General features: G+C 36.6%; 5 protein-coding genes and 4 long non-coding RNA genes across 17 annotated transcripts in view; 5 read left to right on the top strand and 4 right to left on the bottom strand.

Annotated features, from left to right (window-relative positions):
- The window catches only part of LOC103939832 (receptor-like protein 7), a 3,198-nt gene extending 2,969 nt beyond the window's left edge, over positions 1 to 229 (bottom strand). Inside the window, exon 1 of the mRNA XM_048577301.1 lies at positions 1 to 229. This exon is cut by the window's left edge and continues 2,969 nt beyond it. Coding sequence (XP_048433258.1) covers positions 1 to 229 — 229 coding nt within the window.
- Positions 230 to 12,570: 12,341 nt separating this feature from the next.
- On the bottom strand, positions 12,571 to 15,654 carry LOC103939833 (receptor-like protein 7). Its single transcript, XM_048577300.1, has 2 exons — positions 15,284 to 15,654; positions 12,571 to 15,175 (listed from the first exon to the last, which is right to left on the bottom strand). The coding sequence occupies exons 1-2, from the start codon at positions 15,652 to 15,654 to the stop codon at positions 12,571 to 12,573; spliced, it is 2,976 nt and encodes a 991-aa protein (XP_048433257.1).
- An 8,450-nt stretch (positions 15,655 to 24,104) lies between these two features.
- Positions 24,105 to 27,087, top strand: LOC103965115. Of its 2 annotated transcripts, XR_007253885.1 has the most exons (4): positions 24,105 to 24,240; positions 24,400 to 24,512; positions 25,664 to 26,354; positions 26,445 to 27,087. It is a non-coding gene; the product is annotated as an uncharacterized LOC103965115 (long non-coding RNA). The 2 variants fall into 2 exon arrangements; XR_007253884.1 differs by having other exon boundaries at positions 25,664 to 27,087.
- A 406-nt stretch (positions 27,088 to 27,493) lies between these two features.
- On the bottom strand, positions 27,494 to 30,700 carry LOC103939834 (receptor-like protein 7). The gene has a single exon (XM_018645649.2). The coding sequence runs from the start codon at positions 30,698 to 30,700 to the stop codon at positions 27,494 to 27,496; it is 3,207 nt and encodes a 1,068-aa protein (XP_018501165.2).
- A 3,153-nt stretch (positions 30,701 to 33,853) lies between these two features.
- Positions 33,854 to 42,404, top strand: LOC125473009. Of its 6 annotated transcripts, XR_007254948.1 has the most exons (8): positions 39,594 to 39,718; positions 39,901 to 39,980; positions 40,067 to 40,163; positions 40,555 to 40,648; positions 40,740 to 40,830; positions 40,915 to 41,018; positions 41,756 to 41,868; positions 41,961 to 42,404. It is a non-coding gene; the product is annotated as an uncharacterized LOC125473009 (long non-coding RNA). The 6 variants fall into 6 exon arrangements; XR_007254950.1 differs by lacking the exon at positions 39,594 to 39,718 and adding an exon at positions 33,854 to 33,919 and having other exon boundaries at positions 40,740 to 41,018; XR_007254951.1 differs by having other exon boundaries at positions 40,740 to 41,018; positions 41,767 to 41,868.
- A 2,193-nt stretch (positions 42,405 to 44,597) lies between these two features.
- On the top strand, positions 44,598 to 67,014 carry LOC103939825. 3 transcript variants are annotated; one of them, XR_007254944.1, is made up of 4 exons: positions 44,598 to 45,106; positions 45,207 to 45,273; positions 66,111 to 66,694; positions 66,786 to 67,014. It is a non-coding gene; the product is annotated as an uncharacterized LOC103939825 (long non-coding RNA). The 3 variants fall into 3 exon arrangements; XR_007254943.1 differs by lacking the exons at positions 66,111 to 66,694; positions 66,786 to 67,014 and adding an exon at positions 46,743 to 47,491; XR_007254945.1 differs by lacking the exons at positions 66,111 to 66,694; positions 66,786 to 67,014 and adding an exon at positions 46,485 to 47,491.
- On the bottom strand, positions 48,285 to 52,036 carry LOC103965152 (receptor-like protein 7). The gene is made up of 2 exons (XM_048575210.1): positions 51,260 to 52,036; positions 48,285 to 51,169 (listed from the first exon to the last, which is right to left on the bottom strand). The coding sequence occupies exons 1-2, from the start codon at positions 51,628 to 51,630 to the stop codon at positions 48,514 to 48,516; spliced, it is 3,027 nt and encodes a 1,008-aa protein (XP_048431167.1). The 5' UTR covers positions 51,631 to 52,036; the 3' UTR covers positions 48,285 to 48,513.
- LOC103939836 (F-box/LRR-repeat protein At5g63520-like) lies at positions 54,839 to 55,691 on the top strand. The gene is made up of 3 exons (XM_018645651.2): positions 54,839 to 54,931; positions 55,047 to 55,140; positions 55,239 to 55,691. Exons 1-3 carry the CDS (start codon positions 54,915 to 54,917, stop codon positions 55,509 to 55,511), a joined length of 384 nt encoding a protein of 127 aa, XP_018501167.1. The 5' UTR covers positions 54,839 to 54,914; the 3' UTR covers positions 55,512 to 55,691.
- LOC125473007 lies at positions 63,504 to 65,938 on the top strand. The gene is made up of 3 exons (XR_007254946.1): positions 63,504 to 63,710; positions 63,802 to 64,599; positions 64,763 to 65,938. It is a non-coding gene; the product is annotated as an uncharacterized LOC125473007 (long non-coding RNA).
- Positions 67,015 to 71,762: the final 4,748 nt, after the last annotated feature.

Genomic DNA, 71,762 nt, shown 5'->3' with positions numbered 1-71,762 from the left:
CACAACCCTTTTTGCAGGACACTCCTTCCCAAGAGCAGTGATCCGAGCCTTTGTTCCACTTGACAAGTTTCTTAGATGTTGCAGTGTCAAATGTGAGGTTGTTCTTCAATTGTAGCAGCAAAGATTGCTGATCGCCGGGACATTGGCCGTAGACGAGAAATACGTTGATGCTGATGGAAAAGTAGTAAAAGGGTATTAAAAAAAGCCATGAAAACAGAGCAATTTTCATCGGAAGCTCTTGCTGATATATGACAGAAAATGTAGGAAAGAGCTTAGGCTCAGGGTATTAGGAATATATTCAGCAGTCGTCACGGAGGAAACATCAACGTTCGTACACATTTGTGCATAGATTTCCTTTTTGTTTTTCGTAATTTTACTTTTTTCATTGGCTACTAATTCGCATGCATTAATGTGTATGGTTAGATTGAGACAGATATCGTGGAAGAATGAGATTGCTACTGTATTAACTTTGTGGGGAAGGTTTCTACGAGACTTGTGGCTTGCTTGACTTGTCGACGTCAAAGTCCTTCCCCAATGTCCTAGTGGGGTTTACAATATGCAATAAGTAGGGTCCTTATTCGATGTCGACGTACTATTGATTAAGGTGCTGAAACAAGTAGGCAAGCGGAGAAGAGAGGGTGACATTTCCGCCCTACATCCGGTCTAAAACTTACATGTACACTGATCCTAATTGTCGCGTGAAGAGAGAGACTGATTCAGATAATTGGGGCGTACAATTCCTAGTGCAAGAATTTTGTTTCTTAAATAGTTTAGATAGCATTATGTAAAGCTCTTCAACGCACTTCATAGATGCCAAAGGCTCACTGCTAATCTAGAAAGAAGTGGAGATTCAACATGCTCTAAGTCACCGAAATACGAAGAAATTTCCCCGCTTAGCTAGTATTGATGCGGTGGCAGCTTTACGTTGTATCAACGACTACGAAGTCTTAATCCGAAAAAATCAAAGCTAAAACAGAGTAAACGTTCATGATAACAAACAAACAGAAGAATACAGACAAAAGGAGGAACCACGAAAGAAAGAAAGCTAAGAACCAAAGCCAAACAAGAGAAAACAGAGTCGAATGAAAGCTATATTGATTCAATGTCGCTTGCATCACCAATTTTGTTTAATTTCCATTTGGATCTTTGTTGACTAATGTCACCATTGACTGACATGAGAGCCAAGTAGAAAAAATAGGATGATCACAAGAATCTCACACCCGACGTCCATAGGATTGGATAACTCATGAATTTCGAGGCATGTTGAAGATTTAGGCACTAAAAGAAAAAAATCATTCGTCCTTGCTCTCAACATATCTTGAATATAGAGAGTTATAAAATCTAATCTACCAAACGAGCTTGTTATACAATCTAATCCATGAAACGAACTCGTTATAAGATTAAGTTTAACCAAAAGTCAAGAAATTATATCAACTCAGATAATTGATTTAGTAGCTTTTTAATATCGTGGAAAAATATCTCCACCAGACTTGTGGGTTGCTTGTTCAATTGATTTTGCAATTATTTCCCAATCTGTCTAGTGGGGCAGCATTGTTGCTTTCCCAATTTTCAGTTTGTGGTGACTGTTGACTATGGACTAAACTATAAAGAATATTTAAAAATAAAAATAAAAAAAATCTCGACAGTTTAAGGAGAAGTTTATTAATATTAAAAAAAGAGCACACACATAAATCTAACTCCTCATAATACATGAAAAAAATGATAAAAAAAAGAAAAACTAATGAAAAAGGTTTGAAAACTTTGAGTTTTAATGATAATGACAAAATAAAGTGTAAAGTGAATAATACTAAGATTTACTTTTTAATATAAAAATGTGATTTTTCGTTAAAATGAACAATACCGAAAGCTTTTCGTTAAAGTTCTCTAAAAAAAACACATGAATAGAAAGGGGACATAAACCTTACCCCTTTAAAAACAAAATCAACAAAGATATAGGGAAAATAGGGGGACATGAAATCTAACCCCTCCCCCCTCTAAAGCCGAACCTAAAAGTCTAAACTTGCAAAACAGGACAAGCAACATCACAAGGTTAAAGAAAAAAATCAAGAAAGTAAGACGAATATGTATGCCGAGATGCACATTAATTTGAGAAGCGGTAGCCAAGAAAGCTAACATAAATATAGTCTGAAAACAAGGAAAATCCATATAATTTATATAAAATATATAGTATTGTATAATATCATATATATATATGTATATTCACTTAACCCGTTACCTTGATTACAAAAATTGCATTTTGTGGAAAAGTCCAAAAGTTTTGAATCAAAATTAATGGCAATTCAATGGGGCTTATGGGAGAGATCAAAGATCAGCTAATATCATCAATGTATACATTATATTATAATGACGAATTAGTATTTATTATATTATAATACGTCAATTGAACGAATATATTTTTTTTTGGAAAAAAAAAACGAATATATTTTTGATTTTGACGAAGATGGATATAACTGTTAACCGATAGGGAATCTGTAACCCGGTAGGTATGGTTATGGATAATTCCCGATGGTTAATTTTTGTAATTATGGAGATGGATGTAGCATTTATGTCGGTCAAACCGAACTGTTGCCATCCCTACACGAAATCTATTGCTATTTAGATGAGTTATGATGATTTCATTTAACTAGTAAGTCCGTTAGAACAAAGCATTAGCCTTTTTATAAAAAAAAAAAGAAAAAAAAGAAGAAGAAGGAAGCAGTGGAATAATTATCTAGTCAGTCCAGACAATACTTGGGTATTGACTATTCAGTATCCAAAATACTGACCCAATGACATGGCCCAGTAATATTAAAACACTTGTCATTTAAAACTCTTCGCGAATACTTGTTATCTTGTTAACTAAACACCCAACTTTATCTTCAACCCACATCCAAACACCCATCTTCTTCCTTGCTTCTGTCCCAAACCAAGCACCCCAACCACTTTCCGTCAATCTCATCCCCACACCTCATCCCTCAACCTCTCCTCCGTTCATCTGATATGCACCAAATCTCAGATCTCTAACTCAACCTGCAAGCAGCACAACAATGGCGAAAGCTATGGAAAGAGATAGAGAAGAGAAGAGATATCTATCAATATTTTTCTTGAATATATTTTTCCCCACGATTGGTTACATATATTATTTTTCCAACACTACAAGCCAGCTAGCATAACTAATCAAAAATACTTATTTAATAACTAAACTTGTGATTAAGATAATCACAGCTATAACATTGCCCCTTCCTTCAATTAAGCCTTGTCCTTAAGGTTGCAGCTAGAACTTGAATTTTGGAAATCTTGCAGTGAACTCATCATAATCCTCCCAGGTTGATTCTTCAACGTCCTTGTCCTTCTAGTGAATAAGCAATTGCACCCCAACATCATTGTTCTTCTTATACACCTTCCTCTGTAGCACACTCAAAGGCTCATAAACTTGTAACCCATCATCAGTGACCAATGGTAACAATGGACATCAGGACCAATATGTTTCTTCAAGCAACTGACATGGAAAACTGGGTGTATCTTGAAGGTCTCAGGGAGTTTTAACTTGTAGGCTACCTCTCCAACTTTTTCCAACACTTCAAAAGGACCATAGAACTTAGGGTGCAGCTTGTGATAGACATGAGTTGCGAGTGACTGCAGCTGGTAGGGAATGAGCTTCAAATAAACCAAATCTCCCACTTCAAAAGTTCTCTCACTTCTATGTTTATCTGCTTGCACTTTCATCCTATTTTGCACGATGACCAAATTAGTTTTAAGCACTTTCAACATTCTGTCTCTAGCAATCAAGCCTTGTTCTACACGTTCCAGTTTAGCCAAACCAAGTTCATAAGATGCAATGTGTGGAGGAGGGAAACCATACACAATTTCAAAGGGAGTGAACTTGGAGGCAGTGTGAAAGGAGGTGTTATAGCTCCATTTAGCCCACGAAAGCCATTGGAGCCACTTCTTGGGTTGAAAACTAGTAAAGCACCTCAAATAGGTTTCAAGGCACCTATTGACAACTTCTGTTTGGCCATCACTTTGGGGGTGGCACCCGGAGTTCATGCACAATTTCGACCCTTGCAGTTTAAAAAACTCCTTCCAAAAGGCATTGAGGAAGATAATATCCCGGTCACTTACAATGGTCCGAGGCATGACATGTAGCTTAAAGATATTTTCTACAAACTCTTGGGCTACCATGCTAGCAGTGCAAGGATGTCCCAAAGCTATAAAGTATGCATACTTTGATAGCCTATCCACTACCACCAAAATCACAGATTTCCCTTTGCAAGAGGGTAGGCCACAGATGAAATCCATGCTCATATCTGTCCATGTTTGCTGAGGTATTGGAAGGGGCTGCAATAATCCAGGTGGTGAGATAGTTTCATACTTGTTTTGTTGACAAGTTCTGCACTCGGCTACCCAAATTTTGAGATCCTTCTTCATTCCTACCCAATAAAAACCCGTTTTGATCCTTTGATAAGTCTTCAGCACTTCCTCATGGCCTGCCATAGGAGTGGAGTGATATTCCTCAAATAATTTCCTTCTCCATACTGAATCCACACGAAGGACAATTCATCCCTTGTACTTTAAGAATCCATTGTCAATGTGATACTTAGAGGCAGCTACACTATGTCCAGTGCCTTGAGCTTGTGCTTCAACCTCTTGCTTCTTCACTTTAACCTAAGGATCCAGTTCTAATTCCCTCCTAAGTTCATCTAGCCTCCCAAAATAGGGGTATGTGATAGTTAACACTTCCCCCTTATCCTCCAAAGGTAGCTCAAGAAGGAAGTTTGACCCAGGTGCTCTAGAGAGAGCATCCGCCACAATGTTCTCTTTGCCATGTTGATATTGCACCTCATAATCAAACCCTAACAGTTTGGATACCCATTTTGCTCTTTGACTCAAGAAATATTTCAAGCTGTTGTGGTAAGTTTTGATGATGAAATGGCACCCTTGGAGATAATATTGCCATTTTTTTTTACTGCATATACAATTGCAATAAGTTCCCTCTTATAAGTGGACAAAGCCTGATTTTTGGGACCAAGTGTTTGACTTGCAAAAGCTATAGGTCTGCCCCTTTATTGCAAAACTGCTTCAATGCCTAAACCAGAATCATCACACTCAATAACAAATGGTTCTGCAAAGTTAGGTAGGGCTAGGATTTGGGGTGAAGTCATGGCTTGTTTCAGTTGTTGGAAAGCTTCCTTGGTGGCTTGTGTCCAAAGGAACCTTTCATTACCTGTGAGTTTGAACAAAGGTTGGCAGATTTTGGCATAACCAGGAGCAAACTTCCTGTAATAACCGGTTAAACCCAGAAATCCCCTCAATTCCTTCACATTCTTAGGGGTTGGCCACTCTACAATAGCTTTAATTTTGGTAGGGTCTGCAGAAACCCCCTCACTGGACACTATGTGACCCAAATACTCCACTTACTGTTGCCCAAATGAACATTTCTGTTTCTTGAGGAATAATTGATGCTTGTGTAATAACTCCATTGTTTTTTGCAGGTGAACTAGATGTTGCTCCCAAGAAGAACTATAGATTAATTTATCATCAAAGAATACCAAGATAAACTTTCTCAAATAAGGCTTGAATATGTCATTCATGAGGCCTTGAAATGTTGCAGGGGCATTAGTTAGCCCAAAAGGCATTACGAGAAACTCATAGTGTCCCTCATGAGTTCTAAACGCTGTTTTCTCAATATCATCCTTATGCATCCTAATTTGATGGTAGCCGGACCTGAGATCAAGCTTAAAGAAGTACTTTGCCCCATATAATTCATCCAGTAGATCATCAATCAATGGAATATGATACTTATCCTTGACTGTGATGCTGTTCAATTCTTTATATTTCATGCATAATCTCCATGTTCCTTCCTTTTTCTTCACCAACAACACTGGAAAGGAGAACGGGTTGTGACTAGGCCTTATAAACCCTGACTTAAGAAGCTCTTGCATTGCCTTTTCAATCTCATCTTTTTGTGCAGGTCCATAATGGTAGGGTTGAATACTAAGGGGTTTTGAACCAGGGATAAGTGGAATTTTGTGATCGTGTGTCCTGTGCGGAGGTAACAGAGTAGGTACTTGAAATAATGTCTCAAATTGCTGCAACACTGCCTGTAACTCATCCACTTGTTGAGAACCAAGAATATCAGTATCCTTTGCATTAGACTCCAAAGAATACAATAATACCCCCAAATTGGACTGAGAAAGCTCTTTGTCAATTTGTTGAAGTGACATTTCTTACACTGCAAGCTGTGGTGGTGTACTGTGAGACAATTTGAACTTGTGCTTGCCCACTTGGAACTCCATTTTAAGCAACTGAAAATCCCAAAGCACATGACTCACAGTGGACAGCCATTGCACTCCTAATACCAAGTCACACCCTCCCAATAGAAGTGCAAATAAGTTTGTGTGACAATGATAGCCTCCTACTTCCAAGGGTATGCGCCTACAACACCTTTGGCTTTTGATTTTTCCCCTATTGGCAATCTTGACCTCAAATGGCTTAGTTGCTTGCAAAGACCACCCCACTTTCTTAAGAAACCTAGAATCAATAAAGTTGTGCGTACTACCCGAGTCGAGGCGTATTTGCACATAATGGTTATTGATAGTGCCCAAAACCTTCATAGTTTGGAAAGGCTGCGTGTGATGCACCCCATAAAATGCACATTCACTTAATGCTATTCCTTGTAATTCAGCCTTCACTTCCTCATCCAACTCTTCACAGAGATCACCTTCCTCACTCACATCTAATAGAAGTAGTTGTTTGTGGCCATATTTGTGCCCCGTCACCCACTTTTCAGGGCAAAACCAACATTCCCCTTTATGTTTCTTGCACTGAACCTCTTCGGGAGTAAGCTTACGGTATGGTAACATAGTGGTTTTAGGTTTATGAAACAGTATGGGTAGTTGAGTGATTTTAGCCGAAGGAAGAGTTCTAGGATTGAGAGCTCTTAGGGCATAAAACTTAGAGTCAACCTGAATAGCTATCGATATGGCATCATGGACTGTAGCAGGCTGCAATAACTTAACATCATAGATCAATTCCCTTTTTAAACCACCAAGCAAACAACTCTTGAGGAGCACAAGTCCAACATCTTGAGCACGATTAGCAAGCCTACGAAATTCAGATATATAGTCTTTGAGAGTACCTGTTTGGCGCAATTTGAATAGTGCCTCGGTACAATCCTCGAATTTAGAGGGCCCAAACTCCTTACAGAGCTCAGTGGTAAATTCTTCCTAAGTAGGAGTGGTAAGAATGCAATTGCGCCATTTAAACCACTGCATCGCTTTATTCTCCAAGTAGAATGAAGCGGTAAAGACCTTCTGTTGATCGGGAGTATTGTAAGAAGCAAAATATTGCTCGGCCTTATAGATCCAAGTGACCGAATCATCTCCATCTAAGAATCATGGAAAATCCACTCGTTGAGACCATGGAAATTGCGGTGCGCCACCGTCTGTGTCAAACTGATCATGATGAGGCGGCCGAGGAGTCTCCAGATCCGAATCGGCAACTATTGGTGATGGAATGGAAGAGCCAGTGCCCCCCGCAAAGGACTGCTCACGGCGAAATTGCTCAAGGGAGAATGCTATTTTGGCCTCGAACTGAGCGGAGAGAGCAGCCGTGAGGTCCTGATGTGGCTGCAATGGAGGAGCGAATGAAGTTGGGAAGATCCTCCAACGTTTCCTCAACAGTAGAGAGACGAGCATCCATGGTGGCTAATCGAGTCGTCGGAGCGTGACGGGGTATACAAGAAGGAATCGAGGACCGAGAAGGATGATACCAATTGATATGCACCAAATCTCAGATCTCCAACTCAACCTGCAATTAGCACAACAATGGCGAAAACTATGGAAAGAGATAGAGAAGAGAAGAGATATCTATCAATATTTTTCTTGAATATATTTTTCCCCACGATTGGTTACATATATTGTTTTTCCAACACTACAAGCCAACTGGCATAACTAATCAAAAATACTTATTTAATAACTAAACTTGTGATTAAGATAATCACAACTATAACACCATCGCAACCGCATTTCCTTTCCCGTCGATCCCACTCCCACCCCCTTCTTCGTCGTCCCCACCGTAATCCCTTCTTTAACTCTCCTCCGGACCTCTGTTATTCCCATTCCCAAACCACAAACATGAAGAAAAGAAGACCCATCCCCATGGATCTAGAATTATACGTTATTGATTGTGAATGAAAAATCTATCAATAGTATAGAGATCTAAGGTCATTGGGGTTGGTAAGAGGAGGATGGTGCATAAGGGCAACAAAGAGGAAAGTTTGAAACTTGCCTTCTGGGAGGAAGGCCATTAAAGTGGTCTGTAAAAATGGGTATGTGCTTCTCTATGGTTGAAGACAGAGAGATGATAGTTGTTTGGTTGCAAGAATAGTAGGTATTTTACAAACATATATGTGTATGCTTGTTAGTGGGCCACGTCAGAGTCAGTATACTTGTGGTACTAGGGAGCATTTTTGCTCATCACCATTTAGTGTGATGTATGCTTATTATCCTATTTATCACCGTTAGATGATTTTAAATTTCGAGATTCATGTAGTGGATAAGTACAAATCTCAAAATTCAAATTCATCTAATGGTGATAAATAGAGTGGTGAGCATACACTACACTAAATGGTGGTGAGCAAAAATGCACTTGAATAATCAATGCCCAAGTATTGTCCTTTTAGTCCCTAGACTCTATTTAATGCCGGTATATTTATTTAATGTCTCTTTTTTCTATTCTTTTTTTTTTAATTTTATTTTAATTTTGAAGTTATGGTGATCATAATAAAAAATTTAAAATTATATTATAAAATTTAATTCTCATTATAGTAAGTATCTTATATAAGAAAATACTTTCGTAGAGATTTTTCGATACACTTACATTTTTGTATATTGTTTTATGTGCCATTAATTCATTGTAATATATTTAGATACAAACATTTCGGTACAATAGTTTAATATAATATATTTAGGTACAAACATTTCAATACACTAGTTTAGTATAATATATTTAGGTACTGACATTCAGTACACTAGTTTAGTATAATATATTTAAGCACAGACATTTCGGTACATCAATTTAGTATCATATATTTAGATACGAAATTTTGGGTACACTTATGTTTTCGCATATTTTCTTATGTGTCACTAATTCACTACAATGTATTTAGGTACTACAATATATTTAGGTACGGACATATTGGTACACTAATTTAATACAGTATATTATGATACAGACGTTTAGGTACACTAATTAGAAGAAGTAAAATAAAATTAATGAATTAAAATGTGTATAATAATAAATTTAAAATTTAATGTAATGACATTAAATATGAATTTGAATTAAGTACGTATTAAAGAACGAAAATCAATATCCAATCTAACACCAGGTTTTTATTAAATTTTAATATTCTTGAAGAATTAAAGTTCAAAAACTCCTATTTTTATTTTCGTTCATTTTATTTCCTTGCTTTTATTATTTATCACAAAATTAATTAAAAACAAAAATCAGAAAATTGAAAAAAAAATAAACAACTTTTAATTCTTGTTATTTTTCTTTACTTATCTAATTGGACTTTTTTCTTTATTTTATTTTAAATTTGTGATTGCAGGTTGCATTCAGATTTGATTCGGCCCTGACATCTACAATGAGTGCGCACATTCAACTGAATCATGCATTCAGCAGCATTCATTCATTCTATTACATACAATTTTGGGGGTGGACCAAGCAACACAAAGGAAGGCCATCTGTCAACTCCAGTGCTCATATCCAGTTTTATGCACGGTTTTGCGCTCGCACATACATCAGGGGGTCCATGCAAGCAAACAAGACAGATCCATGAGCATTGATGAAAATTCACAGGTCTATAGGTTCATGCATGACAAATTCATTCAGAGTTTACAGATTCAGACTTTTCAGAAAACAAAATCACGACTGAGCATGCAGTGAATACAAATCTATCCCATTGGCTCACTGATCTGGAGACTTTAAGCGGTTTCGTTTGTCTTCCTTGGAGGCGCAGATCGGCGTTGGGGTTTTAGATCCATGTTCACCTAGCAAAGAAAGACCACCTGCATCTGTTAGCATTTTATTTTTCTTTCCGAAATCAAGAAATGGAGACAGCAAAGAAAATGTTTGGGGGTTTTACCTCGGGATATTTGTGTGGTTTTGGTTCTGAGATGCAAGAACGGATGAGAGGTTAGAGAGAAGAGAAGAGGTGAGGCAGCTATGGAGGAGCAGCTGGGTTTCGACACCTCATGATGGTGTTTTCTTTTTACGTCTTCAGCATTTTCATCTCTTTTTGGTTCTGGGCTTGCTTCCGAGATTGGACTTCAACAAACAAATGGGCTGCTCAGGCTTGTAGCTGACTTGGATCTCTCCTAGCCCAATAGTTCACATCAATCTATCAAGCACGAGGTCATCCTTCGAATCCATCCAGGTGTGTCCAATTCCCTCTCATTTCTTTTATTTTCTGTTTTGTTTTTTATTATTATTATTTTTTTTTCATTTTCGTAAAATGGGGTCTTTGTTTGTTTTTCTTTTTGCTTTTTTAAGTTTATTATTACTTTTATTTTATCTTCCACACCTTGAGGACAATGTGTGATTTAGGTTTTAATTTTTGTGTCAGTTTAAAAATTTCATTCTTTGTAGTATAGTGGTAAGTATTCTCACCTGTCATGCGGGTGACTCGGGTTTGATCCCCGGCAACGACATCAATTTCTTGATGGGATTTTTACCACCTGCAAAGTAGAAATAAAAACACTTTAAATACTTGCAAGAGTATAATGTTATTGTAGTATACCCAACTCTAGCAAAGCCGTTCTCCACAGGAATTGATTAAATAATTTATGTCAAATCAAATCTTAATTAATTACTTAAAACAATGTTTTGAGAAAAAGTTGATTTTGTGATTCAAAATAATAAAAACGAATTTAATAGAAAGAATTAAATAAATTGACAAAATAAAATAAACTAAAAGAAAATGGTTTTTGAAAGTTAAATTGTAAAAGTACCAAGGTTCCGCCGTTACCTTAACAATCCTACGTAGTTCTTTCAATTACTTATGACTTACATATGCATATTTGAAGGTTAGGTTTCCTAATATATGCCTACTTGGACCCCCAAGATAGAGCGTATATTCATGCAATCCGTCTGTGGTATTCAGATTAAATTTAAACATGCATGACTCATTAAGTTTTGTGGAACCTTTTGAAAAATCATACAACTCTTAAGACGTGATATTCATCTTACGTAAACTTGCACATATTAACCACAAGACTAACTTTCGACCAAAATTGCATCAAATTACTTTTCTTAAATCCTAATGGTAGATAAGCATTAAGATAGACAATATAAACTGGTGATTAATAATTCAAAACTTGCATACATAATATCACAAGTAAATTGAAAAGAAACAACATATTCTTGCCAAGGCTCGTGACCTCACCCTAGTAAAAGAGAATTAGTTACTAACAATCATAAAAAAATATTATTAAAAATAAGGATAGAAAACACCTTGAAATACAAATCGTCAAAGCCTAGGAAAATTCTCTAAAATATTATGCATTCTTATCCTCCCTCTGTCTCTAAACCCTAATGGCTAAAAAGCCTTATTTATACTACTAGAAAATAAAACCCCGCCTAGAAAAGGTTTTAGAATAATACTAGGAAACCAAACAAATTAAAATAAATTAGGAAACATAATCCTAAATTGACTAGTAAAATTCGCCCAAAATCTGCACAGCCTCAAAACAGCCACGTTTTTGGACCTTCAGGCCTCCAAAACAGGCTCAAAATGACTATGAATAAAGCTTGAGATGTTCCGAACATAATTGCAGAAGGCCTCGAATCCAAAAGACATCATCTTGGACGCCAAAAATTCCAAATAAACCCAAAACGTCACACTGTGCGCTGCTGCTTTATTTCATCGCCATAAATAACTATTCAGTGGAAAAATGTGAAACTTTGACATGAACTAGTTGAGAGATACATGAACGTCCTCCAATTGGAATCACTCTAAAATTCATCCGTTTGACCACGTTTCACTCCAAAGGAAATCGAATGTCCTACATTGAAAATATAAATTAAAGAATCAAAATTCTCGTAAAATAACTAATAAATTAATACTAAGATTATGATAAAATATATAATATAATATTGACTTATCAGTATCCAATCTAAAAGGAATTTATTTCGGTGCATAACTTTTTATGTAAAGCTATATTGATTCAATGTCGCTTGCATCGCCAATTTTATTTAATTCTGTTTTTGGGTTGTGTTTTATGTGTCGAATTCCATACTCCGAAAATTTAATCGCAAATATATCGATCTTATAGCAAGCAATGCTGATTCCTGTACTGAAAAGAAGACTGAAATACATTTTGAAAACATTGATAATCCTGGCATTCAAAAAGATTAAAGACTTGCAACAACAATATATAAAAAAGTAACAGAACAAGCTCACACTACATATCGTAATTTATAATTATGTGACAGCAGAAGCAAATATCTTATTTCTTACAGAACACAATCATAACAAGGAGGCCAGCTGCATTGCTCCTCGTAACAATTTCAACGTCTTGGGCTTTGAGTTATGTGAACATGTCTTCGGTGAGGACCGATTCTTTCTTCAAGTTGAGGGAATATCTTAACAAGGATTTTATACATAGCTCTGTAATACCATTTACTCCATCTCTTGTAGAACACAAGTGACCCGACTGCAATTCCAAAGCCAAATACAAATCCAATTTCGACACTGATAAAATCCCAATGAATCTCATCTCCAGAATTTTGCTGACTTCCTTTTAATGCTAGTGGTGGTGGTGATCCTGCTTTGCTATCCATTGTCAAAGGAGGCCCCCATAATCCTTTGTTTCCAGTGAAGGAGGCTTTGGGAAATGTCGTAAACTGAGTACTTGTTGGGATCCTGCCGACCAGTTGATTACTTGAGAGATTCAAGAACGAAAGGAAGTTAAGCTTTGCAAACTCTGGTGGAATTTGCCCGCTTAGCTTGTTCCTTGACAGGTCTAAGGACTCCAGGTTTTGCAAGTTACCCAAGGATGATGGGATTTCACCAGTGAAAGCATTACTTGACAAGTTGAGGACATACAAGGATTTGAGGTCTCCCAATTCCTTAGGTATTGATCCGCTAAATTTGTTACCGGAGAACTCAATCAAGATGAAGACGGTCAGAATCTTTGGCAGATCCATCTCCAAACCTTTCCCAATAACTGTTATTGCAGCATAATAATCAAATTCAACCACAGCTCTCCCTGGATCATTTGGAAATTCTAGAGCCCTAGCCTTTGATCGGGAATCATCTTTGTTAGCCATCATTGCATGCCATGTTGTCAAACATATGGCCGGTATTCCACCACTGAAATTGTTGTGAGCTAGGTCTATGATTTGAAGCTTTGGCCAGGTGCCATTGGTCTCTGAACAACCAATCCCTCCATATAAATTATTGGATCGCAAAAGCAGAATGCGCAAGGTGGAGATGTTTTTCAAAAAGCATGGAAAAGTATCTGTTATCTGATTGATTCCAAGGTTTAGAATCTCTAGTTCTGTGCAGTTGGCTAGAGATTTTGGAACTTGACCTTCTATCTGATTTTCACCAAGGTCTAGAATCCTGAAACGACAGTATTCAAGAACTCCACCAGGAATTGCTCCGGTAAGGTTGTTTCTCCTTAAACTAAGTACTCGACTGCTCATTGCAGTCAAACATTGAGGAATCATGCCACTCATAGAGTTATCGGACATATCAAGAAACTCCAAACTTGCATTGCATATGGAAACTGGAATGATCCCATGCAAGTTATTGCTTGAAAGAGACAAGAACCTAGTCATGCTAAGGAAATTACCAATGTCAGTTGGTATACATGAGCTGAAATGATTTTTTGAGTAATCCAGATAACCGGCATAGGGTAGGAAAACTGGGATTTGTCCCTGAAGTTGATTTGAGTGAAGATCAAGCTCAGACACGCTGGAAGAATTAGTTAATGGCGATTCTAGAGTCACGAAGGAGTTGCAAGAAAGATTGACACTATAAAGTGAAATGAGCCCCCAAATCCAATTAGGAATCGTGCCTTGAATCTGGTTTTGTGAAAGGTCCAAAACAGTTAAGCCAGTGTGATTTCTAAAGAAATCTGGGAATGATCTCAACTTGTTAGAAGCCAAGTTCAAATTCACAATTTGAGGAAATGAGGAATATGAGGAAGTTGTACCATTGTATAAAACCAACAAGCTATTGTTCGAAAGATTAATGACCGAAAGATTACTCAACTGTTGAGGACTGTTAAAATGAAAGCCGCTGAAATTGTTTGAAGAAAGATCAAGGGTTTCAAGCCCTCGAAAATTATATACAGACAAGGGTACTAGTCCTTCCAAATTATTGAAACTTAGATCAAGGCTAACTAAGTAGGAGGAAACATCTGAAAATTCAGGGAGTTGACCGAAGAATTGATTGTGGGAAAGCAGTAGTTCCTCCAAAAAGGGTGGAGAAACAATCGAAGATGGAATACTCCCACGGAGTAAATTCGAGTCCAACACAATATTTAGCAGATTAACAAGTTTTTCCCAGTGAATAGAATCAATAGGACCACTGAACCTATTTGATGACATATACAAATGAACCAATTGTGTGAGTTTTTGAATCGACTTTGGGATTGATCCAGAGAAACTACAACCTGAAATATCTATCATCGACAACATTTTGAGATTGCCAATAGAATCTGGCAATATCCCTGAAAACTTTGTGTTGCTTAGAACCAAGGACTGAAGAGAATTATTCCTGGGAAATTCTGGAAAGGAACCATGAAGTTGTGGATTATCGGAAAGGTCAACAGTTTGTAGAGTGGGTACCTGGAAGAGCTCTTCAGGAAATGTTCCGCGCATCAAACGTGAACGGAGACTCAAGGTTGTCAAATTTGAGAAGTTGGAAAAGACCCCTGGAAGTGGCACAGGAAGATCATTGTCATCCAATCGAATCACCGATAATGATTGAAGTTTAGCGAGGGACTGATCAATAGGACCTGAAAGATTGCAAGCTGACAAGCTCAACACCCTCAGGTTTGGAAGTGAAGATGATAAGGCTTGGCACCATTCAGTGTCCCATGCTGATACAGTTACACCATCAAGATATAACTCTCTAAGTTCCGTGAGGCTCTGAACCAACGTGCTTAAATCTGGGTTATAGAGTTTTAAATGAGTGTATCCAAAATGATAATTTCCGGAAAGATCAAGAGTAACCAACCTTGACAAGCGTGTAATCACAAATGGAACTTACCTCAAATTCGTGAGCTTTCCTATTGCAGGTGGAATTGGAAAGCTTTTGCCTACTTGGCAATTGTAGGACAAATTTAGGCTTTGAAGATATTGAAGGTCGAAGAGACTGCTTGAATTGTCAATCCCGCCTTCGAGAAATTCACCGCTAACGTCAAGACCGATGACATGACCGTCAGTACTGCAAGTAACACCGTCCCAAGCACAGCAGTTGGTACTTGAATTCCATGACAGAAGCTTGGGGGGAACAAAAGCTTCTGGTGGCGGGCTTATCTTCTTTAAGCGGAGCAATGCCGATAGGTCATCTGCATCACACCGGCCGTGAACTAACTTGATAATTATCAAGAACAGGAAGAAGTGCAGCAAACTTCTCATTTTTTTTTTTTGTTTTTTTTGAAAAACTTTAATGGGTGTGGTGGCTTAATTTTGAGGAACCTAGCAAGACCATTATATTTATGAATTATTTGACTTAGAAGTCTCCTCCCATCTATTCTGGAAAAATGAGAAGGAAGGAAAGAGGAAATGGGGCTGCAAAGATTGCTATTTCCATTTAGATCTTTGTTGACTAATGTCACCATTGACTGACATGAGAGCCAACTATGAAAAATAGGATGATCACAAAAATCTCACGCCCCACGCTCATAGGATTGGATACCTCATGAATTTCGAGGCATGTTGAAGATTTAGGCACCAAACGGAAAAAATCATTCGCCCTTGCCCTCAACATATCTTTGAATGTAGTGAGTTATATAATCTAATCCACCAACATATTTTGAATGTAGTGAATTGTACAATCTAATCCACCAAATGAGCTCGTTATACAATTCAATCCACCAAATGAGACCAAGTTAAATCAAAAGTCAAGAAAGTGTATCAGTTCAGACAGTTGATTTTGTAGCTTTTTAACATCGTGGAAAAATACCTCCACAAGACTTGTGGGTTGCGTGTTCAATTGATTTTGCAATTATTTCCCAATCTGTCTAGTGGGGCAGCATTTTTGCTTTCCCAATCTCAGTTTGTGGTGACTGTTGACTATGGACTAAACCATAAAAAAAATTTATTTTATTTTTAATTTTAAGAAAAGCTCGACAATACAAGGAGAATTTTATTGATATATAAAAAAAAAAGAGTGCACACATAAACCTAATCCCTCATAATACATGAAAAAAGGATAAAACAAATACATGAAAAGAAAGGGGGACATAAACCTTACTCTTTTAGAAACAAAATCAACAAAGATACACAGGGAAAAGAGTGGGACATGAAACCTAACCCCCCCTCCTAAGCCAAACCTAAAGGTCTAAACCTACAAAATAGAACATGCAACATCACAAGGTTAAAGAAAAAATCAAGAAAGTAAGACGAACGTATATGTCGAAATGCACATTAATTTGAGAAGCGGAAGCCAAGAAAGCTAATATAGTCTGAAAACAAAGTAGCAAGAATCGCCATCGGGGGGGGGGGGGGGGGGAATCAAGTCATACTGAAGTTGGAGAAGACAAGCCCATATTAGCAAAATTGTCCGCAACTACATATCCTTCGCGATATATGTGAGAGGTATAGAAAGCCATCTTCCGAGTGCGGTCCAAACAAATGGATCATTGCGTACAAATAGGCCAAGGAGGATCAAAATTAGTCGACTGGAGAGCAGAAATTCACCTTCCAAACAAATTAAGACAATGCCAACCCACTGATATACGAACTCTACACCAATAATAACTGCTGATAATGACAGCAATTTTGCATGCAAGATAAGGACAACAATTTGTTGTTGAACAATTTGGATTACCTAAGTTCAGAGATCATATCAGACAACTGATTGCATATTTAGAGAGGAGATAATATTACATAACACAAATTTCATTAGACAACCAACCTTTTAGAGAGAGGTACGCCCTCTTCCCTTCCCACTACTTTGCAATTGTGTTGTTCTGGCTTGTTGCAATATTTGATGATCGAATAACTTTATACCTTTTCCTTGAATTTATTTCGTTGTTTGTTTTCCTTTGGACGATTGTTGTGATTCGGTTGGTACCATTGAGGTCTGCCCATGTGTCAATGGGTACTACTCATTTTTGTGAATGTGAAGCAAGCCATTGGTGATGCAATATGTCTAGGCAAGATAGAGATGCTCTTTTAAAGTTAAAGATCAAGCCAGCCCTGAGGGGGTGCAAGTGATGCCACTACACAGGGTCTCCGATTTTTCAAATTTGCATGTATATACGTATATATAGCAGTATGTGTAGAATATTATAAACTTGAGACTACGCGCAAGTGGTATTACAACTTCTCTACATTGGCTTAGGTGATGGGTTCGAAACTTGTCTCCATCTTTTTTTCAGAATATTTTTATTAAATGCATAAGCTTCCACAAAATAATATAAAAATTCCACATATAACAAGAAAATTCGAACCTTGACCCTCTAAATAGTTAAGGAAAAACAATACGCTACCTTTTCACTTATTGGTTTGTTAAATTTGTTTGTACTGTTAGAATTTAAAGAAACTCAAATGAAAACTAAAATTATTTTTTTAAACAAAAAACAAAAAAATTCTTAAGTACTTTTTAGGGCCTCCAATTGACTTTCACACAGGGGCTCTAAAATCTCAAGGCCGGCCCTGTTAAAGATGGTCCACTTTCTGAAAAATATTTTTTAGCAAAATGGTTAACCATCTGTTGGCTAAAACCAATTAGTGAGCTCTCCATCAACCTGCACAGATTGCTATCTGGGCACCGAGCATTATGTTTGAACCAAGAGGCATAGGTGGGAGAAAAAACAAAGAGAACCCAGAAATGGTATTTGGTTGGGTATTTGAGTGTTCCGTATTATCATTGGGAGTGTTCAATCTCCTTCACTACATAAACTGCTTTTCATATCAAATGATATGAGTTAGTTTGTTCTTTTTTTTAATGTTAAGCTAATTTGTGCACCCTGATTTGTTCAAGAGCGTCTCATCATCGTGGGAAAAGAAAAAAACAGAATAAATCAGAAAATTAAAGAGGGGGACTTGATCATGACTTTATTTGATAATTAATTCGTAACAATTTAATTTACATGAACAACTTTTACGTTTCCTGTTAAATATTTGTTGGTGTTGGGCCTCATATTACATGTAACGTGTGATGTTCTTTTTGTTTGCTAAAAAGAAAATGAATCATTGTATATGCATGGTGTGTGCCTCAGTTGGTGGATGGCTAATGGGTGAAGCTATATAGAAGAGCTTTTGTATACCCACTGCTTGATGTGGGATTTGCAGGAAAAAAAAATGAATCATTTGTGTTACCTTAATTTATGTTCAAATCATACAACTTTTTTGATCTGAAATGTTTAAGATCGTCTTATAAATTGTACAATGTCTATTTACTGACATTGTTTACTCATCTATCTCTTTGTTCATTCATGATTATGTGGAATTTTTTCCAGGTTAAATGTATCTTTTCATGTAGTTAGGGCTGATGCATTAAACTCCCATAGCAACGCGCATACATATTACTAGTGTTTCTCTAATTTAAGGCTCAAATTCCACGCTTTGTTCACTAATTACCTTTTCTACTCATACAAATCATATTAAAGTCAACAATATAACATAAAATAAAAGAAATACAATCCCTTTGAATTATTTATTTTGTCATATTTTTCATATTAATTTATTAATTTTATATTTGACGTTTCTGCATAACAGAACCTCGATGGTACAAGAAGATTTATTGCAAATCAAGCTGAGAAATACAAAACAAAATATTCCAAAACCAACTAGAAGGGCATAATTGAATGAAAACCCTACACTAAAAATCACAGTTCTTATTTCATTGGGATTATTTGAGGGTTTATTTCACGTTGAATTTCAATGATTTTGAACCATTTATTCTTCCTGAAGTCTTGGTGATACTTGCTGTCAAGTTGGATATTGGCATTAACAACGTGGCAGCCGGGCTAACTCAGCAATCAAGAAAGACGAAAAATCGGAGCTAAGTTTTCATTTTTGGATATTATAGTCTTTGCGAGAAGTTCAGGGAAAGTGAAAAAAAAGAGGAAAATTTTGTTGAGATTTCATTAATATTAATGATTTTATGGAATTGGAAATTCTGAAATGTGTGGTTGGCTTGACTTATCAAGTCTTTTCTTCTCTTCTCCTCTCTGCATTAACCAGAAAATGTACGGACTAGAGAAAGGAGAGTGGGGGCAGGGCCAGCATTGCATTGTGTGTACGCATGGATTTTGTTGAGGGTATGAATTTTACATTGAAAAAATAAAAGATCTTGTATATGTTATAAGTAATTGGGTTACTCTTCATATTATCAATTGATTTTATGGTAGAACTTTAATTTTCTTTATGGTATCAGAACAAATTATTCTACGTGCGAAGCTCAACAGCCAACATGATCCAAATCAACCGATTTGTGTCCTCCAAGTGATTCATACTATCAATGCACCCTTCACGTGTGGTGAGTTCTCCAACTTAACATGTGGACAACACAAATCATGTGACGTGAAGCACATGTGGCAGTTGGGTTTCAAACATGTGACAATTTGCTTTGATACCATGAAATGTTATGATTCTACCATAAAGCCAATTGATAATATAGAGTCTCTTGTTTCTAAACATCTGTTAGTGATGAAAACTAGTTTGAGCCTATAGTCGCACAAAACTAGGGATGGCAGTTCAAACCATTAAACTGGATAATCGTAGATAACCGTCCGAATGGAACGAATTTGAGAATGAAAATTCGGTTATATTTCGGATATGGGGAAAAACGGAAAATATTATTTAGTTATTGCTTCGGATATGATTATAGTGGTTGTCGATCCATATCCATCCCTAAATCCGTCCCGAATAATACATATTACATATATAATATAATTTGTATAAAATATATTGTATTCTATCATATATATATAGACAGAACATTTAACAAGAGGGATCCCTATTTTTCTAAAAAAATAGGGACACCCTCTTAACCGTTAGATTAACTTTAATGAAATTGTGTGGTTGATATTAAATCACAGGTCACACAATCTCAACCACACAATTTCATTAAAAGTCAATCTGACGGTCAAGAGGGTGTCCTCATTTAAAAAAGAAAAAGAAAAAAGGGGATCCCTCTTATTAAAGGATTCCCCATATATATATATATATATATATATATATTAGCCAATATCATCAATGTATATATATTATATCATATTTTTTATGGAAAAAAAAAACGAATATATTTTGATATTGACGAAGATGGATATAACTGTTAATCGATAGGAAATTCTCTACCCGATAGGTATGGTTATGGATAATTCTCGATGGTTAATTTGCGATTATGGATATAATTAATTTTTGTAGTTATGGAGATAGATGTAGCATTTTCGTCGGCCAAACCGAACCGTTACCATCCCAAAACAAAACCTATTGCTGTTTAGATGAGTTGTGATGATTTCATTTAACTAGTCAATCAATTGGAACAAAGCATTAGCTTTTCTATACCAAAAAGGAAGACGTTCCTATTTTTAATTTTCTTTTCAAGGTATCAGGCCCCATTGTGCCCTGCAGCTGTTACAATCTTTATTGTCTCTATTTCTCTTCTGTTTGAGACTGAAAATTGCAGATAGATAGCTACAGCTCCAAACGACTTGTGCGTTGTTGACTTTGAAATCTTTCCACATTTTCTAGCGGGACTAGGGCTATTGATTTAAGGTACACAAAGAAGGAAGTGGGGAAGAAAGCGAGAAATTTCACCCCTACAAACACAAGCATGGCCAAGTGGAAGACGAGCGTAGATGACAAGTCACATTCACACTAGTCCGTGCTCTTCGGGTTCCCAATAAATAATCTAAAGCTTTCCATGTAGTTTCGGATCATATTGTTATGAAGCTTCTGTGTAAATTGATGGATATTCATTTTATAGATATTTGCATTCCATCATGCACTTGCTTAGTCCCAAAACCAGAATTTTAAAGCAGAACACAGCTTTAAGCCAAACTTCAAAGTCTTGGTCTTTTTCTCTTTTTTTTTTTTTTTTTTTTTTTTTTTTTTTTCATTTTCATTTTCTTTTTATAGTGATAAGTGAATATGAAAAGGATAATTACACACCCCTTTTATCTCCTAGACACAAAGGTGGATCCATTCAGGGACATTGGTGGTCCCAGGACCCTCCGAAGGTCCAAAGAAGTAGCTGAAATGACCTTCGAGGACCACCCGAACATGGTGGAGGAGAGGTATTAGCAGCGGTTGCCCGTTGTGCTGCAGCAGATGGATAATAAAGAAGAAACTATTCTCCTTTTAAGCGAATGGGCCTAAACGACTTGTTTGGATCCAATGCATTTAAAAAAACACGTGCCCTTTTTTTTAATAGCCACGTGATTCTCTCTTTTAAGTATAATCCCCTCCCATTTTCTTTACGGACCCCCTAATGCCCAATGCCCAATGCCCAATAAGCCCAATGCGCTTTTTCCTTCTATTCCAAATCCCTTTTTCCTTCCACCGACCAAGCCACCATCACCTGCTCCGCTTCTCTCCTCTCCACCACCACCTAATTTCTTAATTTCTCCTTCTTTTTTTATAATGTCCTAATTTCTAAGTTTAAACAAATTTTTTAGTCGTAATCCAGATTAATTATATAAAATGATATGAAAATTGATGTGTATTGAAGGAAAATTTTAGATCCCTAATATATTATAATAATCATAGATTGTAATTGATGTTGTTTTGATATTAATTTGATCATGTGTTGGTTAGTTTATATATAGACACACTTTAGTTTAATTAACTGATATAATGTTTTGTTTAATAATTGATGTGTATAAATTAGAAGTATAAACGGTATAACACGCGAAAATTATTATCGATTAGTTTGGACAATGTTATTCCGAATAGTTCAACTCTAATTTCGGATGTTTCCAATCTGACTGAATTGTTTAACTCCAATATTGGGACCACCCAATATCAAAAGTCTGGATCCGCCACTGCCTAGACATATGCATTTTTATTTGAACTCATATAATCTTTTATTACACTCAACTTACTCTTTACAAATATATTATTTTTAATTATACTATCACTATCTTTTTTAAAATTTTCCATCATTGAATTGAATAATTCAGTAAAATCAAGTAAAAAGATCAAATAAGAGTGTAGGTAAGTCCCTTGACCAACCCCTAATCACAAATTTACAATAGCCTCTAAGGTATTACAAAGCAAGTGAAATTTGTCACATGAGAGGATACTAATGATATAATTGGATTTATCCATGACATTGTGGAATTGTGAGATTGCTTTTATGGGTTAATATTGATTTTGAAGTCTTGATTGGTTTGTCTAAATTTATAGATTTTGATGGAGTTTAATTTCTAGATATTTTCATGTAAAATTTTGAGTGAAATTCTTCAAATATCAGAGAAAAATGTGAGATTTGTGAATGCTTAAAAATGAACTACGAGATCTCTTCAATTCGAGGGAATTAGACTAATTCGTAGCGTCTTTTAAACATTCACAAATTTACCTCTTCTCTATGATTTTAAGCGAATTCATCTAACATATTTAGACATGGTACTAAGCATGTCAGAAAACCAGGTAGGCTACCGTTAAAGATGTTAGCAATGGTTTTTATTTTTTTATTTTTTATTTTTTAAATGGAGATAAAAATCTACATGCGTTCTAATGATCCTAACGGATTTAGCAAAAGTGTGGATTTCATAGTTAGAAAAAGTTCATATGATTATGATTTAGATAAAAACTTGTATTCCACATTAAATTATATTTCAGAGTTTTCTTTTCTTCTAATTACATAAAATTGATATTGTCATATAGTTATTTGTTTGTGCTTTGTTCTGATATATCGATTTCTTTTTTCTCAAATTTTTTGCTTCGTTTTATATAATGCACAGAAAGAAGGGGAAACGCCTGAACTGGAGAAAGGTACAGTTAAGGCTGTTCAAGATCTTTATGACGTTGTGCACCATGACATCCTTTCTATGGACCTGAGGTCAGTTAAACATGTGTTATATGCGTATGGGTAGAGTTTCCATTGCTTGATTCTCCTCTACTTATATCACTTTATTGGCTGCCAATTTTAGGGAAAACTATGAGACATGGAAATTTTTGTCAAATGCAAGGACGGAAGGTCGTCTATTTGCAAAGTAAAAGTGGCCCAAGGACCCTAAGTTGGTATGTTTGAGCAGATTACCTGATCTCCTTAGTTGGGTTTAGATTTAATGCTCAGTATTATGTTGTGCTTCGGCTGCTTTTTAGTTATTGAGGATATGCAGAGAGTGCAAGTGAAAAGATTGTATTCACTGTGTTGACGCATTATTTATAACGAGAGATCCAAAAGGAAGGACAGGTTCAATCTCAAGATCTGTGAGCTTTCAATTCTCATTTTTATTATTATTAATTTTGTTTGCTCTTTGAAATTTGAATGCATCAGTCTTTTACTTTTATTGGGATTAGTTTACCTGATATGGGTTTTGGGTAATCATCTGTTATTTTCTGATTTGGTTACATTATGCGAATCATTGCTTCTTTAGAAAAGATTAAGGAAGGTGAGCAATTTCAGAAAAAAATGCGATTATCATTTCCTAGAGATCATGGCATTGCCCTTCCTGTACTTTTTGGTGGTTGTAAAATTATGACCTGACATGGAAGTGGGTTTTGACATTATTATTATTATTATTATTATTATTATTATTATTATTATTTTTTACATCTATAGTGTCATGTTGACATTATTGCTTACGTATAAAAGCGAGTGTATTTTACATCTATCTAATGCCTTCAATTTTAATCTTCACATTTTCAGTGTTCACTAATGTCTTTAATTGTCCTCTTTTTTACACCTTAGTGATGACACAAAAGCTCCATAGAAAACGTGTCAGCTTTTGACTCAAATTTTGACGGTGCCCCTATCATCTCTCCGAAAACCAAAGCAACCCCAAACAATTCCGAAATCATTTTTACGTGTCCCAAAATACGGTATATATATATATATATATATATATATATATATCTTCATCTCAAATTTATTCATCTCACAAATGTTCATATCAAGTTCATGGTTTTTCATTGTTCGAAATTCCACACTACTTAATGTTTGATAACACTTTTATTTTCCTCTGTTTACTTTTTTATTAGTGATGTTGCAGCAAATGAAATATCAGACACAACTCTTACTCCAAAGGCTCCCGCCAGAAATGTATCAGATTCCCCAAGCATTTCTGAAACCATATTTATGGCTGCAAAACAGAGTATGTATACCCTTTCACTGTTCTATATTTTTTGAATTATTAACTATCTATTAAACGTAATCTTTTTATCCCTTTCGCTTAAAACTCAAATAGTTCACTAGATTTCTTTATCATAGTCAATTGGAAATGATGCAGTACTTTATTCAATTCAGATTCTTCATTTCAGTTGCTTGGTATGCATCTATGAGGATGTTAATTTTTTCATCAATGAATAGTGATGAATTTTGCTGCATATCCTTCATATGTCACATGCTTAACCCATACATTTTTCAACTACTCAATGCTATTCCTTTATGAATGGTTTAACTGATACCTCCTAATTAGTTGATGAAATAATCTACCAAAAAAATAGGGAGTTCAATTCAGAACAAAAAATTCTGTTAACATTTTAGTTCGCTTTCTACAATTTCGACCATCTATATAGATCCTCCAATCTTTCATATCACATGCCTATATTAATCTGACTGATAAATGAACAGTTCCTTTTTTAACTTCCAGTCCATTTGAAATATTCATTTTGCTGCTTTATTTTAACAGTTGCCATTTTTTCAAATTTGTATCAACACTTTTCAAATTTTAACAGTCCATTAGATTTCCATACTTTCTTTTTCTCTTTGGTTTTAAATTCTATCTCATTTTTCTAAAACCAAAATGCAAAACATAAATTTTTGGGCAGTCTGTCTTTAGGCACCTTACAGTACTGGTTCTGATCTCTTGATTGAAAACGCTGTGTCTATATTTGAACAACTTGGTAGAAAAGGTTACATAGACAAAAAAAGGCACCTCAACAACCGGATGAATAAGAATGAACAACTCCTGCTGTACCATTTGGCATATCCATAAACATCTATTCATAATCTTTCAACCATCTTTTGTACATAAATAGGACAATTTCGTAAATCTTTTGTATGTAAATATTATATACATATGCATCTAGCATTCTCTTTTGTATGTAAATAGGATTATCTACCAAATCTTTTGCACGTAAAATAGTATGTACATACAGATCAAGTATTTTTGTATGTAAATAGTGCTATACACAAAATTCCATACAGTTCAATCCCACAGCATCGCGTGGGCATCTCTTACTAGTATCTTACTAAGAACAAGATCAGCTCGTCGATTTGATCAGAAGGCTTCTTATATGCTAGGTATTGGAAATTTGAAACCAGAAAAGCTAGGGCTTTGATCAAGCCAAGCATAATGGCTATTGACCTTTGATCAAGCCAAGCATAATGGATAAATCAATAGTCTGCAGTGTAGGTACCTGGAAGATCTTCTCTTGCAAATCAAGAGTTACCAACCTTGTGAAGTACAAAATCTCAATCGGAACCTTCCCTGTGAAGCCAGCATTCATCAAGTTCAGACTACTCAAACCAGTTAGCTGCCCAAACTCGGATGGAATCTGAGTGTAGTTGAAGTCATTGTAAGCCAAATTTAGGTCCTCGATGTACTGCAGATGGAAAAGAGCACTTGATATGTGCACCTAAAATTGACTCGCTGCTTAAGTCAAGATGAGAAACACAACCATCTTTGCAGGAGACACCTTCCCAAGAACGGTAATCTGAGCCATTATTCCACTGCACAATTTTTTTAGATTGTATAGGGTCAAATTCGAGGCTGTTGTTCAATTGCAACAACAATGATTGTTGATCGCTGGGATGACATTGCCTAGAGACCACAAATGTATGGAAGCTGAGTGAGGCGTAGGAAATGAGCATCAGAAAGCGGAGGAGTTTTCATCGGAAGCTCTTACTGATATGGGACAGAAAACGTAGTACAGAGCTTAGGCTTAGGGTATTAGGAATATCTTCAGCAGTTGTCACAAATGAAAAATCAACGGTACGTAGTCATTTATGCATAGAGTTCTTTTTCATTTTCGTAATTTTACTTGTTCATTGGCTACTAATTCGCATGCATTAATGTGTATAGTTGGATCGAGACTCTGATATTGTGGACAAATGAGATTGCATTAAGGGATTGACTTGTTTATCATTGTATTCCTCTTTGAGAGGCTAAGGAAAACTTTGGTGATGGTAAGTTAATGGTGGGTTGAACTTTGTGGAGAAGGTTTCTACGAGACTTGTTGCTTCCTTGACTTGTTGACGTCGAAGAGAGGGTGACATTTCGCCCCTACAACCGGGCTAAAACTTGCACGTACACCCCTCCTAACTCTCGCGTGAGGAGACAGACTGATTCCGATACACAGGAGAATACACGTATAGTGCAAGAATTTTGTTTCTTAAATAGTTTAGATAGCATTATGTAAAGCTCTTCAACTCACTTCATAGATGCCAAAGGCTCACAGTAATCTACAAAGAAGTGGAGATTCAACATGCTGCAAGTCACCGAAAAACGAAGAAATTTCCCCGCTTAGCTAGTGTTGATGCGGTGGCGACCTTACGTTGGTTGTATCAAAGACTACCAAGTTTTCATCCGGAAAAATCAAAGCTAAAACAGAGTAAACGTTCATGATAACAAACAGAAGAAAACCGACAAGAGGAGAAACCACGAAAGAAAGAAAGCTAAGAACCAAAGCCAAACGAGTGAAAACAGAGTCAAATGAAGCGTGATTTAAGTAAAACTATGTTGATTTAATGTCCCTTGCATTTCCAGTTTTGTTTAATTCTGTTTTTGGTTTGTGTTTTATGTGTCAAATTCCATACTCCGAAAATTTAATCGCTAATATGTCGATCTTATAGCGAACAATGCTGATTCCTGTACTGGAAAGATGATTGAAATACGGTTTGAAAACATTGATAATCCTGGCATTCAAAAACAAGAATGAAATGCGGGCAACTCTAATCCACATTTTACTAAAAAAGTTTGCAACATCAAAATATAAAAAAGTAACAGAACAAGCTCACACTACATCTTGTAATTTATAATTATGTGACAGCAGAAGAAAATATCTTATTTCTTACAGAACACAATCATAACAAGGAGGCTAGCTGCATTGCTCCTCAATCCTCATAATAATTTCAATGTCTCGGCCCTTGAGTTATGTGAACATGTCTTCGGTGAGGACCGAATCTTTCTTCAAGCTGAGGAAATACCTTAAAGAAGATGTTCTCCACAGTTTTGTAATACCATTTCCGCCATCTCTTGCAGAACACGAGTGGCCCAATGACAGCTCCAAAGCCAAGGATACATCCAATCTCAGTACTTATAAGATCAAAATCAATCTCAGGTTGAGCATTAGAATGACCTTTTTCTAGTGGTGGTGGTGGTGGCAATTGTGAGGTGATATCAACTGTCAAAGGAGGCCCCCACAATCCTTTGTTGAATGTGAAAGAAGCTGCTGAAAAAGATTGAATCTGAGTGCCAGTTGGAATCCTCCCCTCTAGTTGATTTATTGAGAGATTCAGGAACGAGAGGAAATTAAGTTTAACAAGCTCTTGTGGAATTTGTCCGCTCAATTTGTTGTTTGAAAGGTCTAAGGACTCGAGTTGTCGTAGATTACCTAGTGATGATGGGATTGTGCCTGTGAAAGCATTACTGGACAAGTTTAGGCCATGGAGGGATTTGAGCTCTCCCACTTCCTCAGGTATTGATCCATTGAATTTGTTGCAGGAGAAGTCAATTGAGGTGAAGACTGTTAAGATCCTTACCAATTCCATCTCTAGACCTTTGGTGGTAACTGTTATAGCATCCTGATAATATAGACATGGAGGTGAATACAGAACTTCAACTTGGAGGTAATTAATCTTTGCCATGGCATCATGTTCGTCAGCCATCATTGCTGACCAGGTTATCAAACATGTTCCTGATATTTCACCACTAAAATTGTTGCGAGCTATGTCAACAATTTGAAGCTTTGGCCAGGGGCCACTGGTCGTGTTACATCCAATTTGTCCATAAAAATGGTTGGATCGCAAAACAAGGACACGCAAGGAGGATATATTCTTCAACAAGCGAGGAAAGATATCTGTCAGCTGATTGCTTCCAAGGTTTACAACCTCTAGCATTGTGCAGTTGGCTAGAGATTTTGGAAATGGACCTGCTATGTGATTGCCATTGAGGTCTAGAGTTTTTACACTACAACTCCGAGGAAATTTATCAGGAACAGCTCCAGAGAATTTGTTTCTCCTTAGATTAAGTACTGCAAGGGTGCTTATTGCACTCAAGCACTGGGGAATTGTGCCACTTATAGAATTATTGGAAAAATCAAGAACCTGGAGAAATGATGCGTTGCACACTGATTCTGGAATGGCCCCACTGATGTTGTTGCTTGAAAGAGAAAAGAACATAGTGTACACGACGAAATCACCAATGTTAGCCGGAATGCTTGAGCTGAAATTATTTCTTGAATAATCCAGATAAGTGGCAAATCGTGAAAGACCTGGAATTTGTCCCTGAAGCTGGTTGGAGTGAAGGTCAAGCAGAGACAAAGTAGAACTAAGATTGATGAAAGGACCTTCTACAGTTACCAGAGAGTTGCAAGAAAGATTTAGTTGAAGAAGATTACTGAGCCTCCAAATCCAGTTGGGTATCTCACCATGAATCTGGTTTTGTGATAGGTCCAAAATGCTTAATTTTGATTGATTTCTCAAGAAACTTGGGATTCTTCTCAAGTTGCCAGCAACTAACTTCAATGTGGTGATATTTGGAAATGAAGAATGAGAGGAATTGGTGTCATTGTAATTAATAGACAAGCTATTGAATGAAAGATCAAGACTCGAAAGATTTTTTAGCTGCTGAATATCATTCAGAAGAAAAGAGCCAGTGAAGTTGTTTGAAGATAGTAAAAGAATCTTAAGCCCTCGGAATTTCAAGATAGACTTCGGAATTGGCCCTTCCAACTTGTTGCTACTCAAATCAAGTGTGTCCAGTACAGCTATAGCACCAAATTCAGGCAACTTACCAGAAAATTCATTGTCAGAAAGGTGTAGCATCTGCAGCATGGGAAGAGAAAACACAGATGGTGGAATGGTCCCATTAAGTAGATTGTGTCGCAAGTCAAGATTCACCAGACTAGTCAGGTTTTCCCAGCGTGAGGAATTAATCTGACCCGTTAGCTGATTGTAAGAAAGATCTAGTAGGGTCAGATTCTTGGCCATACTGAAAGATGGAACTGAACCATTGAAATTGTTAGCCGACAAATCCAAATAAACCAACTGTGTAAGGTCTTCCATTGATCTCGGGATTGACCCAGTGAAATTACAAGTTCCAATATCTATTTTGGACAGCAATTTGAGGTTCCCAATAGAGTTCGGAAGCATCTGGCCTGAGAAATTTGCCCCATGGAGAACCAGCGATCGAAGAGAGCCATTCTTTGGAAATTCTGGTAAGGAACCTTTAAGCTGTGGATTACCGGATAAGTCAATAGTCTGCAGTGTCGGCACCTTGAAGATATTCTTTGGGAATGCACCATATAATCCAGAATTCATGATTCGTAAGGAATTCAAATTGTGGAATTTCGAGAAGAACTCTGGAACTTGAGTAGACAAATCGTTGTTCTCAATACGAATAACTGAGAGTGACTTAAGCTTCAGTAATGAATTATGAATAGGGCCTGAAAGGTTACAAGTGGACAAGCTCAATACCCTCAAGTTTGGCAATGAAGATGATATCGCTTGGCACCACTCAGTCCCCTGTGCTGATATATTCACACCATCGAGATAAAGTTCAACAAGCTCAGAAAAGTTCCTAAGCAGCACATCTAATCTTGGATTCTCAAGTTTCAACGAAGGAGTCCCGGGGAAATGAAAGGTAGACAAATCAAGAGTTACCAACCTCGTCAGGTGCGAAATCTCAATCGGAACCTGCCCCGCAAAGCCAGCATTTGACAAGTTCAGATTACTCAAACCGGTTAGCTGCTTGAACTCCGATGGAATCTGAGTGTAGTTGAAGAAGTTGTAAGCCAAATTCAGGTACTCGATTGACTTGAGACCGAAAAGAGAACTCGAATTATCAAGTCCACCAGTAAATTCCTCGCTGCTCAAGTCCAGACTCGAAACACAACCCTTTTTGCAGGACACTCCTTCCCAAGAGCAGTGATCCGAGCCTTTGTTCCACTTGACAAGTTTCTTAGATGTTGCAGTGTCAAATGTGAGGTTGTTCTTCAATTGTAGCAGCAAAGATTGCTGATCGCCGGGACATTGGCCGTAGACGAGAAATACGTTGATGCTGATGGAAAAGTAGTAAAAGGGTATTAAAAAAAGCCATGAAAACAGAGGAATTTTCATCGGAAGCTCTTGCTGATATATGACAGAAAATGTAGGAAAGAGCTTAGGCTCAGGGTATTAGGAATATATTCAGCAGTCGTCACGGAGGAAACATCAACGTTCGTACTCATTTGTGCATAGATTTCCTTTTTGTTTTTCGTAATTTTACTTTTTTCATTGGCTACTAATTCGCATGCATTAATGTGTATAGTTAGATTGAGACAGATATTGTGGAAGAATGAGATTGCTACTGTATTAACTTTGTGGGGAAGGTTTCTACGAGACTTGTGGCTTGCTTGACTTGTCGACGTCGAAGTCCTTCCCCAATTTCCTAGTGGGGTTTACAATCTGCAACAAGTAGGGTCCTTATTCGATGTCGACATACTATTGATTAAGGTGCTGAAACAAGTAGGCAAGCGGAGAAGAGAGGGTGACATTTCCGCCCTACATCCGGGCTAAAACTTACATGTACGCCGCTCCTAATTGTCGCGTGAAGAGAGAGACTGATTCAGATACACGGGGAGTACAATTCCTAGTGCAAGAATTTTGTTTCTTAAATAGTTTAGATAGCATTATGTAAAGCTCTTCATAGATGCCAAAGGCTCACTGCTAATCTAGAAAGAAGTGGAGATTCAACATGCTGTAAGTCACCGAAATACGAAGAAATTTCCCCGCTTAGCTAGTATTGATGCGGTGGCGGCTTTACGTTGTATCAACGACTACGAAGTCTTAATCCGGAAAAATCAAAGCTAAAACAGAGTAAACGTTCATGATAACAAACAAACAGAAGAATACAGACAAAAGGAGGAACCACGAAAGAAAGAAAGCTAAGAACCAAAGCCAAAGAGAAAACAGAGTCGAATGAAAGCTATATTGATTCAATGTCGCTTGCGTCGCCAATTTTGTTTAATTCTGTTTTTGGGTTGTGTTTTACGTGTCAAATTCCGTACTTCGAAAATTTAATCGCAAATATGTCGATCTTGAACAGGAAGAAGTGCAGCAAATTTTTCATTTTTTTTTTTTTTTTGAAAAACTTGAATGGGTGTGGTGGCTTAATTTTGAGGAATATAGCAAGACCATTATATTTATGAATTATTTGACTTAGAAGTCTCCAACCATCTATCCTGGAAAAATGAGAAGGAAGGAAAAGGAAGTGGGGCTGCAAAGATTGCTATTTCCATTTGGATCTTTTTTTTTTTGTGGAAAAATTTCCATTTGGATCTTTGTTGACTAATGTCACCATTGACTGACATGAGAGCCAAGTAGAAAAGATAGGATGATCACAAGAATCTCACACCCGACGTCCATAGGATTGGATAACTCATGAATTTCGAGGCATGTTGAAGATTTAGGCACTAAAAGGAAAAAATCATTCGTCATTGCCCTCAACATATCTTGAATATAGAGAATTACAAAATCTAATCTACCAAATGAGCTCGTTATACAATCTAATCCATGATACGAACTCGTTATAAGATTGAGTTTAACCAAAAGTCAAGAAATTGTATCAACTCATAATTGATTCAGTAGCTTTTTAATATCGTGGAAAAATATTTCCACCACACTTGTGGGTTGCTTGTTCAATTGATTTTGCAATTATTTCCCAATCTGTCTAGTGGGGCAGCATTGTTGCTTTCCCAATTTTCAGTTTGTGGTGACTGTTGACTATGGACTAAACTATAAAGAATATTAAAAAAAAAATAATTCTCGACAGTTTAAGGAGAATTTTATTAATATTAAAAAAGAGTACACACATAAATCTAACTCCTCATAATACATGAAAAAAATGATAAAAAAAAGGAAAACTAATGAAAAAGGCTTGAAAACTTTGAGTTTTAATGATAATGACAAAATAAAAGGTAAAATGAATAATACCAGGATTTACTTTTTAGTGTAAAAATGTGATTTTTCGTTAATATGAATAGTACCGAGAGCTTTTCGTTAAAGTTCTCTAAAAAAAAAATACATGAATAGAAAGAGGGACATAAACGTTACCCCTTTAATAACAAAATCAACAAAGGTATAGGGAAAATAGGGGGACATGAAATCTAATCCCTCCCACTCTAAAGCCGAACCTAAAAGTTTAAACTTGCAAAACAGAACAAGCAACATCACAAGGTTAAGGAAAAAATCAAGAAAGTAAGACGAATATGTATGTCGAGATGCACATTAATTTGAGAAGCGGTAGCCAAGAAGGCTAACATAAATATAGTCTGAAAACAAGGAAAACCCATATAATTTATATAAAATATATAGTATTGTATAATATCATATCATATATATATATATGTATATTCACTTAGCTCATTACCTTGATTACAAAAATTGCATTTTGTGGAAAAGTCCAAAAGTTTTGAATCAAAATTAATGACAATTCAATGAGGCTTATGTGAGAGATCAAATATCAGCTAATATCATCAATGTATACATTATATTATAATGATGAATTGCTATTTATTATACTATAATACGTCAATTGAACGAATATATTTTTTTTTTTTGAAAAAACAAAACGAGTATATTTTTTATTTTGACGAAGATGGATATAACTGTTAACCGATAAGGAATCTGTAACTCGGTAGGTATGGTTATGGATAATTCTCGATGATTAATTTTTGTGATTATGGAGATGGATGTGTGATATCCCGTCCCCAAAATTATTATTTTATTTTATTCTTGACGTATTTCGAAGATTTGATTGGAACTAGTTCTTTATTTCTCCAAATTTAAGAAAACGAAGTGAAGGGTACTTTAGTCATTTCTAATTTTCTCGACCTTTTTGGTCAACTCTTGAATTGGTTAGGTAGAGTTCGATTCCATGAGCGCATAGGTGCAAACAGATCTTATTTCCGAGTCCGAACGGAGAAGTTAGAGTCGTTTAAAGTTGATGGCATTTTGGTAATATTACCAAATTGCTATAATTTAAATGGGAGGGAAACCTCCAGGAAGAAAGGGGGAGAATTTTTCGGAAAAATGGGGGGAAGAGCTGCCTAATCCGTTTTTAGGGAGAAATTGACCCATAAACCCACAAAACTTGACCCGCTTGTATCTTTTTCATCCGAACTCCGTTTTGGATGATCTTGGTGTTCATGGAAAGCTCTTGACGAGCCCTACGTCTCTGTGATGTTAGATTTTCCCTTTTCATTTCCATCCTTGCAGTTCGAGGTCTCAAAGTTCACGACTTTTCCGGCGGTTTTATCATTTTTCCGGCGATTCCGGCAACGATTTCCTTCGAGTGAGGTATGGAACTTCATCTACTCTTCATAATCTTCAAGTGGGTATGCTTAGTTTGTGCTTTCGTATTCGTTTTAGAGTTGGGTGTTTAGAACACCTAGAAATCCGGTTTTCTCCGGTGAAATTGGATGGTTTCCGATTAGAATTTATCGTCGGTCTAGTTGTGAAAAGTGTTTCCCTTGTTGAGCTCTAGCTACTACGTAAATTTGAGCTCCTCTAGTTAATGTTGAAATTCGGGGTTTGTAAACCCTCCATCTTGACTTCCACCGCGTGTGGCGGTGCGTGGGATCGTTCACGAGTGTTGTCTAGGTTTTAAATACCTTCTAGTGACCATGTGAACCTATGTCTAGCTTGGTTTCCAAAGATTCAATTGTTGGGTGTGTAGATCAAATTTCTTGATCAAGGGTTTGGTTCAAAGGTCAATTTCTTGTTAATTTTGAGTCATGTTAGTCTTGGATGTTGTATACATGACTTCTGGACTACCGGGAAGTATTTTGGGATGTGTTATATGAATTGGAAGTGGGTTGTTACGTAAGTTGTAGAAAATTGATTTCTTTGCATAGAAAACTCAAGTTTCAAGTAGCCTTCTTTGGCTCTTAATTTCTAAGCCTTTATGTGCTCCTTTGGAGAAAATTTTTAGTGTGTTGAAAGTACATATGCTCATGATCGTAACCCAATTGTTTTCACTCAATTTCGTTGAGTTTTGGTTGAGCAAAACCTTTTTTAAGTTTGGGTCACGGGCTGCCAAACAGCAGCAGAAAATTGGGTTTCCAATGTCAAGACTCCGTTTTTCCTTTTGGCATAACTTCCAATTTAGAGCTCCGTTTTCTACAAACTTTGTATGCTTTTAAAGTACAGAACACAAGCTTCAAAACCCATATAATATCACATGATTTGGTTTAGTTTGGAATGTCCCAAAGGGAGCCTAAACTTGGTCTAATAGTGCTGTTTTCTGCAGATTTTGTGGAGAAGTAGAGTACTTTTTTTTGCCACACCTATTTTCTTTTCCAGATTCCCTTCTAATCTTCTTTACTACTACTTGAGTGATATTATTTGAGTGGTAGATTCCTTAATTAGTGTACTTTCTTTAGATAATATTAATTTTGTTCCTTTGAAGAGCCTAATCGGAACACAAAAGTACAATCTAGAGTATAAATACAAGTAGCATACATTACTAACCAAACTAAGCTACTAAAATGTGATTTCTTTTATAATTGGCCATCGATCTATTTTTATTAAATGTGGTTTGATTATGGATGGGTAATATTTGTGGGAAAGTGATTCGAATTGCATATTGAAATGCGAATTATATATACATACGCCATAGACCCATGTTAATTAAATGTGAATTCTATTGAAGTGTTATTTTATTTCTGGCCAATGATCTATTTTCAGTAAGTATGATTTGACTTGTGGATTGGAAATATGGTTTGTATTGTATGATTGGATTGATGTGATGAAATGCGAGAGCTAGTAGTGGACCATTAATCCATTGTTATGGGGTTCGTTGCTTCGAAACATGTTTCAACCCTCGTGTCATTATTCATTCTCGTTTCATTGAGTCTTTGTACCTTGAGTAACTTGATCCATGTCTTGTTTTATCGATTGGTGTTACACATTCTACTCCGCGATTTCGTTGAGTGATGGTCCGGAATCCTTCCTATTCCACTCCGCGATTCCGTTGAGTGACGGTCCGGAATCGTATCTTGGTTTGGGTTCCGTTGAGTGATGGTCCGGAATCCCTCTTACTCCGCGATCCCGTTGAGTGATGGTCCGGGATTGCATCCACCTTAGTTCATGGAGTTTAGTTTGAGATGGTTGCAAAGTGTAAGTTTTGGATGAACAGTGTCGCCTAATTCTACTTTCATTGTGTGTATGTGAATATGGGTGTGAGATGTTATGGTCGTTTGAAATGAACTTTTGGATGTCTGGGTGCCTCCCTCGGAGTTTTCAAAAGTTTGGTATTGATTTCCTATGAAAGATTTATATTCAAGGTTTATAAACTATGATTGATGGCTGGTTTTATTATTGTATCACATGCTTATTTTATTGTCCCTCAACCGAGTCTCTCAGCTTATCTGAGTGCCTGAATTACCAGTGCACCAATTCCATAATATGGGCATTGACTTTACATATGACAGGTTTGGGTGGATTATGAGAAACCGCTTGATATTTTGGTTCCGTTGAGTGGTCCGGAACCCTTGCTCTTGTTCATTCTGTAAGGTGATTTAGAATCCTAAATTCGGGTAGATGGGAATTACCCACAATAGATATTGTGAAAATAAATTAGAATTACCATGTTATTATTTTTAACCCAAGTTGGGAATTATGTAGAGTTCTTTAATTAAATTCGTGAAATGATAGGTCATCTCACTGATTGATTAACGTAATTAAATGTTAATATTGTACTTCGTGATTCCGTGATATGTTATAAGCTATATATTGAAATATAATGTTGGAAGTATAGTGATTAGCATGATGAAGTAAAATGTGATTTGACTTGTGTATGGGAAATGGTTGTGACATGTGATTGAAACGCATATTGAATTGCTTGGGAGAAATGAGGTCTAGTAAATGACCGATGACCCATTGTGATGTGGTTTTTTGCTCAATATTGCTTCGTTTCGTTGAGTTTTGTGAATTGGGTAACTTGAATCATGTCTTGTTCCTTCGAGCCGTTGTTATGTTTCTTGGACTTCCGTTCAATTCGGTTAGGTGGATTGGAACTGAGTTCTATTTGGATTCCGTTGAGCGATGGTCCGGAATCCCCTTTGGAGCCTTGGTCTGATGGGTGGTCCAAAATCCCCTTTTCCAAAGATGTAGTCTTCAACTGAATTGTGTTGCTCTAGCCTTGCGTTCGACTTATGGTATGTGTTATTGATTGATGTGATTATGGAATGACATTGGATGTGAGTGGAGTTATCATGAGTATTTTAGTTGATTAATATTTCTAAAGAATAATATATACTTTGTTAATTCTTAAATATGTTACACGCTATGAAACGCGAATTTATGTGGGAAACGTGATGAGTTATGTGATGGATAAAGTGGAAATGTTAATCGTCATGTGGGATTGTTATGTTGGATATCATTGTTATTGTGATGATTAGACTTGTTGATAAATTTGGCTCGAGAATGGTATTGTACATCGTTGTTCTTTGAAATGATATGTGTTGTGAATTGCGGTATCATGTTGTGACATAATTGCCTATATATTGATGGAGGGGAAATCATGATTTTCAGATGGGTTGTTATGTAACCCTGAGTCAAGTAATTTCATGCTTGTCGAGTTCTATTGATTGAAAAACATTATACCTTTCGACTTAATTGGACTGTATTATATGTCAATTATTGTGCATGACGAACTACGAATGGCTTGATCCCTGTTTAGGGTACGTAGGCAGTCTAACGGGAAGGTTAGATGCAGCCATAAAGCATACGAAAATAACTATGTGGTTCGATTATTGGGTTGTGCTTGGCCATATCCCGGAGGTGGGATATGATAGATACGGATTTTTGTTGACGCCACGTGTCAATTCTGGACGTATGTCGGGATTGGGGCGTGACAGGATGTAGCATTTTTGTCGGTCAAACCGAACTGTTGCCATCCCTACACGAAATCTATTGCTATTTAGATGAGTTGTGATGATTTCATTTAACTAGGAAGTCTGTTAGAACAAAGCATTAGCTTTTCTGAAAAAAAAAAAAAAAAAAAAAAAAAAAAAAAAAAAAGAGGAAGCAGTGGAATAATTCTAGTCAGTCCAGACAATACTTGGGTACTAACTATTCAGTACCCAAAATACTGACCCAATGACATGGCCTAGTAATATTAAAACACATGTCATTTAAAACTCTTCGCGAATACTTGTTATCTTGTTAACCAAACACCCAACTTTATATTCAACCCACATCCAAACACCCATCTTCTTCCTTGCTTCCATACCAAACCAAGGCACCCCAACCGCTTTCCGTCAATCTCATCCCCACACCTCCTTCCTCAAGCTCTCCTCCGTCCATCTGATATGCACCAAATCTCAGATCTCCAACTTAACCTGCAAGCAGCACAACAATGGCGAAAGCTATGGAAAGAGATAGAGAAGAGAAGAGATATCTATCAATATTTTTCTTGAATATATTTTTCTCCATGATTGGTTACATATATTGTTTTTCCAACACTACAAGCCAACTGGCATAACTAATCAAAAATACTTATTTAATAACTAAACTTGTGAATAAGATAATCACAACTATAACATTGCCCTTTCCTTCAATTAAACCTTGTCCTCAAGGTTGCAGCTAGAACTTGAATTTTGGAAATCTTGCAGTGAACTCATCATAATCCTCCCAGGTTGATTCTTCAACGTCCTTGTCCTTCCAGTGAATAAGCAATTGCACCCCAACAACATTGTTCTTCTTATACACCCTCCTCTGTAGCACACTCAAAGGCTCTTGAACTTGTAACCCATCATCAGTGACCAATGGTAACAATGGCACTGGGTTAACATCAGGACCAATATATTTCTTCAAGCCACTGACATGGAAAACTGGGTGTATCTTAGAGGTCTCAGGGAGTTTTAACTTGTAGGCTACCTCTCCAACTTTTTCCAACACTTCAAAATGACCATAAAACTTAGGGTGCAGCTTGTGATAGACATGAGTTGTGAGTGACTGCAGCTGGTAGGGAATGAGCTTCAAATAAACCAAATCTCCCACCTCAAAAGTTCTCTCACTTCTGTGTTTATCTGCTTGCACTTTCATCCTATTTTGCGCGATGACCAAATTAGTTTTAAGCACTTTCAACATTCTGTCTCTAGCAATCAAGCCTTGTTCTACACTCTCCAGTTTAGCCGAACCAAGTTCATAAGATGCAATGTGTGGAGGAGGGAAACCTTACACAATTTCCAATGGAGTGAACTTGGAGGCAGTGTGAAAGTAGGTGTTATAGCTCCATTCAGCCCACGGAAGCCATTGGAGCCACTTCTTGAGTTGAAAACTAGTAAAGCACCTCAAATAGGTTTCAAGGCACCTATTGACAACTTTATCGAACTAATGTATTCTGAAACTTTATCGAACTCGGCTTCTGTCGCTCTGAAGCTCGGCTTCTCTCACACTGAATCCTTGCGTTCTTTTTCTCACAAGCTACCAGCGAACCGGTAGAAGTTTCTTGGTGAAGAACCAATCAACAGTAGAATTTTCTTCTGGTTTTGAGGTTGATTCGAAGAAAATTCTACCCAGAAAAGCTCCCGTTTCCTGGTAAGATTTGCGGCTTTCTCGATCTTGGGTTTTCTGTTGTTATCAGAACAATGTCGATATCATCTGGGGGTTTTATTTTGTTTGAATTTCTTTTTTGTGATTTTGGATTTACAAATGGATTTTGTGTTCAACTTTCATTTTTTGTGATTTTGGGGATTTTGTTTGTAGAGCGTCCATCATCGTTGAAGATGCCTCTTCTCGAGTCTTGTGCTTCATTCCGTTTCTCTGATCCAAAAAATTGATCGCTGCTTCTCAAACTCTCTCTCTCTGTGTCTCGCACCGCCACCACCAGGCGCGCCGCAGACGCTCAAAGGCTGGCTCTCCAAAGGTGGCGTTTTGTAAAACCTCCCTACTCAAGGCAAGTAATTTCATGCCCAATTTGGAATTTAAATCTATTTACATTTTTAAATTGATTTTGGGTTACTGAAATCAGCTATGGAAAATCTGCCATCGTCTGAGAAAACTCAAGATTCCAGTATTCAAGTTTTGGGTTCTCTTCAGACTTCACAATTGTGAACTGGGTGGCCAGTGCAACTGGTTACAGAGCTTCCTGTGAGTTAAAGTTTTAAAATTTTGTTTAAATATTTTTAGAGTTTTTATCATTTTCGTTATCTCTGCTGATGTTTTGGATTTTTTTATTTATGATTTTTGTGCGATGATTAGGGTTGAAGAATTTGGTGATTAGGGTTGTAAGCAATCTAATTTGACTGTTGATAGCATTCGTTTTATTTTAGAACTCAAAGCCATCAACAACTTATTGGCCCTTGCAGTTGGATTAAAGCAAAACAAAACTGTGAACATGATTGTAAAGAAGGTACAATTGTTTCTTATCCTGTTGTTTAGTTTCTTCTATCTTTGAATTCATTGGATTTAATTTCTCGTTGTTATTCAATTTTGTAGGTCTTATCAAGTGCTTCTCAACCAGTTCACTGTTCACCCAAACGACTGCCACCACCAGTTCACCCGAATCTGATGAATCGCGCCGCACCACCAATAGGTAAGCAATTTATCCTACTCTAAATTTCAAATATTTCTTTTTAGGTCTGTACATGTGTGCATATGACAATTCATCTAAATGTTATACCTAATCCTTTGCATTTAGGAACATAAAACGGAAATTAGGTGAGGGTTTTCTTCTTCAAATGGGTTGATACTTTTGGCCTGAAAGTATTAAATGCCTTCTAGGGAATCTTGAACACGGTTTGGCCAAGTGATAGTTGTCTAACACTTGGAAGGCAGCTCTCTAAAATTTAAATTATATTTCAGAGTTTTCTTTTCTTCTAATTACATAAAATTGATATTGTCATATAGCTATTTGTTTGTGCTTTGTTCTGATATATCGATTTCTTTTTTCTCAAATTTTTTGCTTCGTTTTATATAATGCACAGAAAGAAGGGGGAACGCCTGAACTGGAGAAAGGTACAGTTAGGCTGTTCAAGATCTTTATGAAGTTGTCCATGACATCCTTTCTATGGACCCGAGGTCAGTTAAACATGTGTTATATGCGTATGGGTAGAGTTTCCATTGCTTGATTCTCCTCTACTTATATCACTTTATTGGCTGCCAATTTTAGGGAAAACTATGAGACATGGAAATTTTTGTCAAATGCAAGGACGGAAGGTCGTCTATTTGCAAAGTTAAAGTGGCCCAAGGACCCTAAGTTGGTATGTTTGAGCAGATTACCTGATCTCCTTAGTTGGGTTTAGATTTAATGCTCAGTATTATGTTGTGCTTCTGCTGCTTTTTAGTTATTGAGGATATGCAGAGAGTGCAAGTGAAAAGATTGTATTCACTGTGTTGATGCATTATTTATAACGAGAGATCCAAAAGGAAGGACAGGTTCAATCTCAAGGTCTGTGAGCTTTCAATTCTCATTTTTATTATTATTAATTTTGTTTGCTCTTTGAAATTTGAATGCATCAGTCTTTTAATTTTATTGGGATTAGTTTTCCTGAGATGGGTTTTGGGTAATCATCTGTTATTTTCTGATTTGGTTACATTGTGCGAATCATTGCTTCTTTAGAAAAGATTAAGGGAGGTGAGCAATTTCAGACAAAATGCGATTATCATTTTCTAGAGATCATGGCATTGCCCTTCCTGTATTTTTTGGTGGTTGTAAAATTCTGACCTGGCATGGAAGTGGGTTTTGACATTATTATTATTATTATTATTATTTTTACATCTATAGTGTGCATTATTGCTTACGTATAAAAGCGAGCGTATTTAACATCTATCTAATGCCTTCAATTTTAATCTCCGCATTTTTAGTGTTCACTAATGCCTTTAATTGTCCTCTGTTTTACATCTCAGTGATGATACAAAAGCTCCATAGAAAACGTGTCAGCTTTTGACTCAAATTTTGATGGTGCCCCTATCATCTCTCCGAAAACCAAAGCAACCCCAAACAATTCCGGAATCATTTTTACGTGTCCCAAAATACTATATATATATATATATATATATCTTCATCTCAAATTTATTCATCTCACAAATGTTCATATCAAGTTCATGGTTTTTCATTGTTCGAAATTCCACACTACTTAATGTTTTGATAACACTTTTATTTTCCTCTGTTTACTTTTTTATTAGTGATGTTGCAGCAAACGAAATATCAGACACAACTCTTACTCCAAAGGCTCCCGCCAGAAATGTATTAGATTCCCCAAGCATTTCTGAAACCATATTTATGGCTGCAAAACAGAGTATGTATACCCTTTCATTGTTCTATATTTTTTGAATTATTAACTATCTATTAAACATAATCTTTTTATCCCTTTTACATTGCCAAATTCAGGTACTCGATTGACTTGAGATCGAAGAGAGAACTCGAATTATCAAGTCCAGCAGTAAGTTCCTTGCTGCTCAAGTCCAGACTCGAAACACAACCCTTTTTGCAGGACACTCCTTCCCAAGAGCAGTGATCTGAGCCATTGTTCCACGTGACAAGTTTCTTAGACGTTGCAGGGTGAAATGTGAGGCTGTTCTTCAATTGTAGCAGCAAAGATTTCTGGGCGGCCTTAGATAACTTGCGGCAAGTTGCAAACATGGAATATTCAAAGCTCCCAAATGGTGTTCGTCTCTTCGCAGATTGGTTGTTGACTTTCTTGTTTTATATATTGGAAAAATAACCATTCCCTTTCTTGATCCAAATTTTTTAGTGGCATGCACAATGCGTTTGAAGATTTTGGATACTTTTAATTCTTTTTATTGGAAAAATAAAAAGTTTATGGAGATATTATTACAATGGTGGGGTTCTGTGTATGACGTCTTATCTCCGCGTTAGGAGAAGCTCACTTGTAGTCAAGCTGGGAAGGATTGGGGAAACTAAATTTTTAATTTGCAAACTAAATGATGTGTTAATAATATAAAATAAGCATGTTGATTAACATTTATGTAATAATCCAATTATCAGCCATCGCCTCATTTAGTTTAAGGTGAATCACTTGGTCACTTAGTACTACGGTCTAGCCGTATTCATTTTCACTTGTAAATAAGAGGTCTTAGATTTGATTCTCGATAAAAGCGAATTTGAATCATATTATTATTAGTTCATTATAAGGTTAAACCCATCTCATCTCCCTCGTGTATATAATATTATTTGTTCAAAAAAAAAAAAAAAGATGAATCACTATAATTGGCCCAAAATTTGATACATAAAACTGAAAGGATTGTTTTATTGATGCAGAGAAAATTTCTTAATGACAATGGACCAACGCATACGCAACAAATTACATAATAATCAGGTATGTCATTAACCAACACATGCGCAACAAATTACATAACAATCGGGTATCAAACTCATTACAAGTTAGTCGAACCCTCATGAAATCAAGTGAAGACTACTACTATAGATCAAAAGCTAATTGATTTTTTACTTTAAAAGTCTTTTGGCTTGCATTTTAAAGTTTAAATAATTCTGGGAAACATAATCATAGAATCTCATGTATTACCCATTAACAAATGTTAACAATAATATAGCATTGTAGAATAATTAAAAGAATCAGTCTTCAATTCCGGCTAACTGTGGCTGTCTCAAATATTAATCAATTCTTGTAATCGTAGTTGTTACAAAACCAGACCGTCATCATCATTAAATAATTAGATTTTTTAAGTTTTTTTTAATAAAAAAATAAACTAGCTGGTAGCTTGGCAACGACATTCCATCATTTTGGAGATAGAAAAGACTCATAGAAGAATTTTAGCTTTTTTCTAGCTATCATCGTGTGATTTGCCAGCATAAAAAATCGAACAAACCATATGAAATACGAGATTGAAATTCGACCCCAAGCCATCCCGTTGTGGTTACTAGATTTTTAAAGTTAAGTAGGATTCGTTTGCATGTTTCAACAACAGTATTTTAGGTAGGATTCGTTTGCATGTTTCATAGAAGAATTTAATCTTTTTTCTAGCTATCATCGTGTGATTTGCCAGCATTAAGAATCAAACAAACCATATAAAATACGAGACTGCAATTCGATCCCGATCCATCCTGCTGTGGCTATTAGATTTTTAAAGTTCAGTAGGATTCGTTTGCATGTTTCAACAACAGTACTTTAGGGCTAAACTAAAAAAATGTAATATGCTACCCTGAATCATATTGCTGAAAAGTATATACATACGTTATTTTATACAACATATCTTCATTTTTTTTATGCTTTGCGCGTTAATCGATGAACGTGGGAATTTCTAATTTGGAATGCATCATTTTCTTGGTCAGAAGTGTTGATTTCGGCACCCGACGGATTAAATAATTTAGGAAGTGTGAAGTCATTGACAAGTGGGCCATGGCGAATTGGATGTCAATTCTTGGAAGAGATGGATAAATTATTTATTTGTTCTTGTAATTATGGACGATTTTAAAGCTGGTTTCAGTGTCGTTGTTGGAAAGAGCGAAAGTCATGCAATTTTGTCACTAAACCGTTGAGAGTATGAATCTAATATTTGATTGTATAATTTGGTATTTTCAAAATCTCATAATAGGAATAGGAAAATTGTTGAGGGTATGAATCTCACACAGAAGAAATAAAGGAAAACTAATAAAAAGAACTTGAAAACTTTGAGTTTTAACGAAAATGATAAAATAAAGATTAAAGTAAATAGCACCAGGTTTAAATTTTTAGTGTAAAAATGTGATTTTTTGTTAAAGTGAACAATACCGTGAGCTTTTCGTTAAAACTCCCAAGAAATAATGGACCTTGTATGTGTGTTTATAAGTAATTGAGTTACTTCTTATATCACTAAATAATTTTATGGTACAACGTTAGCTTTCTTAAAAAACTATATATTGATTAAGGAAAAAAAACCAAAAAAAAAAATAAAAACCCCGTCTCAAGGAATTGCACAAAAAACTTTGCTCCTTATGTGGAAGGACCTATTCCTTCTTGAAGACTAATCATAGTTTGATATCTGCATACAATGCTTTAATTTTTTTTTTTTTTTTTTTGGTCATATGAATTAGGACTCATTTGAAAAATAAAAGCACTTTTAATACTTTCGACAAGAAACACATAACTATGTGATATTTTGATTTGCATATAAGGTGGGATCAGAGACTGTTTTGGTAAGAAACAAGTTGAAATTTTTTTTATCCCCAAAATTACTTTAGCCTAAAGAAGGAGGCGAAATCGCACTGTAGAAATGAACAGTGTTTTGGACGACATTTCAGTTTATTTACAAGATTACCACTCAGATCCTTTTAGCCAACTTTCTGGCTTCGTTTCCACTTACTCAAACCCTAGCAGCCACAACACCATATCTGGAATAGCATCGGCACCTGCTTCCTAAAACCAAAACCACACAAACTCGGCTTCATTTCTGTAACTCGACAGCTTCGATGAGATGAAGGAGAAGAGCAGGGAGATGGGTTCGAGTCGGCGGGCGGAAGAGATCTTCAGGGATTACAGTGGTCGGAGAACCAACGCCGTCCACGCTTTAACTAACGTGACTCCGATCTCTCTCTCCTCCGTTTCTCTCTCTTAATTTCCTTTTGGTTTTGGAAATCTCTAACCTTTTGGGTGATGTTGTTTTCTCATGTGGACAGAGAGAGAGAGGTCGAGCAAGGTTTCGTCGATTTCAGTCAACTTGGGCTACCCCCATCGTCCGGTAAGGTATCAATCTGTTCCTATCCTCACGCTTCTCTGGTTTTCGCTTTGATTTTTTTATGCAAGGTTTGAGATTTCTTTAATCATACAATCAGCTTGCCCTTAATTATTCTTTCACTATATTTGTCTGTTGTAGTCCTCTTTTAGCTACTCAAATTACACAATAAAAATCCCAAGAAAAATTTTCTCATTTATGGATGATTGCTGTAGCTGCAATGATTGTTAGATTGTGTATGTTGGCAAATGCATCTCGACGGGTGGTTTGGTGGTTAGGAGACTTGGAGGGCCAATGGAGGCGGTCTATTCTTCCCATATTTTCTTTTTTAGGTTAGTATATGCAGCTTTAAAGAAATGACGTTATATCATCGCAATCTCATTGCTCGATTTTCTACCAAACACACTCAGAAGTAATCCTAAACATTCCCGGACTCGTGTTTACACCTAAATACGCGTCTAAAAATCAATAAATAAGATTAATGATTGGAGTTTCATACCAGTTTAGCAAGTAAAAAGGATTAAAGGGAGTCGTTTGATATACGTGGTCCCCCATTCTTTGAGTCTTTGTAGTTGGGTTAAATATTCTGCCTAAAACTGTCAAAGGGGTCCCATGCGATGCGGTGTGTCCTACCCCAACTGCCCCGGTTTCCCCTAGACTAGGACAGCCTGAGTCTTCCTGCCCGTTAGGCAAAGGTAGATATGTTGTCACCACCAAGTAACAACGGACTTGAAATTTCAACTTACCAGTTAGCTCACTCATCTACAAGTCCACTCTAAACTGTACAATTTTCTTCAATTTTGATCCGGTTAGTTACGAGGGGTAATCGTCTTTAGTGCTTTGATTTTAGGTTTTAATTATTAGATTATGGCTGGTGAAGCGATTAACCAATCTGATGGCGATAAAGTATTAAGTTTTAAATTATGATTTTACGTTATAAAACAATCAGTTATGCCAATAAATAAGATCAAAATTGAAATAAATTTGGTAGAAGTTGAAGCTTCACATTCATTCAAACTTCATAAAAATGAAAACTTATGGAAAGACGCAAATATTTTGGTTTGAACAAGCTCACTTCACAAACATTAAGATTACATGACAATATTCGACAAATCGAGTAAGTCAGCTGCAAGCTAATGTATTCTGAAACTTTATCATGTATATATCTTACTAAGAACAAGATCAGCTCGTCGATTTGATCAGACGGCTTCTTATTTGCTAGGTATTGGAAATTTGAAACCAGAAAAGCTAGGGTTTTGATCAAGCCAAGCATAATGGCTATTGACCTTGGGATTGATCCAGTGAAATTGCAACTCGAAATATCTATCTTGAACAACATTTTGAGGTTGCCAATAGAGTTCGGTAGTAACCCTGAAAAGTTAGCCCCGCTTAGAACCAAGGACCGAAGAGATGCATTCTTCGGAAATTCTGGTAAGGAACCCTGAAGATGTTGATTGCCTGATAAATCAATGGTCTGCAGTGTAGGTACCTGGAAGATCCTCTCTTGCAAATCAAGAGTTACCAACCTTGTCAAGTACGAAATCTCAATCAGAACCTGCCCCGCTTAGCCAGCATTCATCAAGTTCAGACTACTCAAATCAGTTAGCTGCCCATACTCGGATGGAATCTGAGTGCAGTTGAAGTCATTGTAAGCCAAATTTAGGTCCTCGATGTACTGCAGATGGAAAAGAGCACTTGATAAAGTCCACCGGAAATTGACTCGCTGCTTAAGTCTAGATGAGAAACACAACCATCTTTGCAGGAGACACCTTCCCAAGAACAGTAATCTGAGCCATTATTCCACTGCACGAGGTTTTTAGATTGTGCAGGGTCAAATTCGAGGCTGTTGTTCAATTGCAACAACAATGATCGTTGATCTCTGGGATGACATTGGCTAGAGACCACAAATGTATGGACGCTGAGTGAGGCATAGGAAATGAGCATCAAGAAAAGCCATGAAAACGGAGGAGTTTTCATCGGAAGCTCTTGCTGCTATGGGACAGAAAATGTAGTAGAGAGTGTAGGCTCGGGTATTAGGAATGTCTTCAGCAGTTGTCACAAATGAAAAATCAACGGTACATAGTCATTTATGCATAGATTTCCTTTTTCATTTTCGTAGTTTTACTTGTTCATTGGCTACTAATTCGCATGCATTAATGTGTATAGTTGGATTGAGACTGTAATATTGTGGACAAATGAGATTGCATTAAGGGATTGACTTGTTTATCATTGTATTCCTCTTTAAGAGGCTAAGAAAACTGTGGTGATGGTAAGGTATATGGTGGGTTGGGTTTAACTTTGTGGAGAAGGTTTCTACGAGACTTGTTGCTTGCTTGACTTGTCGACGTCGAAGTCATACCCCATTTTCCTAGTGGGGTTTACAATCTGCTACAAGTAAGCTGTTTTATTCGATGTCCATAGATTATTGATTAAGGTGATGAATTACGCAGGCAGCTGGAGAGGGTGACATTTCGCCCGTAAACCCCTTCTAACTCTCGCGTGAGGAGACAGACTGATTCTTAAATAGTTTAGATAGCTTTATGTAAAGCTCTTCAACTCACCTCATAGATGCCAAGGGCTCACAGCTAATCCAGAAAGAAGTGGAGATTCAACATGCTGTAAGTCACCGAAATATGAAGAAATTTCCCCGCTTAGCTAGTATTGATGCGGTGGCGGCCTTACGTTGCATCAAAGGCTACGAAGTCTTCACCCGGAAAAATCAAAGCTAAAACAGAGTGAACGTTCATGATAACAAACAAACAGAAGAATACGAACAAGAGGAGAAACCACGAAAGAAAGAAAGCTAAGAACCAAAACCAAACAAGTGAAAACAGAGTCAAATGAAGCGCGATTTAAGTAAAACTATATTGATTCAATGTCGCTTGCATCACCAATTTTGTTTAATTCTGTTTTTGGTTTGTGTTTTATGTGTCAAATTCCATACTTCGAAAATTTAATCGCAAATATGTAGACCTTATAGCGAACAACGTTGATTCCTGTACTGGAAGGATGATTGAAAACAGGTTGAAAACATTGATAGTCCTGGCATTCAAAAACAAGAATGAAATGCAGGCAACTCTAATCCACCTTTTACAAATAAAGTTTGCAACATCAAAATATCAAAAAGTAACAGAACAAGCTCACACTACATCTCGTAATTTATAATTATGTGACAGCAGAAGCAAATATCTTATTTCTTACAGAACACAATCATAACAAGGAGGCCAGCTACATTGCTCCTCATAACAATTTCAATTTCTCGGCCTTTGAGTTATGTGAACATGTCTTCGGTGAGGATTGATTCTTTCTTCAAGCTGAGGGAATATCTTAACAAGGATTTTATACATAGCTCTGTAATACCATTTACTCCATTTCTTGCATAACACAAGTGACCCGACTACAATTCCAAAGCCAAATACAAATCCAATTTCGACACTGATAAGATCCCAATCAATCTCATCTCCAGAATTTTGCTGACTTCCATTTAATGTTGGTGGTGGTGGTGATCCTGCTTTGTTATCCACTGTCAAAGGAGGCCCCCATAATCCTTTGTTTCCAGTGAAGGAGGCTTTGGGAAATGTCGTAAACTGAGTACTTGTTGGGATCCTGCCGACCAGTTGATTATTTGAAAGATTCAAGAACGAAAGGAAGTTGAGCTTTGCAAACTCTGGTGGAATTTGCCCGCTTAGCTTGTTCCTTGATAGGTCTAAGGACTCCAGCTTTCGCAAGTTACCCAAGGATGATGGGATTTCACCGGTGAAAGCATTACTTGACAAGTTGAGGACATACAAGGATTTGAGGTCACCCAATTCCTTAGGTATCGATCCGCTGAATTTGTTACCGGAGAAGTCAATCAAGGTGAAGATGGTCAAAATCTTTTGCAGATCCATCTCCAAACCTTTCCCAACAACTGTTATTGCAGCATAATAATCAAATTCAACCACAGCTCTCCCTGGATCATTTGGAAATTCTAGAGCCCTAGCCTTTGATCGGGAATCATCTTTGTTAGCCATCATTGCTTGCCATGTTGTCAAAGATATTGCTGGTATTCCACCACTGAAATTGTTGTGAGCTAGGTCTATGATTTGAAGCTTTGGCCAGGTGCCATTGGTCTCTGAACAACCAATCCCTCCATATAAATTATTGGATCGCAAAAGCATAATGCGCAAGGTGGAGATGTTTTTCAAAAAGCATGGAAAAGTATCCATCATCTGATTGATTCCAAGGTTTAGAATCTCTAGTTCTGTGCAGTTGGCTAGAGATTTTGGAACTTGACCTTCTATTTGATTTTCACCAAGGTCTAGAATCCTGAAACGACAGTATTCAAGAACTCCACCAGGAATTGTTCCGGTAAGGTTGTTTCTCCTTAAACTAAGTACTCGACTGCTCATTGCGGTCAAACATTGAGGAATCATGCCACTCAAAGAGTTATCGGACATATCAAGAAACTCCAAACTTGCATTGCATATGGAAACTGGAATGATCCCATGCAAGTTATTATTTGAAAGAGACAAGAACCTAGTCATGCTAAGGAAATTACCAATGTCAGTTGGTATATTTGAGCTGAAATGATTTCTTGAGTAATCTAGATAACCGGCATAGGGTAGGAAAACTGGGATTTGTCCCTGAAGTTGATTTGAGTGAAGGTCAAGCTCAGACACGCTGGAAGAATTAGTTAATGGCAATTCTAGAGTCACGAAGGAGTTGCAAGAAAGATTGACACTATTAAGTGAAATGAGCCCCCAAATCCAATTAGGAATTGTGCCTTGAATCTGGTTTTGTGAAAGGTCCAAAACAATTAAGCCAGTGTGATTTCTAAAGAAATCCGGGAATGTTCTCAACTTGTTAGAAGCCAAGTTCAAATTCACAATTTGAGGAAATGGGGAATATGAGGAAGTTGTACCATTGTATAAAACCAACAAGCTATTGTTCGAAAGATTAATGACCGAAAGATTACTCAACTGTTGAGGACTGTTAAAATGAAAGCCGCTGAAATTGTTTGAAGAAAGATCAAGGATTTCAAGCCCTCGAAAATTATATACAGACAAGGGTACTAGTCCTTCCAAATTATTGAAACTTAGATCAAGGCTAACTAAGTAGGAGGAAACATCTGAAAATTCAGGGAGTTGACCGGAGAATTGATTGTGGGAAAGCAGTAGTTCCTCCAAAAAGGGTGGAGAAACAATCGAAGATGGAATACTCCCACTGAGTAAATTCGAGTCCAAAACAATATTTAGCAGATTAACAAGTTTTTCCCAGTGAATAGAATCAATAGGACCACTGAACCTATTTGATGACATATACAAATGAACCAAGTGTGTGAGTTTTTGAATCGACTTTGGGATTGATCCAGAGAAACTACAACCTGAAATATCTATCATCGACAACATTTTGAGATTGCCAATAGAATCTGGCAATATCCCTGAAAACTTTGTGTTGCTTAGAACCAAGGACTGAAGAGAATTATTCCTGGGAAATTCTGGAAAGGAACCATGAAGTTGTGGATTATCGGAAAGGTCAACAGTTTGTAGAGTGGGTACCTGGAAGAGCTCTTCAGGAAATGTTCCGCGCATCAAACATGAACGGAGACTCAAGGATGTCAAATTTGAGAAGTTGGAAAAGACTCCTGGAAGTGGCACAGGAAGATCATTGTCATCCAATCGAATCACCGATAATGATTGAAGTTTAGCGAGGGACTGATCAATAGGACCTGAAAGATTGCAAGCTGACAAGCTCAACACCCTCAGGTTTGGGAGTGAAGATGATATGGCTTGGCACCATTCAGTGTCCCATGCTGATACAGTTACACCATCAAGATATAACTCTCTAAGCTCCGTGAGGCTCTGAACCAGCGTGCTTAAATCCGGATTATAGAGTTTTAACTGAGTGTATCCGGGATTATAATTTCTGGAAAGATCAAGAGTAGCCAACCTTGTCAAGCGTGTAATCGCGAATGGAACTTGCCCTGTGTAGCAAGTGATAGATAAGTTCAGGTACCTCAAATTCGTGAGCTTTCCAATTGCAGGTGGAATTGGAAAGCCTTTGCCTACTTGGCAATTGCGGGACAAATTGAGGCTTTGGAGATGTTTAAGGTCGAAGAGACTGCTTGAATTGTCAATCCTGCCTTCGAGAAATTCACCGCTAACGTCAAGACCGATGACATGACCGTCAGTACTGCAAGTAACACCGTCCCAAGCACAGCAGTTGGTACTTGAATTCCATGACAGAAGCTTGGGGGGAACAAAAGCTTCTGGTGGCGGGCTTATCTTCTTTAAGCGGAGCAATGCCGATAGGTCATCTGCATCACACCGGCCGTGAACTAACTTGATAATTATCAAGAACAGGAAGAAGTGCAGCAAACTTCTCATTTTTTTTTTTTTTGAAAAACTTTAATGGGTGTGGTGGCTTAATTTTGAGGAACCTAGCAAGACCATTATATTTATGAATTATCTGACTTAGAAGTCTCCTCCCATCTTTTCTGGAAAAATGAGAAGGAAGGAAAGAGGAAATGGGGCTGCAAAGATTGCTATTTCCATTTAGATCTTTGTTGACTAATGTCACCATTGACTGACATGAGAGCCAACTATGAAAAATAGGATGATCACAAAAATCTCACGCCCCACGCTCATAGGATTGGATAACTCATGAATTTCGAGGCATGTTGAAGATTTAGGCACCAAACGGAAAAAATCATTCGCCCTTGCCCTCAACATATCTTTGAATGTAGTGAGTTATACAATCTAATCCATCAACATATTTTGAATGTAGCGAGTTGTACAATCTAATCCACCAAATGAGCTCGTTATACAATTCAATCCACCAAATGAGACCAAGTTAAACCAAAAGTCAAGAAAGTGTAGCAGTACAGACAGTTGATTTAGTGGCTTTTTAATATCGTGGAAAAATACCTCCACAAGACTTGTGGGTTGCTTGTTCAATTGATTTTGCAATTATTTCCCAATCTGTCTAGTGGGGCAGCATTGTCGCTTTCACAATCTCAGTTTGTGGTGACTGTTGACCATGGACTAAACCATAAAGATTTTTTATTTTATTTTTAATTTTAAGAAAACCTTAACAGTACAAGGAGAATTTTATTGATATAAAAAAAAGAGTGCACACATAAACCTAACTCCTCATAATACATGAAAAAAGGATAAAACAAATACATGAAGAGAAAGAGGGACATAAACCTTACTCCTTTAGAAACAAAATCAACAAAGATACACAGGGAAAAGAGTGGGACATGAAACCTAACCCTCCCTCCTAAGCCAAACCTAAAAGTCCAAACCTACAAAACAGAACAAGCAACATCACAAGGTTAAAGAAAAAATCAAGAAAGTAAGACGAACCTATATGTCGAGATGCACATGAATTTGAGAAGCGGAAGCCAAGAAAGTTAATATAGTCTGAAAACAAAGTAGCAACAATTGCCATCGGAGGGGAATCAAGTCATACTGAAGTTGGAGAGGACAAGCCTATATTAGCAAAATTGTCCGCAACCACATATCCTTCGCGATATATGTGAGAGGCATAGAAAGCCATCTTCTGAGTGCGGTCCAAACAAATAGACCATTGCGTACAAAGAGACCAAGGATGATCAAAATTAGTCAACTGGAGAGCAGAAATTCACCTTCCAGACAAATTAAGACAATGCCAACCCACTGATATACGAACTCTACATCAATAATAACTGCTGATAATGACAACAATTTTGCATGCAAGATAAGGACAACAATTTGTTGTTGAACAATTTGGATTACCTAAGTTCAGAGATCATATCAGACAACTGATTACATATTTAGAGAGGAGATAATATTACATAGCACAAATTTCATTAGACAACCAACCTTTTAGAGAGAGGTACGCCCTCTTCCCTTCCCACTACTTTGCAATTGTGTTGTTCTGGCTTGTTGCAATATTTGATGATCGAATAACTTTATACCTTTTCATTGAAGTCATTTCGTTGTTTGTTTTCCTTTGGACGATTGTTGTGATTCGGTTGGTACCATTGAGGTCTGCCCATGTGTCAATGGGCACTGCTCATTTTTGTGAATGTGAAGCAAGCCATTGGTGATGCAATATGTCTAGGCAAGATAGAGATGCTCTTTTAAAGTTAAAGATCAGGCCGGCCCTGAGGGGGTGGGGTGCAAGTGGTGTCACCGCACAGGGCCCCCGATTTTTCAAATTTGCATGTATATACGTATATATAGCAGTATGTGTAGAATCTTATAAACTTGAGTTTAAGCGCAAGTGGTATTACAACTTGTTTACATTGGCCTAGGTGATAGGTTCGAAACTTGTCTCCATCTTTTTTTCAGTTTATTTTTATTAAATGCATAAGCTTCCACAAAATAATATACAAATTCCACATAATAACATGAAAATTCGAACCTTGACCCTCTAAATAGTTAAGGAAAAACAATACGCCACATTTCCACTTATTGATTTGTTAAATTTGTTTGTGCTATTAGAATTTAAAGAAACTCAAATGAAAACTAAAATTATTTTTTTGAACAAAAAAAAAAAAAATTCTTAGGTACTTTTTAGGGCCTTCAATTGACTTTCACACATGACCTCTAAAATCTCAAGGCCGGTCCCGTTAAAGATGGTCCACTTTCTGCAAAATATTTTTTAGCAAAATGGTTAACCATCTGTTGGCTAAAACCATTTAGTGATCTCTTCATCAACCTGCACAGATTGCCATCTGGGCACCGAGCATTATGTTTGAACCAAGAGGCATAGGTGGGAGAGAAAACAAAGAGAACCCAGAAATGGTATTTGGTTGGGTATTTGAGTGTTCCGTATTATCATTGGGAGTGTTCAATCTCCTTCACTACATAAACTGCTTTTCATATCAAATGATATGAGTTAGGGGTGGGCAAACGGGTAAAGGAACTGCGGGTAGGGGCGGGTAGTGTAGGTTCGGGGCGGGTACGGGCCGGATCCCTTTTTTTTTGGGAACAAACGGGGCGGGGCGGGCCGGGGCATGGTTATTTACGGGGCGGGCCGGTTCCTACACCTTAGAAAAACGGGGCCCCGGACCGGCCCGTTTCATATTATAATCAACGGTTGAGATTGAATGATAACCTATCATTCAATCTGAACCGTTAATTTGTAACCTAGGTTTCAAATCAGTTTCAGACTTCAGTGTTCAGTCTCAAATCTCAATCTCTCCAACACTCCAACCCTTTCTTAAATTCGCGGCGCCGCTCCTCCGTCCACCTTCTCCGACACGACACGACTTCAGTGTTCACTTGTAGGAGGTGATGGGGATTTAGAGAAGGGTCCGATGACTGAACAGCCAAACCAGAACCCTCTGGCGGAGCCATCGCCGTTGCCGTCTCCGTCTTCCACGACGTCGGCGCCGGCTTTGGTGCTTTCCAACTCCGGAAAGCGGATGGACCAGGCGGGGAAGAAGAAGTACTTGAAGCAGGTCACCGGGCGCCACAACGACACGGAGCTCCACTTGGCGGCTCAGCGCGCGGATCTAGCCGCTGTGAAGAAGATTCTCGGCGATATCGATTCGCAGATTGTGGGGATAGTTAGCGGTTGAAGGAGTGATGAATTTTGGTTGAAGGAGGTTATCGAGAAGGTTCTCGCTGAGCCGATACGGCTTCATTTGGTTGTGGCTAATATTGGAACTGGGTCTCGTATGACATTTGCAAGCATGTATGTGTTCTTACTCATATAAACACCTTAATCTTAATTAGTATATAATTTAGATACATTTTAATTAAGAGAAGCAAATTACGGATTTTCTTTTGTTGTTTGTTTGAAATTACAGTTATAAAAAAAAATTGGGGTCCAGTGTTCCATTCATCATTTCTACTTCAAGTGGAATTTTTGGAAGAGATGCTCTTACCCATGAATTCAAAGAGGTTTCGTGGTTGTGTTTTTCGTGTATGCCATGTTTTTGTTTATTAATTTGCAGCAAGTTCAAGTCTTTACTGATTTCAGATGAAATGTGATTGTTTAGGTTAGGTGGGGAGAGGTTTGTGGTGATGGAAGTGATGAAGATTGCTCTATACCAGCAAAGGATGTGACCTATGACATCCTTTTGACTGTTGGCTTTGTGCCAGGATTGAAAGTTGATGCCATCCTGCTATTACGAACAATAAAGGTGCCAAATTTTACATTTCTGTTACACTTTTCTTTGATATGCTTTCTTGGGGAATATTTACATTTCCTTGAACATTATCCTGATGCATCAAATTTTGTTTCTGTTACAGATATGAAACTGTTCATGTGATGAAGGTACTACAAATGTGTCCATCTTTGCATTAAATCACCGGATTCGTTTAGTTTAATGGTCAAATTATTAATTCAGACATTTGCTAACTGTTTGATCTGTTTTTGGATTGTTGTGTGCTATGGAATTGTGTAATATGTTGGATGTTGAGATGGCATTTAGAAACGCATGCTTCAATCTTAGTATGTTGGATGTTGAGATGGAACCACACCTCATTCTGCTTCAATCTTAGTATGCCCATAACCAGATTAAAAAAAAAAAAAAAGTTATTGGACCCGTGGACCCGTCCCGAACCGGCCCGTTTGATACGGGCCGGGTTAGGTCCGGTTCCCAAACTTAAAATCCCTACACCCGGTCCGGCCCGGCCCGTTACATTTTAAAAACGGGTAGGTCCGGTTCTTCCAAATTTGGGCCCGGCCCGTGCCCAGCCCTAATATGAGTTAGTTTGTTCTTTTTTTTAATGTTAAGCTAATTTGTGCACCCTGATTTATTCAAGAGCGTCTCATCATCGTGGGAAAAGAAAAAAACAGAATAAATCAGAAAATTAAAGAGGGGGACTTGATCATGACTTTATTTGATAATTAATTCGTAACACTTTAATTTACTTGAACAACTGTTACATTTCCTATTAAATATTTGTTGGTGTTGGACCTCATATTACATGTAACGTGTGATGTTCTTTTTGTTTGCTAAAAAGAAAATGAATCATTGTATATGCATGGTGTGTGCCTCAGTTGGTGGATGGCTAATGGGTGAAGCCAAATAGAAGAGCTTTTGTATACCCACTGCTTGATGTGGGATTTGCAGGAAAAAAAAAAATGAATCATTTGTGTTACCTTAATTTATGTGCAAATCATACGACTTTTATGATCTGAAATGTTAAAGTTCGTCTTGTAAATTGTACAATGTCTCTTTATTGACATTGTTCACTCATCTATCTCTTTGTTCATTCATGATTATGTGGAATTTTTTCCAGGTTAAATATGTCTTTTCATGTAGTTAGGACTAATGCATTCAAGTCCCGTAGCAACGCGTGAACATATTACTAGTGTTTCTCTAATTTAAGGCTCAAATTCCTCGCTTTGTTCACTAATTACCTTTTCTACTCATACAAATCATATTAAAGTCAACAATATAACATAAAATAAAAGAAATACAATCCCTTTGAATTATTTATTTTGTCATATTTTTCATATTAATTTATTAATTTTATATTTGACGTTTCCGCACAACAGAACCTCGATGGTACAAGGAGATTTATTGCAAATCAAGCTGAGAAATACAAAACAAAATATTCCAAAACCAACTAGAAGGGCATAATTGAATGAAAACCCTACACTAAAAATCACAGTTCTTATTTCATTGGGATTATTTGAGGGTTTATTTCACGTTGAATTTCAATGATTTGAACCATTTATTCTTCCTCATGTCTTGGTGATACTTGCTGTCAAGTTGGATATTGGCATTAACAACGTGGCAGCCGGGCTAACTCAGCAATCAAGAAAGACGAAAAATCGGAGCTAAGTTTTCATTTTTGGATATTAAGTCTTTGTGAGAAGTTCAGGGAAAGTGAAAAAAAAAAGAGGAAAATTTCGTTTATATTTCATTAATATTAATGATTTTATGGAATTGGAAAAGCTGAAATGTGTGGTTGGCTTGACTTATCAAGTCTTTTCTTCTCTTCTCCTCTCTGCATTAACCAGAAAATGTACGGACTAGAGAAAGGAGAGTGGGGGCAGGGCCAGCATTGCATTGTGTGTACGCATGGATTTTTTTGATGGTATGAATTTTACATTGAAAAAATAAAAGATCTTGTATATGGTACGAGTAATTGGGTTATTCTTCATATTATCTATTGATTTTACGGTAGAACTTCAATTTTCTTTATGGTATCATAACAAATTATTCTATGTGCAAAGCTCAACAGCTAACATGATCCAAATCATCCGATTTGTGTCCTCCAAGTGATTCATACTATCAATGCATCCTTCATGTGTGGTGAGTTCTCCAACTTAACATGTGAACAACATAAATCATGTGACGTGGAGCACATGTGGCAGTTGGGTTTCAAACATGTGACAATTTGCTTTGATACCATGAAATGTTATGATTCTATCATAAAGCCAATTGATAATATAAAGTCTCTTGTTTCTAAACATCTGTTAGTGATGAAAACTAGTTTGAGCCTATAGTTGCACGAAACTAGGGATGGTAGTTCAAACCATTAAACAGGATAATCGTAGATAACCGTCCGAATGAAACGGATTTGGGAATGAAAATTTGGTTATATTTCGAATATGGGGAAAAACGGAAAATATTATTCAGTTATTGCTTCGGATATGATTATAGTGGTTGTCGATCCATATCCATCCCTAAATCCGTCCCGAATAATACATATTACATATATAATATAATTTGTATAAAATATATAGTATTCTATCATATATATATATATATATATATATATATATATATATATATATATATATAACCTTTAACAAGAGGGATCCCCATTTTTCTAAAAAAATAGGGACACCCTCCTAACCGTTAGATTAACTTTAATGAAATTGTGTGGTTGAGATTAAATCACATGCTACACAATCTCAACCACACAATTTCATTAAAAGTCAATCTGACGGTCAAGAGCGTGTTCCCATTTAAAAAAGAAAAAAGAAAAAAGGGGATCCCTCTTATTAAAGGATTCCCATATATATATATATATATATATATATATATATTAGCCAATATCATCAATGTATATATATTATATCATATTTTTTATGGAAAAAAAAATGAATATATTTTGATATTGACGAAGATAGATATAACTGTTAATCGATAGGAAATTCTTTACCCGGTAAGTATGGTTATGAATAATTCTCAATGGTTAATTTGTGGTTATGGATATAATTAATTTTTGTAGTTATGGAGATAGATGTAGCATTTTCGTCGGTCAAACCGAACCGTTACCATTCCAAAACGAAACCTATTGCTGTTTAGATGAGTTGTGATGATTTCATTTAACTAGTCAATCAATTGGAACAAAGCATTAGCTTTTCTATACCAAAAAGGAAGACGTTCCTATTTTTAATTTTCTTTTCAAGGTATCAGGCCCCATTGTGCCCTGCAGCTGTTACAATCTTTATTGTCTCTATTTCTCTTCTGTTTGAGACTGAAAATTGCAGATGGATAGCTACAGCTCCAAACGACTTGTGCGTTGTTGACTTTGAAATCTTTCCACATTTTCTAGCGGGACTAGGGCTATTGATTTAAGGTACACAAAGAAGGAAGTGGGGAAGAAAGCGAGAAATTTCACCCCTACAAACACAAGCATGGCCAAGTGGAAGACGAGCGTAGATGACAAGTCACATTCACACTAGTCCGTGCTCTTCGGGTTCCCAATAAATAATCTAAAGCTTTCCATGTAGTTTCGGATCATATTGTTATGAAGCTTCTGTGTAAATTGATGGATATTCATTTTATAGATATTTGCATTCCATCATGCACTTGCTTACTCCCAAAACCAGAATTTTAAAGCAGAACACAGCTTTAAGCCAAACTTCAAAGTCTTGGTCTTTTTCTCTTCTTTATTTTTTATTTTATTTTTTTTTTCTTTTTCATTTTCTTTTTATAGTGATAAGTGAATATGAAAAGGATAATTACACACCCCTTTTATCTCCTAGACACAAAGGTGGATCCATTCAGGGACATTGGTGGTCCCAGGACCCTACGAAGGTCCAAAGAAGTAGCTGTAATGACCTTCGAGGACCACCCGAACATGTTGGAGGAGAGGTATTAGCAGCGGTTGCTCGTTGTGCTGCAGCAGATGGATAATAAAGAAGAAACTATTCTGCTTTTAAGCGAATGGGCCTAAACGACTTGTTTGGATCCAATGCATTTAAAAAAAACACGTGCCCTTCTTTTTAATAGCCACGTGATTCTCTCTTTTAAATATAATCCCCTCCCATTTTCTTTACGGACCCCCTAATGCCCAATGCCCAATGCCCAATAAGCCCAATGCGCTTTTTCCTCCTATTCCAATTCCCTTTTTCCTTCCGCCAACCAAGCCACCATCACCTGCTCCGCTTCTCTCCTCTCCACCACCACCTAATTTCTTAATTTCTCCTTCTTTTTTTATAATGTCCTAATTTCTAAGTTTAAATAAATTTTTTAGTCGTAATCCAGATTAATTATATAAAATGCTATGAAAATTGATGTGTATTGAATGAAAATTTTAGATCCCTAATATATTATAATAATCATAGATTGTAATTGATGTTGTTTTGATATTAATTTGATCATGTGTTGGTTAGTTTATATATAGACACACTTTAGTTTAATTAACTGATATAATGTTTTGTTTAATAATTGATGTGTATAAATTAGAAGTATAAACAGTATAACACGTGAAAATTATTATCGATTAGTTTGGACAATGTTATTCCGAATAGTTCAAGTCTAATTTCAGATGTTTCCAATCTAACCGAATTGTTCAACTCCAATATTGGGACCACCCAATATCAAAAGTCTGGATCTGCCACTGCCTATGCATTTTTATTTGAACTCATATAATCTTTTATTACACTCAACTTACTCTTTACAAATATATTATTTTTAATTATACTATCACTATCTTTTTTAAAATTTTCCATCATTGAATTGAATAATTCAGTAAAATCAAGTAAAAAGATCAAATAAGAGTGTAGGTAAGTCCCTTGACCAACCCCTAATCACAAATTTACAATAGCCTCTAAGGTATTACAAAGCAAGTGAAATTTGTCACATGAGAGGATACTAATGATATAATTGGATTTATCCATGACATTGTGGAATTGTGAGATTGCTTTTATGGGTTAATGTTGATTTTGAAGTCTTGATTGGTTTGTTTAAATTTATAGATTTTGATGGAGTTTAATTTCTAGATATGTTCATGTAAAATTTTGAGTGAAATTCTTCAAATCTCAGAAGAAAATGTGAGATTTGTGAATGCTTAAAAATGAACTACGAGATCTCTTCAATTCGAGGGAATTAGACTAATTCGTAGCATCTTTTAAACATTCACAAATTTTACCTCTTCTCTATGATTTTAAGCGAATTCATCTAACATATTTAGACATGATACTAAGCATGTTAGAAAACCAGGTAGGCTACCGTTAAAGATGTTAGCAATGATTTTTATTTTTATTTTTTTTATTTTTTAAATGGAGATAAAAATCTACATGCGTTCTAATGATCCTAACGGATTTAGCAAAAATGTGGATTTCATAGTTAGAAAAAGTTCATATGATTATGATTTAGATAAAAACTTGTATTCCACATTAAATTCGGTTGAATATAAATATGCAACAGCGCTTATGGCCCGCACAATAATAAATGTTTAGAAGAAACCCTGTTTTCCGCAAGTTAATCAGAATCGACGAGATCCCCTCTTATTCTTGCTGCTTGAATCTCCCTTGGTTTGCTAGAATAGATGGGTCAGTACCGCTCTTTGCTGGGAGTCAATCCCGCCTTCTCCTCGAGAACAGAAAAAAAAAAAAAAACTAACAGACCACGAACACTGGTACGTATAAAAACAGAATTCTACTACATTTTTGATTTGTCTAATACACCATCTAACATGGCCTTCTAGACTATTTGCATGTAATATGTGTTCGTAACCTAATATTCTCATATAAATTATTTTCTTCGTTTTCTATTTATTTTGGATAGAAGTGGACATCGAATCAACCAAATTGACCAAACCGACTGATTTGAACCATATTTGTCGGTTTGGTTTGGTTTTGACCAAGAAAAAAGCCAAACAATTTAAAACTTGGAACCAAACCAATTTATTTTTAATTTGGTTTGACTTTAATACTTTTGAGACCAACCAAAACTAAACCGAACCAACCATGTATCTTTTAATTAGTAATTTATTATTTTACGCATGTCAACTTATTATAGGTTATTTAGAGGCCTTACTATACACGTATTGTAAGTCTTAACATATTATAAGTTGTAATGACTACCAACATTTGGGAGATTTATATGTATTTTATACGTATGTGAGGTTTTAATTAAAAAATCATTTGCTAGTATAAAATTTTATTTAATTGAAACTTACTTCTATTCCACTTGACGAACTTTTTATTTTCTGAAAGAACTTAATCTTTCAATTGAATTAGAATGTGTGGATGTTTAGCCCCCTCAATCAGACCATATTTATATATCATCTTTATATTTTTCAATATTTCTTGTAGATTATAGTCCTACAAGAAAATATGGTCTGACAAAATTGATTAAAAAAACATGGTCTGATTATTGCTATGTTTAGTCCCCGTCCAGATCATAGCCATATAAAAAAATTATTTTTTAGTGAACAATGTCAGACTATATTTATATATCATCTCTGACTGAAGGAAGCTATTTTCTAGCTCCCTCAATAATTCATTATTTTTAATTTGTTTTTTAATTTTATTGGTTAATTAAAATAAATTGCTATATTTAAATAAGGTTTCCGGACATATTTTGAGTGCCACTTGTCGCTAAATGAATAAGCCTCCAAATTTCTTATCATTTGGTTGAAGATTGTGGTCATTTAAAAAAATATTGAAAATTTTAAGTTTAGATTATTGGAAGAGGTAAGGGAGTGGTGTTTATGAAAAGGATGTGAGCGTAGCAAAAAAATGAAAAGAACGCGAGAAATGATGAAAAAATAGCTTATGTATTTATAGGAAAAAAGTTAAGAAGTTTTAAACATTTTTTTTTAAATTTCGGCTTGAAAAAAGAAACAAAAAAAAAAGAAAAAAGAGGGCCCCTCAAATGGCCTACTTGGCTGGGTAAGAATGGCCAGCCCAATGGCCAAGGCCCAACCATCCATTTAGGCTTGGCAAACGGGTCATGTTTGTCGTATTTCGTATCGTTTTCGTGTAACACCTATTATCTTAACGAGTCGTGTCGTGTCACACCCGTTGTCTTAACGGGTCCTTAATAGGTCGGGTCACTTTACCAAACAGGTAAAATGACCTGATCTGTTAAGAATTTTTTTATTCTTAAATTTGCACATACCGCATTGCCACATAAATATTACTTCAAAACATAAAAAAAAATTTGTCGTTAATTATTACATCTACACTCCAAAATGAGAGGCTAATTAAAAAGTCAATACACTACTAGTCTACTACAAAATATCAAATGTGCAAGGATATGCAAAATGAATGAGTTTTTTTTTTTCAAGGTTGTGAAGCATTTCTCAGAAGTTAAAACCTTGCCAATAAAATTCTCAGAAGTTAAAACCTTACCAATAAAACTCAAAGCTTGCATGTTACTCCTTTTATAAAATCTTTCAATTTTCATCAATCATCATGGGGAAATTGTGTTAGAACTTTGACTTGATCTATTGCCTTCAAGAGTTATGTTGATAATGTTTTCAGTAAGGTTTTCCATATCAAAACTCTCCTCCGCATAAACTAATATAGAAAAATCAAACATTATAAACCATTCAAATTATGAGAAGTTTACCAAAATAATTATGAAAAGAATTAACGGTAGTACTATACCATACAAAAATATATTACCTCCTTTTTCCAAAAAATCAATCTCCACCAGTTCAGTGTTCACCCAAATGACTGCCACCACCAGTTCACCCGAATCTGATGAATCGGCCGCACCACCAATCGGTAAGCAATTTATCCTACTCTAAATTTCAAATATTTTTTTTAGGTCTTTACATGTGTGCATATGACAATCCATTTAAATGTTATACCTAATCCTTTGCATTTAGGAACATAAAACGAAAATTAGGTGAGGGTTTTCTTCTTCAAATGGGTTGATACTTTTGGCCCGAAAGTATTAAATGCCATCTAGGGAATCTTGAACACGGTTTGGGCGAGTGATAGTTGTCTAACACTTGTTGGAAGGCAGCTCTGTAAAATTTAAATTTAGGCAGCTCTCTAAAATTTAAATTTAGGCAGCTCTCTAAAATTTAAATTATATGTCAGAGTTTTCTTTTCTTCTAATTACATAAAATTGATATTGTCATATAGTTATTTGTTTGTGCTTTGTTCTGATATATCGATTTCTTTTTTCTCAAATTTTTTGCTTCGTTTTATATAATGCACAGAAAGAAGGGGGAATGCCTGAACTGGAGAAAGGTACAGTTAAGGCTGTTCAAGATCTTTATGACGTTGTGCACCATGACATCCTTTCTGTGGACCTGAGGTCAGTTAAACATGTGTTATATGCGTATGGGTAGAGTTTCCATTGCTTGATTCTCCTCTACTTATATCACTTTATTGGCTGCCAATTTTAGGGAAAACTATGAGACATGGAAATTTTTGTCAAATGCAAGGATGGAAGGTCGTCTATTTGCAAAGTTAAAGTGGCCCAAGGACCCTAAGTTGGTATGTTTGAGCAGATTACCTGATCTCCTTAGTTGGGTTTAGATTTAATGCTCAGTGTTATGTTGTGCTTCTGCTGCTTTTTAGTTATTGAGGATATGCAGAGAGTGCAAGTGAAAAGATTGTATTCACTGTGTTGACGCATTATTTATAACGAGATCCAAAAGGAAGGACAGGTTCAATCTCAATGTCCGTGAGCTTTCAATTCTCAATTTTATTATTATTAATTTTGTTTGCTCTTTGAAATTTGAATGCATCAGTCTTTTAATTTGATTGGGATTAGTTTACCTGAGATGGGTTTTGGGTAATCATCTGTTATTTTCTGATTTGGTTACATTATGCGAATCATTGCTTCTTTAGAAAAGATTAAGGAAGGTGAGCAATTTCAGAAAAAATGCGATTATCATTTTCTAGAGATCATGGCATTGCCCTTTTTTTTTACATCTATAGTGTCATGTTGGCATTATTGCTTATGTATAAAAGCGAGTGTATTTTACATCTATCTAATGGCTTCAATTTTAATCTCCGCATTTTCAGTGTTCACTAATGCCTTTAATTGTTCCCTGTTTTACATCTCAGTGATGACACAAAAGCTCCATAGAAAACATGTCAGCTTTTGACTTAAATTTTGATGGTGCCCCTATCATCTCTCCGAAAACCAAAGCAACCCCAAACAATTCCGGAATAATTTTTACGTGTCCCAAAATACGGTATATATATATATATATATATATATATATATATATATCTTCATCTCAAATTTATTCATCTCACAAATGTTCATATCAAGTTCATGGTTTTTCACTGTTCGAAATTCCACACTACTTAATGTTTGATAACACTTTTATTTTCCTCTGTTTACTTTTTTATTAGTGATGTTGCAGCAAACGAAATATCAGACACAACTCTTACTCCAAAGGCTCCCGCCAGAAATGTATCAGATTCCCCAGCATTTCTGAAACCATATTTATGGCTGCAAAACAGAGTATGTATACCCTTTCATTGTTCTATATTTTTTGAATTATTAACCATCTATTAAACATAATCTTTTTATCCCCTTCGCTTAAAACTCAAATAGTTCACTAGATTTCTTTATCATAGTCAATTGGAAATGATGCAGTACTTTATTCAATTCAGATTCTTCATTTCAGTTGCTTGGTATGCATCTATGAGGATGTTAATTTTTTCATCAATGAATACTGATGAATTTTGCTGCATATCCTTCACATTGTTCAACTACTCAATGCTATTCCTTTATGAATGGTTTAACTGATACCTCCTATTTAGTTGATGAAATAATCTACCAAAAAAATAGGGAGTTCAATTCAGAACAAAAAATTCTGTTAACATTTTAGTTCGCTTTCTACAATTTTGACCATCTATATAGATCCTCCAATCTTTCATATCACATGCCTATATCAATCTGATTGATAAATGCACAGTTCCTTTTTTAACTTCCAGTCCATTTGAAATTTTCATTTTGCTGCTTTATTTTAACAGTTGCCATTTTTTCAAATTTGTATCAACACTTTTCAAATTTTAACAGTCCATTAGATTTCCATACTTTCTTTTTCTCTTTTGTTTTAAATTCTATCTCATTTTTCTAAAACCAAAATGCAAAACATAAATTTTTAGGCAGTCTGTCTTTAGGCACTTTACAATACTGGTTCTGATCGCTTGATTGAAAACGCTGTGTCTATATTTGAACAACTTGGTAGAAAAGGTTACATAGACAAAAAAAGGCACCTCAGCAACCGGATGAATAAGAATGAACAACTCCTGCTGTACCATTTGTCATATCCATAAACATCTATTCATAATCTTTCGACCATCTTTTGTACGTAAATAGGACAATTTCGTAAATCTTTTGTATGTAAATATTATATACATATGCATCTAGCATTCTCTTTTGTATGTAAATAGGATTATCTACCAAATCTTTTGCACGTAAAATAGTATGTCCATACAGATCAAGTATTTTTGTATGTAAATAGTGCTATACACAAAATTACATACAGTTCAATCCCACAGCATCGCGTGGGCATCTCTTACTAGTATCTTACTGAGAACAAGATCAGCTCGTCGATTTGATCAGAAGGTTTCTTATATGCTAGGTATTGGAAATTTGAAACCAGAAAAGCTAGGGCTTTGATCAAGCCAAGCATAATGGCTATTGACCTTTGATCAAGCCAAGCATAATGGATAAATCAATAGTCTGCAGTGTAGGTACCTGGAAGATCTTCTCTTGCAAATCAAGAGTTACCAACCTTGTGAAGTACAAAATCTCAATCGGAACCTTCCCCATGAAGCCAGCATTCATCAAGTTCAGACTACTCAAACCAGTTAGCTGCCCAAACTCGGATGGAATCTGAGTGTAGTTGAAGTCATTGTAAGCCAAATTTAGGTCCTCGATGTACTGCAGATGGAAAAGAGCACTTGATATGTGCACCTAAAATTGACTCGCTGCTTAAGTCAAGATGAGAAACACAACCATCTTTGCAGGAGACACCTTCCCAAGAACGGTAATCTGAGCCATTATTCCACTGCACAATTTTTTTAGATTGTATAGGGTCAAATTCGAGGCTGTTGTTCAATTGCAACAACAATGATCGTTGATCGCTGGGATGACATTGCCTAGAGACCACAAATGTATGGAAGCTGAGTGAGGCGTAGGAAATGAGCATCAGAAAGCGGAGGAGTTTTCATCAGAAGCTCTTACTGATATGGGACAGAAAACGTAGTACAGAGCTTAGGCTTAGGGTATTAGGAATATCTTCAGCAGTTGTCACAAATGAAAAATCAACGGTATGTAGTCATTTATGCATAGAGTTCCTTTTTCATTTTCGTAATTTTACTTGTTCATTGGCTACTAATTCGCATGCATTAATGTGTATAGTTGGATCGAGACTCTGATATTGTGGACAAATGAGATTGCATTAAGGGATTGACTTGTTTATCATTGTATTCCTCTTTGAGAGGCTAAGGAAAACTTTGGTGATGGTAAGTTAATGGTGGGTTTAACTTTGTGGAGAAGGTTTCTACGAGACTTGTTGCTTCCTTAACTTGTTGACGTCGAAGAGAGGGTGACATTTCGCCCCTACAACCGGGCTAAAACTTGCACATACACCCCTCCTAACTCTCGCGTGAGGAGACAGACTGATTCCGATACACAGGACAGGAGAATACACTTATAGTGCAAGAATTTTGTTTCTTAAATAGTTTAGATAGCATTATGTAAAGCTCTTCAACTCACTTCATAGATGCCAAAGGCTCACAGCTAATCTACAAAGAAGTGGAGATTCAACATGCTGCAAGTCACCGAAAAACGAAGAAATTTCCCCGCTTAGATAGTATTGATGCGGTGGTGACCTTACGTTGGTTGTATCAAAGACTACCAAGTTTTCATCCGGAAAAATCAAAGCTAAAACAGAGTAAACGTTCATGATAACAAACAGAAGAAAACCGACAAGAGGAGAAACCACGAAAGAAAGAAAGCTAAGAACCAAAACCAAACAAGTGAAAACAGAGTCAAATGAAGCGTGATTTAAGTAAAACTATGTTGATTCAATGTCGCTTGCATTTCCAGTTTTGTTTAATTCTGTTTTTGGTTTGTGTTTTATGTGTCAAATTCCATACTCCGAAAATTGAATCGCTAATATGTCGATCTTATAGCGAGCAATGCTGATTCCTGTACTGGAAAAATGATTGAAATACAGTTTGAAAACATTGATAATCCTGGCATTCAAAAACAAGAATGAAATGCAGGCAACTCTAATCCACATTTTACTAAAAAAGTTTGCAACATCAAAATATAAAAAAGTAACAGAACAAGCTCACACTACATCTTGTAATTTATAACAGCAGAAGAAAATATCTTATTTCTTACAGAACACAATCATAACAAGGAGGCTAGCTGCATTGCTTCTCAATCCTCATAATAATTTCAATGTCTCGGCCCTTGAGTTATGTGAACATGTCTTCGGTGAGGACCGATTCTTTCTTCAAGCTGAGGAAATACCTTAAAGAAGATGTTCTCCACAGTTTTGTAATACCATTTCCGCCATCTCTTGCAGAACACGAGTGGCCCAATGACAGCTCCAAAGCCAAGGATACATCCAATCTCAGTACTTATAAGATCAAAATCAATCTCAGGTTGAGCATTAGAATGACCTTTTTCTAGTGGTGGTGGTGGTGGCAATTGTGAGGTGATATCAACTGTCAAAGGAGGCCCCCACAATCCTTTGTTGAATGTGAAAGAAGCTGCTGAAAAAGATTGAATCTGAGTGCCAGTTGGAATCCTCCCCTCTAATTGATTTATTGAGAGATTCAGGAACGAGAGGAAATTAAGTTTGACAAGCTCTTGTGGAATTTGTCCGCTCAATTTGTTGTTTGAAAGGTCTAAGGACTCGAGTTGTCGTTGATTACCTAGTGATGATGGGATTGTGCCTGTGAAAGCATTACTGGACAAGTTTAGGCCATGGAGTGATTTGAGCTCTCCCACTTCCTCAGGTATTGATCCATTGAATTTGTTGCAGGAGAAGTCAATTGAGGTGAAGACTGTTAAGATCTTTACCAATTCCATCTCTAGACCTTTGGTGGTAACTGTTATAGTATCCTGATAATATACCTGACTGAACTGCGTAACTTGAAATTGGAGGTGATTAATCTTCCCCATGGCATCATCTTCGTCAGCCATCATTGCTGACGAGGTCATCAAACATCTTCCATGTATTGCACCACTAAAATTGTTGTGAGCTATGTCAAAAATTTGAAGATTTGGCCAGTTACCACTGGTTGTGTTACATCCAATTTGTCCATAAAAATGGTTGGATCGCAAAACAAGGACACGCAAGGAGGATATATTCTTCAACAAGCGAGGAAAGATATCCTTTATCTGATTGTTTCCCATGTTTAGAACCTCTAACATTGAGCAGTTGGCAAGAGATTTTGGAAATAGACCTGCTATCTGATTTCCACTGAGGTCGAGAGTTTTTAAACTGCAACTCTGAGGAAATTTATTAGGGACAGAGCCATCAAGTTTGTTTTTCCTCAGATTAAGTACTGCCAGTGTCCTGCTTATCTCAGTCAAGCATTGGGGAATTCTGCCACTTAAAGAATTATTGGACAAATCAAGAACCTGAAGATATGGCGCCTTGCACACTGATTCTGGAATGATCCCGTGGAAGTGATTGCTTGAAAGAGAGAAGAACATTGTGTACATAAGGAAATCACCAATGTCTGCCGGTATGCTAGAGCTGAAGTTGTTTCTCGAATAATCCAGATAAATGGCCAATCCTGGAAGCAGTGGAATTTGTCCCTGAAGCTGGTTGGAATGAAGGTCAAGCACGTACAAAGTAGAAGTAAGATTGAGGAAATGACCTTCAAGAGTTTCCAGAGAGTTGCAAGAAAGATTTAGTTGAACAAGATTACTGAGCCTCCAAATCCAGTTGGGTATCTCACCATGAATCTGGTTTTGTGATAGGTCCAAAGTGCTTAATTTTGATTGATTTCTCAAGAAACTTGGGATTCTTCTCAAATTGCCAGCAACTAACTTCAATGTGGTAATATTTGGAAATGAAGAATGAGAGGAATTGGTCTCTGTGTAATTAATAGACAAGTTATTGAATGAAAGATCAAGACTCGAAAGATTTTTTAGCTGCTGAATATCATTCAGAAGAAAAGAGCCAGTGAAGTTGTTTGAAGATAGTAAAAGAATCTTAAGCCCTCGAAATTTCAAGATAGACTTCGGAATTGGCCCTTCCAACTTGTTGCTACTCAAATCAAGTGTGTCCAGTACAGCTATAGCACCAAATTCAGGCAACTTACCAGAAAATTCATTGTCAGAAAGCTGTAGCTTCTGCAGCATGGGAAGAGAAAACACAGATGGTGGAATAGTCCCATTAAGTAGATTGTGTCGCAAGTCAAGATTCACCAGACTAGTCGGGTTTTCCCAGCGTGAGGAATTAATCTGACCCGTTAGCTGATTGTAAGAAAGATCTAGTAGGGTCAGATTCTTGGCCATACTGAAAGATGGAACTGAACCATTGAAATTGTTAGCCGACAAATCCAAATGAACCAACTGTGTAAGGTCTTCCATTGATCTCGGGATTGACCCAGTGAAATTACAAGTTCCAATATCTATTTGGGACAGCAATTTGAGGTTCCCAATAGAGTTCGGAAGCATCTGGCCTGAGAAATTTGCCCCATGGAGAACCAGCGATCGAAGAGAGCCATTCTTTGGAAATTCTGGTAAGGAACCTTGAAGCTGCGGATTACCGGATAAGTCAATAGTCTGCAGTGTCGGCACCTTGAAGATATTCTTTGGGAATGCACCATATAATCCAGAATACATGATTTGTAAGGAAGTCAAATTCGGGAATTTCGAGAAGAACTCCGGAACTTGAGTAGACAAATTGTTGCCGTCAATACGAATAACTGAGAGTGACTTAAGCTTCAGTAATGAATTATGAATAGGGCCTGAAAGGTTACAAGTGGACAAGCTCAATACCCTCAAGTTTGGCAATGAAGATGATATCGCTTGGCACCACTCAGTCCCCTGTGCTGATATATTCACACTATCGAGATAAAGTTCAACAAGCTCAGAAAAGTTCCTAAGCAGCACATCCAATCTTGGATTCTCAAGTTTCAACGAAGGAGTTTCGGGGAGATAAAAGGTAGACAAATCAAGAGTTACCAACCTCGTCAGGTGCGAAATCTCAATTGGAACCTGCCCCGCAAAGCTAGCATTCGACAAGTTCAGATTACTCAAACCGGTTAGCTGCTTGAACTCGGATGGAATCTGAGTATAGTTGAAGAAGTTGTAAGCCAAATTCAGGTACTCGATTGACTTGAGACCGAAAAGAGGACTCGAATTATCAAGTCCACCAGTAATTTCCTCGCTGCTCAAGTCCAGACTCGAAACACAACCCTTTTTGCAGGACACTCCTTCCCAAGAGCAGTGATCCGAGCCTTTGTTCCACTTGACAAGTTTCTTAGATGTTGCAGTGTCTCATAAGAAGCATGAATTGTAGGAATAATATTCATGTCTTGATATCGCCAAGACTTACAGCTTTATACAAAGTCTTACATTATTTGTTTCCTATTCTATCTCCTACAAATAAGGCTAATTGATAACCTAACAGGTAAGTAAACATAATATTGACAGATCAATCTGAGATTTCTTTCTTAACACTCCCCCTCAAGTTGGAGTGTATGTTAATAACACCCAACTTGTTAAGTAATGTTTCAAATTGTGTCGAGCTTAATGGCTTGGTGAATATGTCTGCTAGTTGATCACCTGTCCGTATATATGACGTGCGTATCATTCCCTTTTGAATCTTCTCTCGTACTAGATGACAATCAATCTCTATGTGCTTTGTTCGTTCATGAAAAACTGGATTTGAAGCAATGTGTATAGCTGCTTGATTATCACAAAACAAGGACACTGGTTGATGATGATTCACTTCCAAATCCTTTAGAATATTCCGCAGCCATGTTATCTCACAACATGTAGTGGCCATAGACCGGTATTCAGCTTCGGCACTGGAGCGAGATACGGTAGTTTGCTTCTTGGTCTTCCATGAAATCGGTGCTTGGCCAAGCAACACGCAGTAACCAGTTATCGACCGCCTAGTGTCTCGGCATCTAGCCCAATCAGCATCACAAAATGCTTGTAACCGCAATGAACCTGTGGAAGGAAAGAAAATGCCTTGCCCAGGCGCTTGTTTGATGTATTTAAGTACCTTGTGTGCAGCATCTAAATGTGGCTGCCGAGGCTTCTCCATGAACTGGCTCAACACATGTACCGCATAAGCCAAATCTGGTCTTGTGATGGTCAAATATATCAATCTACCCACAAGTCTTCGATATGAAG

This window comes from the organism of the source record quoted next, unplaced genomic scaffold, assembly GCF_019419815.1.
Source record: "Pyrus x bretschneideri cultivar Hongxiangsu unplaced genomic scaffold, Pyrus_bretschneideri_v1 Contig11, whole genome shotgun sequence".
NCBI lineage: Eukaryota > Viridiplantae > Streptophyta > Magnoliopsida > Rosales > Rosaceae > Pyrus > Pyrus x bretschneideri.
The sequence above is the reverse complement of the archived record's forward strand: the minus strand, read 5'-3'. Positions and strand labels throughout refer to the sequence as shown.

Excerpts from the sequence above, each read along its gene's own strand:
- LOC103939833 (XM_048577300.1), bottom strand. The coding sequence starts at position 15,654 with ATGAGAAGTTTGCTGCACTTCTTCCTGTTCTTGATAATTATCAAGTTA. Across the intron at positions 15,176-15,283 it reads GGAAAGCTCACGAATTTGAG|CACGTTGGTTCAGAGCCTCA; the intron begins GTAAGTTCCATT and ends CCCAGATTTAAG.
- LOC103965152 (XM_048575210.1), bottom strand. The coding sequence starts at position 51,630 with ATGAGAAGTTTGCTGCACTTCTTCCTGTTCTTGATAATTATCAAGTTA. Across the intron at positions 51,170-51,259 it reads GGAAAGCTCACGAATTTGAG|AAATTATAATCCCGGATACA; the intron begins GTACCTGAACTT and ends TGATCTTTCCAG.
- LOC103939834 (XM_018645649.2), bottom strand. The coding sequence starts at position 30,700 with ATGAAAATTCCTCTGTTTTCATGGCTTTTTTTAATACCCTTTTACTAC.
- LOC103939836 (XM_018645651.2), top strand. Across the intron at positions 55,141-55,238 it reads TTACCCATGAATTCAAAGAG|GTTAGGTGGGGAGAGGTTTG; the intron begins GTTTCGTGGTTG and ends GTGATTGTTTAG.